Source organism: Sturnira hondurensis, unplaced genomic scaffold, assembly GCF_014824575.4.
Source record: "Sturnira hondurensis isolate 20B ecotype Veracruz unplaced genomic scaffold, ASM1482457v3 Scaffold0014584, whole genome shotgun sequence".
NCBI lineage: Eukaryota > Metazoa > Chordata > Mammalia > Chiroptera > Phyllostomidae > Sturnira > Sturnira hondurensis.
Window position 1 is genome coordinate 893,583 of NW_028087215.1, and position 72,089 is coordinate 965,671.

The window sequence follows — 72,089 nt, forward strand, 5'->3', positions numbered from 1 at the left end:
ATGAAAATGAAGAGGGAACTGACCCTATTGGATAAGATATTTGTCAATGATATATTGGACAAAGGTTTAATCTCCAAAATACATAAAGAACTCATGTGACTCAACACCAGGAAGACAAATAATCCAATTAAAAAATGGGCAATGGACCTGAATAGACACATCTCTAAGAAGAACATACATTGGGCCCATAGACATATGAAAAGATGCTCAGCATCACTAGCCATTAGAAAGATGCAAATTAAAGTCACAATGAGATCTGACCTGACACCTGTCAGAATGGCCATCATTAATAAATCAATAAACAAGTGCTAGTGAGGATGTGGGGAAAAGGGAACCCTAGTGCACTGCTGGTGGTAATGCAGACTGGTGCAGTCACTGTGGAAAACAGTATGAAATTTCCTAAAAAAAATTAAAAGTGGAACTGCTTTATGACCCAGCGATTCTATCTTAAAAATTCTGAAACACCAGTTTGAAAGAACCTATGCACCCCTATGTTCATAGCAGTGCTATTTACAATAGCTTAGTGTCGGAAACAGCTCAAGTGCCCGTCAGTAGATAAGTGGATCAAAAAATTGTGGTACATTTATACAATGGAATAATATACAGCAGAAAGAAAGAAGGAACTCCTACCTTTTGAAACAGCATGGATGGAACTGGAAAGTATTATGCTAAGTGAAATACTCCAGGCGGTGACAGACAGATACAACATGATCTCACCTATAAGAGGAATCTAACGAACAAAATAAACTAAGGAGCAAAATAGAACCAGCGGCACAGCAACATGGAACAGACTGACAGTGACCAGAGGGGAAAGGGAAAGGAGATAATAGTGGATAGAAGGGACTAGACAAAGAACATGTATGAATGACCCATGGGCCTGGACAGTGGTGTGGGGATTGACTGTGGAAGCTGGGGACGGGCTGTGCAGAAGAGGGCAAAGGGGGGAAATTGTACAACTGTAATAGAATAACAGTAAAAAAGGCCTTTTTGTAGGGATCTGTTCATGGTAATTATGCTTAGTTTTATAGTCTGAAAATGTCTGTATTTTGTCCTCACTGTTCAACAATAGTTTGATTGGGCCTATACCAGTACATTGACATTTATTTTCTTTCAGCACTTTGCATTATATCATTTTTTCTGGGTTCTAGTATTTTTATTAGGAAGTCCTCTATGAACTATCTTTGCTTTCTAGATTATCCTTTTACTTTAAAGCACTATTTTGTCTTTATTGTATTCCAGTTTCACTATGTGCCCAGGTAGAATTCATTTTTGTTTATCCTGCTCAGTACCAGGGAAATGGATTGCCTGAGGTCTTAAAGAAGTTCTGTACTGCCTTTCCCAAATTTCCATCAATCATCAATGACCTTCACAATATTTTCTCTGTCTGCTTACCACCTGTACCATCATTTGCTTAATATTTTTTCTTTAAACTTACTTAGTTTTTAAGTATAGTATAAATAAATATAGAAGAAAAAGTCTGTGAAATAAAAAAAATTAGGAACAATGGTAAATTTTTTAAATAAAAATTTATTTATTAAGAATCTTTTCCCAATTCTGATTCCATATCCAATTAAACCAGGAGTGAGGTTATAAAACAATAGATCAGAACTGTTCATATAGAGGATGACAATGAGGTCATTGTCATCCTCTATATGACATTAGCTCATTTTTACATTCTACTTAAGAGTGAAGTACAAATTCAATTCATTCATTTCACAAAAGGTAGACATAATTGATACTTGTTTAAGTTTATAAAGCTTGTCTTCATATTTCAGTTAAAAATTCAGCTAATATAAAATGACATTGGCTAAAAGAGCATCCAAGCAATACTTTAGATTTCCTTTATTTTTTGCAAAATTTAAGAAAAATATGATTGATTTGAAGTTTCCTCACTGCTCAGGAAACACCATCTGAGATCCCTTGGCGTTTCCTCTCTTCTCATTTCCAGTGATTAAAATGCGCTGGGAACATGAATTTAGGGAACACCTGAAATGCCACTCAGATCCCAGAGCCTAAGAAGAGTTTCTGACAGGTTTTGAAGTTCTTAGAATCTTCAAATTAATATACAGGACAGAGACATTAAAAAATGGCTTCCTGAAATGTATACACTGAAAGAAAACTCTTTAGTATTGAACACTTTGGGGCAAGAATTGATCTCTCTTTCAATGGTTCAAGTAGTTAGTCTTTCTGAACAACTTCTTGATAAGCAACAAACCTTCTCAAGTTCATCTTCACATTGTTGAGAACGCATGGCTGATCTGGGCTGTATTTATCGCCCCCTTCTTTTCGTTATCTTCGTCTTGAAGACTGGGTAGAATTCTTTCAGAGCAGATAACCAATGAATTTGCACAGAGGCCCTTTCAGCTTCTTTACCATCTGTGAACACATTGAACAGGGCACTCAGAGCCTCTCCTGTGACTACCAGCAAAGGGTCTTTAGTGGCAACCTCCAGCAGAAAGCACCCAATGTGCAGCGTCCTAGCCCAAGAAGTCATTACACCAGAAACTCTCGATGGCAAATCTTTAATGCAAGCTCCCATGTTACATAAGAGTTTTAAAAATTAAATGAAATGGATTTGCATATATAATTTGGGAATAATGAAACAAATTTCATAAGCTAAGAGTTTGAATTCAGGCAGATGTCTTTACTTACACCTGTCAGATTAGAAACAGGAAACTAATATTGGATAGAAGCAAATGCTGGAATAACTCCTGATGAGTAGGAGAGAAAGAATAAGAGAAGACTTAAAGATACACACACACACACACCACTTACAAAATAATAAAATAATGAAAAGGGAAAAAGCTTACTCTAGCATTTGGTCTAAGACAGACACATACATTTAGCTTTTTAAAAAAATTTACTTATTTTAACTGTTGTTCAAGTAGTTTTCTGTCTTTTACCACCATCCCAACTCACCCCCCCACCGCCCACAGTGCTCTCCACCTCCCTTCCATTTCCACCCCCCTTAGTTGTTGTCCATGTGTCTTTTATACTTGTTCCTATAAATCCTTCCCCTTTTCCCCTGAAATTCCCTCCTCTCTCCCCTCTGGTCCCTGTCAGCCTGTTCTCTATTTCAATGTCTTTGTTTTTATTTTGCTTGCTTGTTTGTTTTATTGTTTAGCTTCTGTTAAAGGTGAGATCATATGGTATTTGTTTTTCAACACCTGGCTTATTTCACTCAGCATAATGCTTTCCAGTTCCATCCATGCTGTTGCAAAGGGTAGGAGCTCCTTCTTTCTTTCTGCTGCGTAGAATTTCATTGTGTTTATGTACCATAATTTTTTGATCCATTTATTTACTGACGGGCACCCAGCTTGCTTCCAGTTCTTGGCTATTGTAAATTGTGCTGCTATGAACATTGGGGTGCATAGGTTCTTTTGGATTGGTGTTTTAGGGTTCTTAGGATATAATCCCAGCAGTGGAATTGCTGGGTCAAAAGGCAGGTCCATTTTTAGTTTTCTGAGAAAGTTCCATACTGTTTTCCATAATGGTTGTACCAGTCTGCAATCCCACCAACAGTGCACTAGGGTCCCCTTTTCCCCACAACCTCTCCAGCACTTGTGGTTTGTTTCTTTGTTTATGATGGCCATTCTGACTGGTGTGAAGTGGTATCTCATTATGGTTTTAATTCGCATCTCTCTGATAGCTAGCAATGTTCAGCATCTTTTCATGTGTCTCCGGATTCTCTGTATGTCCTCCTTGGAGAAGGGTCTGTTCAAGTCCTTTGCCCACTTTTTAATTGGGTTGCTTGTCTTCTTAGAGTGGAATCGTGTAAGTTCCTTGTATATTTCAGAGATTAAACCCTTGTCTGAGATATCATTGACAAATGTGTTTTCCCATATGGTTGGTTCTCTTTTAATTTTAATACTGTTTTCTTTAGTCTTGCAGAAGCTTTTTATTTTGATGAGATCCCATTTGTTTATTCTTTCCTTTATGTCCCTTGCTCTAGGGGACATATCAGTAAAAATGTTGCTATATGAAATATTTGAGATTTTCCTGTCTATGTTCTCCTCTAGGACTTGAATGGTATCACAGCTTATATTTAAGTCTTTTATGCACCTTGAATTTATTTTTGTGTATGGTGTAAGTTAGTGCTCGAATTTCATTTTTTTGCACATAGCTGTCCACTTCTCCCAACACCATTTGTTGAAGAGGCTATTTTTACTCCATTTTATGTCGTTGCTCCCTTTGTCAAGTATTAATTCACTATAGAGACTTGGGTTTATTTCTGGGCTCTCTGTTCTGTTCCATTGTTCTATATGCCTGTTTTTATGACAGTACCAGGCTGTTCTGATTACAGTGGCCTTGTAATACAGTTTAGTGTGGTATCAGGTATTGTGATCCCTCCTACTTTGTTCTTCTTTCTCAAAATTGCAGCTGCTATTCGGGGTTGCTTATGGTTGCATATAAATATATGAAAGACCTATAGCCAACATCATAGTCAATGGGCAAAAACTAAAAGCTTTTCCACTAAGATCAGGAAACAGAAGGTTGTCCATTTTTACCACTTCTATTCAATATAGTATTAGAAGTTTTAGCCACAGCAATCAGACAAGAAAAGGAAATAAAAGGCATCCAAGTTGGAAAGGAGGAAACAAATCTGTCATTGTTTGCAGATGATGTGATAGTGTACATGAAAAATCCTATAGACTCTACCCAAAAATTGCTGGACCTAATAAATGAATTTGGCAAAACAGCAGGTTACAAAGTCAATATCCAGAAATCAAAGGCATTTTTATACACTAACAATGAATCAGCAGAAGCAGAAATCAAGAAAAAAATCCCATTAGATATAGTAAAAACAAAAATAAAATATCTGGGAATAAACCTAACCAAGGAGGTAAAAGACCTGTATGCAGAAAACCACACAACACTGAAGAAAGAAATCAAGGAAGACACAAACAAATGGAAACATACACCATGTTCATGGATTGGAACACTTAACATCAACAAAATGTCCATACTACCCAAAGCAATTTACAGATTCAATGCAATACCTATTAAAGTACCAATGGCATATTTCACAGACATAGTACATTTAGCTTTTTGAAGAAAGGGTAGGAGTCCAGACAACTTATGACTTTTCAGAGGAGAAAGATGAAGACTGGTTTTGTTGAGTATGCACCAGCAAATTTGGTATACTGTTGGCATCTGCTCTGATTGTCAGTACTCATGCTATAATGGTCTTTATTTTTCGTATCACCTTGTCATCTGTGGAAAGGGTTCTCTAGACTCAGGTGGTAAGCTAGATTCATTCTGTTGAAGTGCTTTTATTGTTTCTCTCTCTGCAATCACCAGGGACAGGATAGAGTAACCAGAACTATCACCTAAATGGGTAGGAATCTCAAATACAAGAAGAGCAAACAGATGAGAATTGCCGTATATTTAAGGGAAACACTGCCACAAGAGCTGCCACACTCAACAAATGGAAATTCAAGCTCTGAGGAAATGGAAATTATATAGAAGAACAAATAAAATTTGTAAGAGGCATAATTAATATTTTCGTATTTAATGGATAATGCATCCATAAGAAGAAAAAATAGTCACCTAAAGGGAGGAAAAACCAGTTAGAGCTCTTGCAAATAAAAGCAGTCATAACCGATACAAAACATTTCAATTAATAAGTTAAATAGTTGACATGACAGCTGAAAACCAACCAACTCATTGTATTATAATGTAAAATAAAGTGAGTAGTTCACACAGAGAGCAATGCAAAAGCAATAAAGGGTTAGTTAGAAAGCGCATTAGCTCTCTATTGCTGCAGTAACAAATGACCACAAACTTAGTAGCTTAAAACAACCTGTACTTATTATGTTATAGTTCTGGAGGTCAGAATCCTAAAATCAAGGTGTCAGCCAGTCTGTGTTCCTTCTGGGAGCTCTAGAATAGACATGTTTCCTGCTTCTAGAGGACATGTGCATTCCCTAGCTTGCAGCCCTTTCTGTCTTCAAAATCAGCATCAGAGCATCTTGAGATCTTTCTTTCCCTTTGTCACATCTTTGACTCTGACAATACCGCCTCTGTCTTTTAAGAACCCTTGTGACTATGTTAGGTACACCCAGATGATATGGGAGCTCTCAGCCTGCTCTCTATGTAGGAGTCTGTCTTAATTTTGCTTGTTAGTTCATTTTTTTGTTAGATATTCCATACATGAGTGAAATCATATGGTATTTGTCTTCTTTAACAGGCTTATTTCACTTAGCGTAATGCTCTCCAGGTCCATCCATGCTGTTGCAAAGGGGTAAAATTTTCTTCTTGTTCATGGGCGAGTAGTATTCCACTGTGTAAATGTACCACAGCTTTTCAAAATTGTCTCAGGATTCTTAATTTTATAGCACCTATAAAGTCCCTTTTTCCATGTAAGGCCATATGTTTTCATATTTTGGGTACTACTACATGGTCCTTTTTTGGTGGGGAGGTGCTTTGTTCTATCTGCTACAGAAAATAAGAGAAAAACTTTAAAAGGACTAAAATATAAGTTTCAAATCCCCATATGCATGTAAGATGAATGCCCCAGGAAAGTAAGGAGAGGACAGATGGGAGAAAATGTTCAAATAAATTAGAGTAGAACATTTTCTAGACCAGAAGAAAGCATTATGTTTTTAAGTTGAAAGGACTGTGTGGTACTATGCAGAATGTATAAAAAGAGACTTGTAACTAGACACAAGGAAATGTCAGATTGCCAAGGATAGAGAAAAATGTCTAAAAGCTTTCAGGGATGGCAACTTAAATGCAAATGAGTGAAAATCAGATTGTCATCAACTTTTTATTAGGCAACTTTTTATTTGCTGGGTATATTAAACAATAGAATAGGGTCTTTGAAATTTTGAGACAGAATCATTTTAAACAAACAATTCTAATGCCAGTGAAGTAGCATTTATGACTGAGGCTAATGATATTTTTTAACATGCCAAAACATAGAACGTTTTCCAGCTGAAGAGTCCATTCGAAAGAAGCGCTTGAGGCCATAGTCTAGTAAAAACCAAAGGAAGTAAGAGAAACAGGAAAACAAGGAATGCTACGCAAGTAACACTGGAGAGCAAAGTTACCAGTAAAACTGCACAGTTTGAATAATTGGTGCATATGTTAAAAAAAAATCTAAGAATTAGACCACAGATGATTGCAATGTAGGTGCTGGCTGAGCTGGCGTGGGTAGGTTCGAAGTAAAGTGGAATGAAGCCATTTTTGTTGTTGTCCTTTGTTTTTGTCTTGCTGGGCATGAAAAGTATATTTTAACATAGTTTATTTTTACATTTTCTTGATTAAAATTTTAAAAATAAAATTTAAAACATTGGATGAATATTCTGTGTTAGTATATTTTGAGAGAGATTTCTCAATATGATGTTGGAAGGTATATATTTTCTTTAGTTTTTTAGAGGGCAATTTGGTAGTTTCTTTCAAATTTTATAACAAATATACACTTTGGCCTAGCAATTTATCTCTTGGAATCGATCCTCTGGAAGTATTTTTGTATCTGCCAGAAGGTTTTCAAGCATGTATATATGGTGTTATTCAAAACTGTAATAATTCAAAAGTAATCTAAACCTGTACATACAGTTAGATTAATTATGCATAACTATGTCATGGTTTTGAAAATCAAGTAGTTATAAATGCTTGCAGTCATTTTTTTTTTACTTTTTAATTGAATTTATTGGAATGACATTTGCTAATAAAATTATATAGGTTTGAGGCATGCAATTCTATGATACATCATTTGTAAATTGTATTATGTGTTCACCACCCATGTCAAGTCTCCTTCCATCACCATTTATCCCCACCATACCCTTTTCTACAAACCCATACCCGCTTTCCTTCTGGTAATCACCATCCTGTTGTCTGTATCTATGAGATCTTTATTTGTTTCATTTTGCTTAATCTCTTTATCTTTTTCACCCGTCTCCCCTCTGACAGCTGACTATCTGTTCTTTATCTATGAGTCTGCTTCTGTTCTGCTTGTTAGTTTATTTTGTTCATTAGATTCCATGTACCAGTGCAGTCTTTCTATAGTACTTGTCTTTCTCTGACTGGCTTATTTCACTTGGCATAGTGTTCTCCAGGTCCATCCACGCTGTTGTAAAGTGTAAGATTTCCTTCTTTCTTTTATAGCCAAGTAGTATTCCATTGAGTAAATGTACTACAGCTTTGTTATCCACTGATCTGCTGATAGACACTTGGATTGCTTCCAGATTTTGGCAACATGACCATATTTTTGAAGTAAAAAAGGAACAGAATTACAGGTATAATTCTATTTATTTTAAATGATCCTGAAAAAATATATTCACACATATATTGCCACAATGTTAACAATTATTATGTTTAGGGAGGAGGGTGTACTTGAGAGATTGGCTTTTATTTTCTACTTTTATTATTTTACAATTAGAATATTTATATATTATGCATGTTACTCAGATAACCATTTGGAATTCAAAAACATAATAGCAGAAATGATTGAAATCCCAAAGCTAAAAACAATTACTGTGAAGTTTGGTGAGTATCCATCCAGGATGTTTGAATTATTCATGAGTATGTAGATATATTTAATTTTCAACAATTGGAAGAATATATAATGCATTTAAAGTCATTTTAGGTGAAACTTTTTTTATTTTGACATACTTGTAGTCACATGCAGTTGTGAAAAAAACTACAGAGAACTCTCTTGTACACTTTACCTTGTTTACCCCAGTGGTAACATTGTAAATGTGCATGACATTGACACTGACATCAAGACAGAACGTTTCTGTGGCAGCAACACCTCACGTTGCCCTTATGTGGTCACGGTTACTACCTCCTGTCCTCCACTTCCTTCCAAATCCTGGCCACCACCAGCATGTTCACTATTCCTATAATTTTGTCACATTTAAAAATAATATCTTGTTTTTAAAGTACAGTCAAAATAGCATATTATAGTAGTTCAGGTGTATAATATAGTTATTAGATATTTATATAGTTCACAAAGTGATATTCCAATAAGTCTAGTATCCATCTAACACCATACTAGTTATTACATATTACATCCCCAAGACTATTTTTAAAACCATCAATTAACATATCATAATTCACTCTCCACCTCACCTCCTATCTGGGAACCATCAAAATATTCTCTGTATCTATGAGTTTGTTTCTGTTTTGTTTGTTTATTTTGTCTTTTAGATTCTGCGTGTAAGTGAAATCACATGATATTTGCCTTTCTCTGACTGACTTATTTTACTTTGTATAATAACCTTAAGGGCCATTCATGTCGTAACAGATGGCAAGATTTCAACCTCTTTTATGTCTGAGTAATACTCCATTGTATACACGTACCACCTCTTCTCCTGTTCACTCTTGTTGGACACAGGTTGCTTCCACATCTTGACTGTTGTCAAAAATGCTGTAGTGAACAGAGGGGTGAGCATGTATTTCTGAATTAGCATTTTGGGTTTTTTCAGTTAAATACCCGGAGGTGGATGTGCTTGGTTCTTCTTTGTCTCTTGTTACGGCCTTTGTTTTAAAGTCTGTTTTGTTTGATGTCAGTACTTATACTCCAGATTTGTAGTTGCTATTTCCATGAAATACCTTTTTCCATCCCTTTAATTCTAGTCTCTGTCTTTTTCTATTTCTCAGGTACTCTGTTTTCTTCTCACATCGCAGAGATGTGCACGTGATGAAAATTGGCATGTCTAAGTTGTTCTGGTCCGAGTGTGGGGTGTATGTGCGTGGCCTTGGCCTGGAAGGGCGTCTTGTCCAAGTTGGGGCCCACCTTGTGCTCTGAGCTGCCAGGACGGGCCCTGGCTGTCTGTGACCCTGAACTGGGATAAATGACTTGAAAAATAATTATCATACTTGTTTTTATTAATAGTTATTAAATGTATGTATAGCTCACATTTATTTCAATGTTTAATGTTAGAAGTACTCTGAGTTTTTACTTTGAAATCCGGTGACATTTTTGTGACCAGAAATATGCCATAGGAACTTTTTATATTAATTAGCCTGTAGTAAAAATTGTTTTGTTACTATGCCATTTTCCTGATCAAATAGAAATAACTCAAGAGGAGCAGGAAAGTTTATTGTATTTACCCACATTTTTGCTTGCTGTGCTCTTCCTTCTTGTCTGGTGTTCCAAGCTTTCTTTTTTCTTTTCCTGCCTGTGTAGAGGCCTGTGTAGAGAACTTCCCTCAGCCTTTTTTGGGGGATGGGTCTGGTGGTAACACATTTTGTTTTCCTTTATCTGAGCATGTGTTGATTTCACTGGTTATAAGGTTCTGGACGATCACTTCCTTTCTTCCAGCAATTCATAACCATTGCACCACAGTTTCTGATGAAAATCTGCTCTCATTCTGGTTTCCACAGTTTCTGATGAGAAACCATCTATCGTTCTATGTTTTTTTCCCTTTTAGATAAGGGGTCATTTCTCTTTCACTGCTTTCAAGATATGTATATTTGGTTTAGTTTCCATAAATTTGACTATGGGGGATCTTGGTGTGAATTTTCTTTGGTTTTGACTACTTGAGATTCATTCAGCTTCTTAAACTTATAGGTTTATATTTTTGGCTAAATTTGGGGATTTTCAGCCATTATTTCTTTAGGTACCTCTTTAGCCTTGCTTCTCCCCACCCCTCTTTGTTCTGGAACTCTGTCAGTAATTGTAAATTCTTTGTGAATTCAATGTTGGCATGAACTGATTTTTCTAAAATTCAGTTTCAGATTGTTCTGGTTCATGGTGTGATGAATAATTTTTTATTGAAACCTGGTCATTTTTATGTTATGTGGTATTACGTTGTATGTGTTTTATCTTATTCAAATCATCTTTTTTAACTGATTTTTTTTGGATATTGCTCCAGCAGGGAAAGGATGGTTTCACACCTCGTCATGCCCTTGTGCCAGGGGAAAGAGGGACTCAGATACCCCTCGTGGCCCCTGTTACTACACAATAATAGTGGTGTTCTTTCTTACTGCTGAGCAGGGTGGGACTTCTGGCTCCCCTGTGGTCTCTACTGACTCCTTGGTCACTCCTTGTTCCTAATGAGTGACTGAAAATTCTGAGTCTCTACTAGCTTCCTCTGATACCATTTTAGGGAGAGGGTGAGGGTGCTTTGTTACTGCTGGGTGGAGTTGGAGGCAGGCTCCCCACATGGTAGCTTTTATCATCACAGTGAATGGGCCTCTTTACTGGCTAGCAAGGATGGAAGGACCAGCTCTTTCCTTGGTCTTCTCTCATACTTGGTAGGTTATTGTAGTGCTTCATTATAGTCTGATGAGGCTAGAGGTCTAGAATTCCCATTCAAGTTTTTTCTGGAATGAGTACGAGTGAAATCAGAGGTTTTTTATGTGATGTTTGGTTAGAGGAGAACAGTTATTGTCTAAAAGTTTTGCTCTTGATTAGCTGTCCCTTTCCTGGTTCTTTGGCTAGAAAGAGTAGGTGTTTATTGGAGCCATTAATATTGTTGGATTGCTAACTTCTGCTCCAAATCTGAGATGAGGCAAAAAGAAAATCCAGAGAGCTCACCACTGTGTTGTTTCTCGGGTCCTGTTGTGCTAACCTGGTCTGCCTTCTTTTTCCACCTTTCACAGTCTTTGTATGTTAGTTTTATTTATAACGCACAGGGCTTTTAGTTATACTTAGTATGAGGAATAAGAAAAAATGTCTACTCCACCATTCTGGGAGCTAAAATGCTATAATAATTCCTGATAAATAAAAGGGAATTATTATCTTTCTGGCAAGATTGTTTTGTGTGTGAAGAATGTGGGGCAGGGGGGTATATCACTCAGTTTCCAGGTGAAGATTTTTCTGTATTTTACTTTATCTGTCCTGGCGTGGATGGGAGACAGCCGCCAGCATGGATTTTCCTTTTGCCACCTACTTTTACACTCAATAATATGTTGTGAAGATCTGTTTATTACAATGAATACTGATAGATATCATCATTTCAGTGGATAAATGTTATTCCATTGTTTGATTATTACCATAGTTTCCTGTTAACTAATCTGTTATTAGTATATATTTAGTGACATAAACAATGCTATGATGAGCATATATCTTAATATAGAGGCCACATTCTTTTGTCTATACTTTTAAAATCTAAAAAGTTATGCAAACCAAAAATATTTTGTTATGTTTGGTGCAAAAATTTTTTTCTTTTTGCAAAATCTGGTTAGAATTCACATAAAGCTATTTATAGACTTCATTTATCTAGTTTGATTTCAACACTTCATGTTGCTACAGAAACACTGAAATGCTTGATCACAGTTTGCTGCCCAGACTTTGCTGGGGGTTGTTACGAAACATGTGGCCCACGTACCTAATTACTCCCTAAGATCCAAATGTTTCAAATTCTAACACAACTGTTTCAAATCTTCTTAAGATAATGTCCCAAGGGAATGCTTATTAAATTTTGATTCAAATTGTTCAAACCGCAGTCCTAAAAATATTGTACTACGTGTTCCTAACAGAGCGTGAGACTACTTATCACTTCCTGACAGCACTGGGTATTGTCAGACAATAGTGTCCTTAACTTACATTTATTTTCGGTTGGATTATAAATGGAATCTATAAATGTACATTTCAGAAAAGTCTAGAACATAAAAAAAGTACAAAGAAGAACATTGAGAACACTTACAGTATCTCTTTTCAGAGGTAATAATCAATATTTTGACTTATTTTCATCATATCTATTTTTAAAATACAATACAAAATTGAAATCATGCTATATGTGATACACTTTTTCATTCCCTTTTTTCATTAGTCATGTATTAGTGAAAATTTTCTCTTTCTCTAAACATTCCTACAGGGCGTGATTTAAATGATTGTATAGTTTTTCTTTGAATGAATATACCATAATTTATGTAACTAATTCCTTATTGTTGGGCAAACATGACTGTTTCCAGACTTTCCCATTGTAATTACCTTGTAATAAAAGCAGTTATACATTTTCCAGAGTAAAAGAGTTCAAAAGAAGGCGGTTTGTCAAAGCCTGGTTTATATTTCTTCATACTAAAATTCCATCTTTTCCAAAGGTTTTCTAGTTTACTCTGATTATGATACTGTATTTTCATAAGAATGTGATTCAGAGTACAAACTGAAAGACATTAGTTTTGGTTCCTTTCTTCCTCACTTCCTTTTCTTCTTTCCCCTTTCTCTCCCTTTGTTCTTCCCCCCAGAAATGTTTAAATAAAAATAATTGATTCCTGTTTTTAAGAAGTTCAGACGAAGAAAGGGAGAGGAGGTAAGGCCTTCTGTTCTCATGACAACTCATCTTGGAATCAGGAAAAGCCACTCGGTCTTCTTGAGTCTTTACTCTCTCCAGCTATAAAGTGAAAAAGTTGAGTTAGTAGCTAAAGTTATTCAAAGCTCCTAAAATCTTATGTTTTCTTTTCTTTGGGCCATCCTGATGTCACTGAGGTGATGTCATCTCCATTTTTCTACTTTTTTCCCTGTTAATTTACACATTTTTTTGGCAGGTATTTTGTATCTTTGTTTTATTATTGTTTTAAATGTTTCTGGCAAGATTGTTTTGTGTGTGAAGAATGTGGGGCAGGGGGGTATATCACTCAGTTTCCAGGCGAAGATTTTTCTGTATTTTACTTTATCTGTCCTGGCGTGGATGGGAGACAGCCCCCAGCATGGATTTTCCTATGCTCTCTGTAAATACCTTACAGAATACAGATTGTGTGCCAGTTCTTTCTTGGTATAGCCATTTAGTCTCTCTGGGCCTCAGTTTTCTTCTCTGTAAAACAGAGAGAAAATTACCTCCCTCACAGGTTTTCCTTAACAGGTATATGAGATAATGAGCGGGAAAGTTCTTCCTGAAATACACAGAAGTCCTGCAAAGAGCTGAAACTGAGTAACAGGCTTAAGGGACCTCTCACCTCTAGAGGGCAGAGTGGAGGCATTGAGTTTGCCCATTCTATATTAAATCAGGTTGACTTGAGCTATTCCAAACTCTAACACCAGCATCTATTCCTTTCCCACCTTTGTTAATCCACCCTTCTGTTGCTACTTCCTTAAGCTCCAAGACCTCTTCTTTTAAGCTGTCAAAAGAAGCATTTTTGGCCACATGTTTGCAAATGTCTACCACCACTCCCCAAGCCAAACATCTGGCCAAACTGGAGGGCTTGGCTGTCATTGCTGACAAGTTAAGAGCCAGTACCATAAAACACTCTAGCATATGCCCGTGGGGCTCTTGGCATGTTTTGGAGGTCTGACATCAGGGACAGCCCGAAGGGACTGGGTGTCAGGGGAAACACTCTACTCCCAGCACCTGGGAAGTCAGTGCACATTCCACCTGATCTCACTGGAGTGTGAGTAGCTTAGTACCTGACAACAGAGTCCAAAAACCTCTGTAGTTTGTGTGTGATCAAGACAATTGCAGATACCGTTTTTCACTATTTGTTTTTTTTTAGATAAAGTTCTCCTTGGAAATCAAGACAATCAAACCATGAATGGAGGAATACAGTTACTGTCTTATTTACTATGATCAGGAGATGTGTAGTTACGCGATGGTATCTCCTGGTCTGGAACAGGACTGAGCACTGACAAAATTCTATAAACCAAGGGTGGTTCTCCCACAGAAGCAGAGGAGACCATCCCCCAAAGATGTGTTCTACAAAATAAGTGTAAAAATTTCCTTTCTAAAAATGTCTCCCTCATAGTCCAGTTGGGATGCTCAAATTTCCACTATTTGGGTTTAAGGCATTGTTTCTTTTTGTGTACTGAAATTTAGCTAAGTAATAGCTAAGGTCAAGCTGAGGTTCATTACACATTGTTACAGACTGTGTGTTGGTGGGGTCAGAGATCAGATATTTCAGAAGAAGAAGAGAGACCAGAGGAGCGGCTGGTGTCCAACAGTGTTGAGTGTCTACAAGGAGGCAGAGTAGTGCAGGCTTAGAGGTTTACCAACGGGTTCAGTGACATAATGTTTATGAAGTCTTTAGCTCAGAGACTGACACAAGTTATGTCCTCAGTGAGTTATTACTGCATACAATGTGCCTTTCAGACTGATTCTGGGGTGGCAACAGAGAACAATATGAACTTAATTCTTGCTCCCAAGGAGTTAAAGTTGGGTAGATGGGCAACCAACCAAAATTTACGTGAAGGTGTGTGGTAAACACTGTACTTTTGGGATGTCAGAGCAGGGTGTTTGAAGAGCATGGAGCCAGGCACATAATTCAGTGTTCCGACGATCAGGTGACCCCAGAGAAGGTGATTGTCTATTCTGTGACCTGAATGAGCAGTGGGGATTGTGGAGGACAGTTTTGAACACACAGGTGGACATTCGGAACTGTGACCACGCAGGGCCTGTGCTGAGAGCTGAGCGGAGGTTAGTTGTTGGAGGAGAGAGTACCCATGGGTTGCGGTGCTGAAATGAGGCCAAGGAGGTCGGCCGCAGAAGGGAGGGTGGAAAGTGGTAGGCATAGAAGACCTACCTACAGCCATTTGAAGCTGGAACGGGCTTCTCCAAAGTGAGAAAAGCTTAGTCACCAGCACAAATCTGCCAATTGTTTTTGGAACACTGATGCTGTAATCAACTTTTATTGAATTTTGGAGAAAACTGAACATTCTAGTCACACTTTCATGCTGTGTGTCATACGCTGCAGTTGGAATGTAGTTGCTTCTCTGCTTGCAGCTCTTTCTCTTCTTCCCTCAGAAGAGTCAGAGTGATGCAAATGTCACTTCACTGGCGTCTCTCAATATCTGCCATGTGTGGTGCCACCAAGAAGAACAAGCAAGGACTGCTGAGCAAAGAAGGGGATACAGCTAAATAATCAGGGAGTCCAAAATTGTTGAAGTTTAAAAAATAATAAGTGTATAGTAATACACTTATTGCAATATAAGTGTAATAAGTGTAATAATATATTATATTGCAATATAATAATAATGCAATATCCCTCTGCTGAGGTAACTAATGTGAAGGGATTGGGGTGCATCCTTTATACCTTTCTCAAGACCAAATACCTAGAAGGCTATACATATACAGAGAACTCTTTTCTTGTATTTAAAAAGGGGCTATACTTCATACATTACTTGGAAACTTTTATTCTCATTTAGTGATACATCATGGACAATATTTCAGGGTAGAACAAAGATTTATTCTAATCTTTTTAATCCTGCATATTATGCTGTAGGATAATGTGATATAATTTGATCAGCCAGTCCACTCTAATGGACCTTCAGATTGTTCTTATATCACACCATAAAAATGCTTTAATAAGTGTGCCTATTTATAAATTCTTATGGGATCTTTATACGGGTTAAGTCAATGTGTGTGCATAGGAACTCCACATTTTCTCTTTTGAGGATGCCAAGTTCTTTTCCCCCCTGAATCCTTAGAGGAAGCCAGCACACAAGTTTGAGGTGCAGCAGGCGATGGCTCTCAGCTTTAACCCTCTCCAGTTTCTCATGAGCCAGGAGCACACAGACGTGCTGGTCTCAGGACCCTAATACTCTCAGAAATTACCCAGAACACCCCAAAGCCTTTTTGTTAATGGGAATAATATCTGTCAGTATGTATATGATAGAAATCTGTCATTACGAGACAGATACAGAATCAGTTGTCTGGGGGGGGGCCCGAAAATCGAGTTGGTAACAAGTTGCAGGTGAAGACGATGCTTCCTGTGGGCAGCTGCCTTTCAATCTCTAGAACTGCACCATCTGATGCAGGAGCCACTAAGCGATATGTGGCTACTTTAATTTAAATTTAAAGTAACTAAATAAAAATTATAGTTGGTCAGTCATAGTATTCACATTTTNGAATCCTTAGAGGAAGCCAGCACACAAGTTTGAGGTGCAGCAGGCGATGGCTCTCAGCTTTAACCCTCTCCAGTTTCTCATGAGCCAGGAGCACACAGACGTGCTGGTCTCAGGACCCTAATACTCTCAGAAATTACCCAGAACACCCCAAAGCCTTTTTGTTAATGGGAATAATATCTGTCAGTATGTATATGATAGAAATTAAAACTGGGAAATGTTTTAAAGTATTTATAATTTTAACTAAAAGTAACAGTAATAAATGTATTACATATCAACTACTATATTTTTATGAAAAGGAGTCATGATTACCAAAACAAAAATATTAGTGAAGAGAATGGCATTGCTTTTCCTTTTGGGACACTTCTTGAATGTCTAGCTTAGTAGATGACAGCTAAATTTGAATGTCTGATTCTGCATTCTGGTAAGTTGTTTTATTGAACAATAGCAGGAATGTTTGGGCTTAAACAACTATGCCATTGGAAAAGAGGAGTATTTTAATAGAATTTTCAGATAATTGTGGGTATTTTCCATTGATACTGTATCAAAAGTTGACAAACAGTAGTTTCATAAAGGTGATGTGGAATGTGGAATCTGAAACCGTGTTACTAAATGTGTACTCTGTTACGTTAAAAGTGGTTGTTCTGTCTTGCTTTTGAATGAATCTTTTACTTGTACTTTGGTCATTCAAAAAATATTCGTCCTCTGAATTATGTAGGGCTTTCAAATGCACTTGTTAATGTCACTACTGTCTCCTTAGAAAAGTTAGTAGAAAGAGGTCAAGGCCCTAGTGGTACATACTAGTTTTCTAAAATCCTAATTTTCACTTTAAAATCTTAAAGGTTATCATTGAAAATATGTACTGTTAGTTGTTTTTCCTTGAAGTGACATACTTACCTTTTGTGTAAAATATTTGCCAAATACTCAGTTACGAAGAACCATAGTTTGTCATTGGTAAGTAGTCCTCATGAACAAGAGGCTAGTTTGGCTCATAACTCAAACAATCTCACTTTTCCCTGAGTCAGTCTCTACCCTTCCATTTGCAGCAGCAACGCTTTTTACATACTTCTTATTTATTTCTTCCTGCAGAATATTAAAAAGATGGGAATTCAATGGTAAGATTTAACAAAATCAGTAGGTTTTCCTGTGTCATCAAGAACATTATTAAACATAACTAGCCTTTTTATTTCCTCCAAGTTTGAGACAGTTCCTTGACTCGTGGTAAAGCCCCTAAAATTTTACCCACCATTGCTTTGTACTCTCAGGGCAAAGGCCAATACACTGAAAAAGGCCATTGGAAGAATCTGAAAAGAGATTCTGCTCTTATCTTGAAAGTATCTTGATCTTATTAACCTCTTGACAGGTACCCTGGAGGGTGCAGTAAATGTTGAGAACCATTCTCCTATATCAGTGCACCTCAAATATTAATACATAACATGAACTGACTGGGGATGTCATTACGAGACAGATACAGAATCAGTTGTCTGGGGGGGGACCCGAAAATCGAGTTGGTAACAAGTTGCAGGTGAAGACGATGCTTCCTGTGGGCAGCTGCCTTTCAGTCTCTAGAACTGCACCACATGATACAGGAGCCACTAAGCGATATGTGGCTACTTTAATTTAAATTTAAAGTAACTAAATAAAAATTATAGTTGGTCAGTCATATTATTCACATTTTGAGCGTTTGAAGCCACCTGAAGCTAGTGGCTACCATAGTAGAGGCAGCAAACAGAAAACATTTTCATTATCACAGGAAGTCATGGTACAGTACCTGTGGATTGCTTACAGGGGTAACAAGGACAGGCTTATGTGACTGAGTTCATTGAACTATCAATCACAACCTGTCCTTCAAAACAAACATGGGGATAATTTATGAATAATGTCATTTTTCTGATATATGCAACAAAGGCAATAATTTAGGATTTTAAAAAACTGTTTAAAACTCAATAGCTTCCAGTTGCCTGACTAATTTCTTATAAATTCCCTAGGGGCATGTCTTTATGAGCTTTGTAAACTGATATTGCCAAGACTGATGAGTGGTATGCCATTTTTTATGGAAGAAAAGATTCTATGTAAAAGATAAAATGATTAGATAACTGATACAGAGATAGAAAAATCCTTACTCATTGTAAATGTTTTTCATAATCAAAACACGGTCCTCTAGACAACTCACAAGGAACAATTTCAGTGAAAAAAAAACCTCCTCTAGGGACAATAAAAGGTTACACCTCAGAGGTTAGCACGCGGGGTAGTATTTCACCTGGGCACACGCCAGTGTAGGCAGCATGCTGAGAGGCATTCCTTGGAGTTCACTCGGGAAGTTCTTGCTCTGATGAGAGCTGGCCAAACTCTGCATACCCCCACCTGACTCAAGGAAACGTTCCAAGGTAGACTCTCCAAAAGCATTCCTCGTCTGCGCAGTTCGCAAGCTGAGACGAGCCTGGTTGGAATGAAGAGCAAATGAGAGCTAACAAAAATAAGTGGGGGAGGTCATCCTCGACTGTATTATGGGTTCTTATTTAGGTTATTATTTTCTGTCACCTCTATACCTGAACTTGCAGTTTACTATATACTTCTAGAGAGTAAGTTATGAATGTGGCACACCTAAAGCAGAGCATTCCAGTTTTTAAAAGTGGATAAGGTGCTGGATATATGGGGAGAAATGAAAAATCCCTATCCCATTATTGTCTGTCTTTATGTAAGTAATGTACCTTTATAAAATTGTTCAGTGAGAGGTAAGAGGAGACAAGGAGCGTGTTCCCAAATGCAGAAGCATGGAATTTGTGACTTGTAATTTCATTCTCCAGAGTAGGTACAGATGTTGCTCTAGTCAGTTCAGTTCTCATTTGGGTGGATGTGTCTTGGCCTTGAAACATTTCAGACATCAACAAAACACCCCCACAAGGAGCGGAGTGATGAATGCTATTGGAATCTCCATCTAAGAAACAGGTTTTGCTGTTGCCATGTTAGCTGTCGCTGTGGTCTTTGTGTCTGGTGCTACCCCCCTCCCTCTGTTCCCCAGCTTGTACATTCGCAACCGAAGACTCACGTCTTCACGCTGTGTTCTGTTTTAGACCCCAGAGTGAAATCCCCATGGTCACCACTATTGTGAGAGGCCAGGCCAGAGACAGTGTTTTTGTTATTTAGTCGAGATGATAATAGGGTCATTTCAGGTAAAAAGCAGGATTTCCTCTCGCTCTTCTGTGTGAAGGCAGGGTGTGACGGGAGGCAGATGGGTTGTGCTGGGCTGGTGGTTTTGCAGACGACCTTCTGTGGGAGCTCAGTCTGCAATGCCTGCTCCTCGTGGGCAGACATGGCCTCTTCAGTTCACATGGTTCCCTACCTCTGTCACTTCACAAAGTTACTCTACCTACATTTGCTTGCCCGACTCCTGCTTCAGAGTGCTGATCTCTCATCATAATCTGAAATACCTGTGGGCATCAGAGAGAGAACTGTGTTAGCAGAGCCATGGTAAGAAATGCTAGCTTGTAAAGACAAGATGCTAAAGGGCCAAAATCCCCTCTGCAGCTTCTCATTGAGCAGTTGCCATTTACTAAGTAAGAAGCTACTATGCGCCAGGCCATGGGTTTAGGTGCCACCAGACAGTGGGCCTTTCCAAACTTATTTGTCAAAAGAAAGGGGGAAAAAAGGGAGGGCTTATGGACTTTCACAACAACCAAATCTACTAAGTGTATTAGGATTTAAGAGGTTTTATATTCAATATAATGGAGTAAATCCTGGAGGCAAGCGGGACATTTTTTAGAATGCTTCATTGATTTTCTTTTTAAAAAGAGGTTTCTTGTCCTTTACAGTAGTTTTTAAAAGAGGTTTTATTTATTTATTTTAGACTGAGGGGAAATGAGGGAGAAAGAGAGGGAAACATCAATGTGTGGTTCCTCTCGCGCGCCTCCTACTGGAGACCTGACCTGGCCTGCAACCCTGGCATGTGTCCTGACAGTGAATCAAACCAGTGACTTTGAATATTCACATGTTTGCATAGAGTTTTCTTTTTATTTCTTCTTGGTTCCAGATCATTATCTTAAACTTTAGTGTGCTTAATAGTATTGTATAGAATTGTGTATAAACCTATGAATTCTTAGACTTTTTAGTTTACTTAGGGGATTATCCCAAGGTAATTTTTTCCTTAATCAAGATTTGCCTTAGAGACTATGTTTCATATCTATCCTTGTATAAAATGCTGTTGCACTGTATTTATGAAGGAATCTAGGAATCAACATGCCTTCAAATCTGTATCATGGAAAGACTAACATCTTGTAATAGGTGAAATTTTAATCCTGAGTAGTTTGACATGCTACTGTTCTCCCTTTTTCTTTCCAAAGTTTACATCACTTCTTAGGTTTATTAGATAAACCAGGTATGTGCTTTCCAACTAAAATCTCTTGTACAAGGACACAAGGATTTTTCTCTGTGCTTGCAATTGGGTTTAATTTTTTCAACAAGGAACAAAAGTCATAACTATTCTCAGAAAGAGCAACTCATCATCAGCTATAGAAAAACAAAGATGACTGACATTTATAAATGTGTTAAGTGAGTATTCTGATAAATTCCTCCCATAAGAGCAGCTGATTCAACCACTTAAGGGTACATTTTGCTATTTCTGTGTTAAAGATGTTATTTTGTCTACCATAAAGACAAAATATAATCACAATTTTAAAAAATATATTTTATTGATTATGCCATTACAATTGTCCTATTTCCCCCTTCATTCCCCTCCACCCTGCACACCCCTCCCCCACCATTCCCCCCTTTAGTTTATGTCCACATGTCTCAAGTTCTTTAGATTCTATATTTCCCATACTATTCTTGCCCTCCCTCTATCTATTTTCTACCTACCGTCTATGCTACTTATTCTCTGTACCTTCTCCCCCCTTCTCCTCCTCCCACTCCCCTGTTGCTAACCCTCCATGTGTTCTTCATTTCTATGGTTCCACTCCTGATCTAGCTGTCCTCTTGGTTTGCTTTTGTTTTAGGTGTGGTTGTTAATAACTGTGAGTTTGCTGTCCTTTCACTGTTCATATTTTTCATCTTCTTTTTCTTATATAAGTCCCTTTAGCATTTCATATAATAAGGGCTTGGTGATGATGAACTCCTTGAACTTGACCTTATCTGAGAAGCACTTTATCTGTCCTTCCATTCTAAATGAAAGTTTTGCTGGATAAAGCAATCTTGGCTGTAGGTCTTTGGATTTCATGACTTGGAATACTTCTTTCCAGCCCCTTCTTGCCTGTAAGGTCTCTTTTGAGAAATCCGCTGACAGTCTGATGGGAACTCCTTTGTAGGTGACTGTCCCCTTATCTCTTGCTGCTTCTAGGATTCTCTCCTTCATTTTAATCTTGGCTAATGTAATTATGATGTGCCTTGGTGTGTTCCTTCTTGGGTCCAACTTCTTTGGGACTCTCTGAGCTTCTTGGATTTCCTGGAAGTCTATTTCCTTTGCCAGATGGGGGAAGTTCTCCTTTATTATTTGTTCAAATAAGTTTCCCACTCGTGGCTGTTTCTTTCCCCTTCTGGTACCCCTATAATTCGGATGTTGGAACATTTAAAGATGTGCTGGAGGTTCCTAAGCCTCTCCTCATGTTTTTGAATTCTTGTGTCTTCATTCTTTTCTTTTTGGTCATTTTTTTCTTCCTTCTGGTCCACTTCCTTGATTTGAGTCCCAGTTCCCTTTCCATCAATATTGCTTTCCTGTGCATTTCCCTTCATTTCAATTAGTTTAGCCTTCATTTGTTCCTCTAATTTGTGACTAAAATAAACCAGTTCTGTGAGCATCCTGATCACCAGTATTTTGAACTTTGCATCTAATAGGTTGGCTGTTTCTTGGTCACTTAGAGTTATTGGCTCTGGGGCTTTGAGTTCTTCTTAAGCCATAATGTTTAGGTCTGTTTGCACCTGTCACTATGAGGGGCAGAGCCTCAGGTGTTCAATAGGGCGGGGCAACTCAGTTGCTGGGTTGAGATGCTGTATGTGGGGGTGGGGTCAGAGGGGGTTAATAACGGCCCCCCTCTGCTGCTTCCCACTGCTGGGTCCTGCACAGTTAGTCTCACTGCTCGCTCCTTCCCCTGGTTTATCTGCGAGCGAATGTGTGACCGTGGTCAGCCAGCTGCCCTGCGCCCTCACTGGGTCTGCCCGTTGCAACCCCATACCTGGGATCCGCCAACTGCCGCCCGAGCCTGGGTCTGTCTGCTGAGTTTTCGTGCGGGACCCTAGTCCGCCAGCAGCTGGCTCCGCCCCTTTCACCGGTCTGGTTGAAGGTTCATTCTTGTTGGACTTCCTTATAGTTCAATTTTCTGTGTCTTGGATGCATTTTTGTTGCTAAAACTTTGTTGTCTTTAAACTTGGTTGTGTGAGGAGGCACAGTGTTTCCAGCTATGCCTCCATCTTAGCCAGAAATCTAACCACAATTTTTAAGTCATGTTTTGATATTTCTTTATTGTTAAATATGAGGCACCTTATAAAATAGAAGTGCCTTCTAAAATGTTCTGCTGACAATCTTTAGATTTATAAGGTAGTTGTTTTTAGTTAACAAGTTAGAGTTTTAGTGTATGAGGTACAATTAGTGATTCAGCCACAAATAGTTGCAATCTAATTCTTGTCAGAAGCTCTCATAGAGGCAGCGTAATTAACATGATAATTCTCTCCAGCCTTGTTCTCTACCTTTGTCCCTGAATCACCTGAGTAACAGTGCAGTGTTAACCCCTGTGGTACTAGCCAGGCTGTTTCTCAGCTCCTGCAGAGTTGCTGTCATTGTGTTAAGACTTCTTAGCTCTCAGCTTTTGTAGAATATTAGAGACTCGTCAGTTCATTTTAGGTACCATTTATTCTAGGTCCTTCATTTTGGAAGTAAAGAAATTGAGGCCCAGAGAAGGGAAATGCTCAAAAATCATAAAGCTAGTAAGTGGCAGAATTAGAACCAGAAATCTTCCTTTATGTGGCAACCATTGCAAATTGTCGTCTCACTGGCCTCCTCCACTCTGTATCCATTTTCCTCCAGGTACCTTGTCCATAGCTTCTGGGGAACATTCACTCTGCTGAATGTTGGGGAAATTCTTTAAGATGACCCATATGTTCATGTTTGTTCATTGCCCACAGAACTACTTCCAAAATGAGCACACACTCCTTACATTGGGGGAAGACTTCTGATGGGAGAGTCCATACTGGGTCAAATATTATGCAATATGTACCTTTGCATTGACTCTAAGTTAGTTAAAATTAAACTGAGCATTATTTTTAATATCACTACTGCCTGTATAATGGAATCATTCCGATGTAAGCACTAGGAGCAGGCTATGTGGTTTCAAATCTGTTCCACCACATCAGTCTTGGAGCCTTGAGTGAGTGACTTAAGGTAGTTTAGTAACTTAAGTCACCTCTCTGTGACTCAGTTTCCTCATTTCTGAAATGGGGATAATAATAGTTCTTATCAGATTGAATTGATTTAAGGAGTAAATAAAATATTACATGCAAAGCTTTTGGAATGGTGTCTGGCACCTAGCCACTATAGGTACCTTTACAGTCTGTTGCAGGCTTTCTTACTGAAAGGCGTGCATGATGAGACTTTGGGAGTGTGCATCTCAAATAGATATTTCCTTATGTCATACTTATATCACTGTATTATTATGTATCTTATATGAACTGTAAAAATAGAAATTAAAACTGATGAGCAAAGAAATTAAACATTTTGGGGTGCCAAGAAGCCGTCTTGGATGTGTTTTCCCATGGGAAAATCTGCACACCACCGGTCTACTCTCCTGCCCATATTTTATGCTATTACTTCCTCCCACTTTACCTCATGGTCTACCATGAAATGAGCTACGGACAAGCTTCTCCCCTCTCCCAAAGCAATCATTCCTATAACATTGCTAACTTTAATCAAACTTGTGTTTTAAAGTGCTGATAACCTTACAACATGTATCTACAGCAATTAAGGATTTTTCCCCCCATCTGGTACCAATGGACTGCTCTGTGGTGATTAGTCAAACACTGTAACAAATTACATTGTATGTCCAGTGGTTAGGATTTTTTTGTTGTTTAAATCGGAAGGGTATGATAGCTTTTTCAGTGTCTGTTTTTTTTACAGTGTTTTGTTTATAAATGCAAATGCATCAAAAAGTTCTCTTTTTCTCATATTTTTTAGTTTGTCAGTGGGGAATTTTGCATGTGGTCCTAGTTACCGTACGTAACCAGAGACATCCCACTGAGATCTTAGATGCTCCATATGTCAGAGTCCCAGATGGGCAGCACATAATGTTGACCATGAACGTTGTCCTTGGTACTTTACCTTAGACATATCAAACCCAATTTGTAAGGTGATTAATGTTACCGGGCTTACTTTTCTCAGTTTTTATGTGGTTATAGAAGTTGTTGGGGCATCTCCAAGAGGATAAGCAATTATAAAAAGTCAAATACATTTGTTAAGGGTTTAATCCGAGTATGGCTTTTCATTTTGGAAGAAGAAACATTGCTCATTCAATTATAATACATATGAATGTACTATTGCAGTGGTTAGAAAGTTTATTTTCTAACTTGTCTCAGTTACAATTTTAAACAGCAATTATTACATATTATTAACTTGTATAAGATTATCCTAGATGTTACCTGTGTTTATTTTTTTAATTTTATTTTTCAATTATAGTTTACATTCAATATTTTTATGACATTATTTTTTATTTTCTAATTTCTAAACTTTAAAATGTAGATATTATTTTCCCTATTAGAAATCTTTTGTAAAAAGTGTTATGCACCTTTTTGTTACATTTAATATTATTTTGTATTAGTTTCAGGTATACAGCAAAGTTAGACAGCCATATACTTTTACAAAGTGTTTCCCCAGTATTTCCAGTACCCAAAGGCACCATGCACAGTATTATTGACTATATACCCTAAGCTGTATTTTACATTTCTATGATATTTCATAACTGCCAATTTGCAATTTTTAATCCCTCTTCACCTTTTTCATCCAGTCTCCCCTCCCCTCCGGCAGCCATGAGTCTGTTCTCTACATTATGAGTCTATTTCAATTTTTGTTTGTTCATTTATTTTGTTTTTCCCCATTTTTACAAAGGCAAATTTATTTTTTTAATTAAATGTATTGTGGTAATATTGGTTAATAAAATTATACAGGTTTTGAGTGGACAATTCTGTAGTACTACACTGTGTTTAGATTTCACATATAAGTGAAATTGTGTGGTGTTTGCCTTTCTTTGACTGACTTATTTCACTTAGCCTAATACCCTTTGGGTCCATCTATGCCATTGCAAATGGTAAGACTTCATTCCTTTTTATGGCCAAGTAATACTCCACTGGATAGATGTACCACAGTTTTCTTATCTACTTATCTTTTGATGCACACTTGGGTCACTTCCATATCTTACCTATTATAAGTAATGCCAGGATGAATATAGGATGCATGTATTCTTTTGAATTAGTGTCTTGGGTTTCTTTGGATATATTCCCAGAAGTGGAATTGCTGGGTCATAAGGCAGTTCCATTTTTAATTTTTTGAGAAACCTCTACACTGTTTTCCATAGTGGCTGAGCCGATCTGCAGTCACAGCAATAGTGCACGAGGGTTCCCTTTTCTTCACAGCCTTGCCGACACTTGCCGTTTATTGATTTACTGATGACAGCCATTCTGAGAAGTGTCAAGTGAAATCTCATTGCAATTTTAATTTGCATTTCTCTGATGACTAGTGATATTGAACACCTTTTCATATGGCTACTGGCCATCTGTATGTCCTCTTTGGAGAAGTGTCTATTCAGGCTTTCTGCTTATTTTTTAATTGAGTATTTTGGGGTTTGGGTGTCCAGTTGTATGAATTCTTTATACATTTTGGATATTAACCACTTATCAAATCTATTATTGGCAAATATCTTCATCCATTCAATAGGGTGGCTTTTCATTTTCATGATAGTTTCCTTTGCTCTGCAAAAACTTTTTAGTTTGATGTAATTCCATTTTTTTTCTTTTGTTTTTCTTGCCTGGTGTGATATATGAGAAAAAATATTGCTAAAAAAGGTGTCAGAGATTTTACTGCCTGTGTTTACTTCTAGGATTTTTGTGGTTTCAAGTATTACATGTATGTCTTTAATCCATTTTGAGTTTATTTTTGTACATGGTGTAAGGAGGTGGTCTGGTTTCTTTTTTTTTATCTGTATCTGTCCAATTTTCAAACACTATTTATTGAACAGACTCTTTTTATCCCTTTGTATGTTCTTGCCTCCTTTGTCATTTATTAATTAACCATAAAGTTGTGGGTGTATTTCTGGACTCTCTATTCTGTTCTGTTGATCTCTGTGTCTGTTTCTATGCCAGTATCATGCTGTTTTGATTACTATAGCCATGTAATATATTTTGATGTCAAGTAGCATGATATCTTCAAATTTGTTCTTCTTTCTTAAGATTGCTGGGGGTATTCAGGGTCTTTTGTGGTTCCATATAAATTTTTGGATTATTTTTCTAGTTTGGTGAAAAACGCTGTTGGTATTTTGTAGGACTTGCATTGAGTCCGTAGATTGCTTTGAGGACTATGGACATTTTAGGGATGTTGATTTTTTTTCTATCCATGAGCACAATAGATGCTTTCATTTATTTGTATGATTTTTTATTTCTTTCTTTAATGTCATATAATTTTTTGAGTACAGGTCTTTTATCTTCTTAGTTCAATTTATTACTTGGTATTTTTTTGGTGCAATTATAAATGGGATTTTTTCTTAGTTTCCCTTTTTGAAAGTTCATTACTTATTATTGCTATATGAAGATACAACCAGTTTCTGAATACTTATTTTATATTTTGTTACTTTACTGAATTCATTTATCAATGTTAGGTTTCTTTGGGAGTGGAATCTTTAGGGTCTCTCTATACGATATCAAGTCATCTTCAGATAATGACAGTTTTGCTTCTTCCTTCCTTTCTAGTCTGGATACCTTTTATTTATTCTTCTTGTCTGATTGCTGTGGCTAGGACTTCCAGTACTATGTTCAATGAGAGTGGTGAAAGTGAACATCCCTGTCTTGTTCCTGATCTTAAGAAAAATGCTTTTAGTTTTCCACCTTGAGAATGGTGTTAACTGTAAGTTTGTCATATATGACTTTTATCATGTTGAGGCATGTTCTTGTATTCTTACTTTTCTAAGGGTTTTTATTGAGTGCTGGGTTTTGTGAAATGCTTTTTCTGTATCTATTGATATGATCATATGATTTTATTCTTTATTTTTTTTATGTGGTATATCATTTTAATTCATGGATATTGTATCAGCTTTGCATCCCAGGAATAAATCCCATTTGATCATCATGTATGATCTTTTTAATGTATTGCTGGATTTAATTTGCTAATATTTTATTGAGGACATTTGCATCTATTTCCATCAGGGATATTGGCCTATAATTTTCTTTCTTTGTAGAGTCTTTATCAGGTTTTGGAATAGTATTTACCAATGTTATTTCATAAATAAAATTTTACCACCTGTTACTTTAAAAATTAAAAATCTTTCACCTTTAGTTAGCAAGGTTTAATTCAATTATTATAGTATAATATTTGGGGGAATTTACAAAGAATGCAGAATCATATTCAATGAAAAAATACTTGGACAACTAAACAGAATTTTAAAGCATATACATAATTACCATAATAATGGGTAATTACTATGGGTAATTATCTGAGTGCAGAAAGCATAAAGGTAGTTGGTTCAACAACAGTGTATTGAGAATGGTTACTGAAACATCTGAATCCAGCTATGATTAAACTAGAATGGCTTTATGATTAGGGAGGATTTTTGATAAGTGTGCTTAAGGCTTAGACTATGAGAGGAAACAAATTTCCTCACCCTTAGAGAATTCATATCACCTTCAAGGGACAGCAATTGGTAAATGTCACACATCTGCCTGGTCCAAGTCTGAAATTTGAGGAGGCCTCATATGTTGGCTATTATTCAGTGCCAACTTACAAAAATAGGCAGGAGTAGGCCTCATCACAAATGAAGACATTAGCCTGGAACTATATTCCCCAGTTGGTTATGTAGGCGCCATATTGCAAGCAGTTATGGGGTTGTTGCTGAGCATTCATAATTAATCGCAGCTCGTGNGAGGAAACAAATTTCCTCACCCTTAGAGAATTCATATCACCTTCAAGGGACAGCAATTGGTAAATGTCACACATCTGCCTGGTCCAAGTCTGAAATTTGAGGAGGCCTCATATGTTGGCTATTATTCAGTGCCAACTTACAAAAATAGGCAGGAGTAGGCCTCATCACAAATGAAGATATTAGCCTGGAACTATATTCCCCAGTTGGTTATGTAGGTGCCATATTGCAAGTAGTTATGGGGTTGTTGCTGAGCATTCATAATTAATCTCAGCTCGTGAGCCAACTTTGTTGGAGAAGATTGACATCAAGATTACAATCACACAGTCATCTTTACAAGTACATATTTCTTAGTTGTAATTTGATATTTATTTGTAGAATGCTCCAGAAAATTTATTTCTAGTAATTTAAAACTATTTTATATTGTCTCTGCTTTTGTTCCCTTAAAATTTCAGTCACATAAAGTAGAAGCATTTGTACTCACATTTAACTTTACATGGAACTACAGTTATATTTTTTCTTCTTTCCTCCCTCCATCTCTCCATCCCTCTCTCCCTCCCTTTTTCCCTTCCTTCCTTCTTTCTTACCTTGTTCCTTTTGTGGAACAAAACTTAAACTGTCCCCCTAACTTAAACTGTCCTCCTTTGTCCCCCTACTTCCCCCTTCCTTTCCTCTTTCCTTTTGTCCTTCCTTCCTTCTGCATTTTTTCTTTCCTTTTTTCATCAGTTATATAATAGTAATTTGAGTTCTGTTTATAATTTTAAATATATGAACACTTCATTTGCCATTAATAGAAAAAAACATGTTTTAATTACACACACAATTCTCTGATTTTTAACTCTTATTTAATAAATATTTTAGCGGAAAAGTGTGGAAATATAGATGCTCAAGTTTCATTTTTTTCTACTAATAATATGCAAGTTCTTTGAATCGTTACTTTATTATCAAATTGATTATGTTGAACCATATGAAATTGCTGATATCCAATCATTTATGATCTACAGAATCACTTTTATTATTTTAAAATCTCATTTATAATCTACCAAGATGGCAATTTTATCATTGAGCCAATTCAAACTTGAAGAAACTCGGTGACAGCAAAAAAAAAAAAAAAAAAACCCACAAAAAAACTACCTACAAAGGAGGGTGGGAAACGCTAAGAGCAAGAGATAGGAGATAAGCTCAAATCCAAATGCTGCTCAGATCTCACTGAGCCAAAGGAAAAGTGTGTTGTCCTCAGTGGTTCAATGGTACGAGAGGTCGTCACTCTTGCCAGGTGATCAGGAAGATGCTTTGTGTATACCGTAAAGAGGACAGGTCAGTAAAAATAGAGACTTTGGATAAATATTCATGCTATGATGATGGGTTCTATTTTTTAAGGACAATCTTTTGAGTGATAAGGATTACAAAAATATATATAATTCCAATTACATCTGGGATATATGACTTATATATGGAAATTTAGGAAAATAAGAAGATGGGGAACTAAAGAACGAGAGGGTCTTTTATAAGATATAAGTGGGTCAAGACTCGGTCATGATTTCGAGATGCACCAGAAATTTAGAATCAGGATCACAAGAAGGAATGAGCAGTCTCTCTGATGAAAGAAGTGATAGAGACAAATCAATGTAATGTAATCATAATGTAATTTGATACCATTAATACAATGTAAGGATTGTAAAAAGCAATAGCAAATAATGCCTTTGGACATTATAAATGTATGGTTTATTGTTGAAAAAACATTTTAAAAGGTTTTGTTATTTCAACTTTTTGCTTTGGGATAATTTCTACTAATTATTGTCTTCCTAACTTAAACTGTTATTAACTCACACACAAAAATGTTCTAAAAAAGATAAATGGGGTAAGACTGAACTAGGAAAAAGATGATTGAAGCATAATGTTTTATTACTTACAATGTAATACAACGTAAATTTCCTTTGGGGTCAAATAGGGTTGCTGTTCTTATGTGGGTGAGCTAGACTATTTGTGTTAAAACAATGCCCTGAATTTTGCTGTACTGAAACTTGTCATGTATCATGTGGTTCACTGAGGGTCATTCCCTCAAGTACATGATGTGCTGTGTGAAGTTTGAAACTAGTAATCTTAACGGTACATAAAATAGTAGGATTAAAATGTGGTTTGGACAAGATGCCACAAGACGAAATACCAGAAGAAAAGACATTACCACAGTGCTTGCTCTTTGCCTTGTAATCATTCCTATATATATTTACTGTCGTTTAAAAAAAAAAACTCAATTATATCCTAAATATTTCAGTTATTCCAGTGGATTCTTAGAGTCATCTGCTTATTTGATTTTTGCAACATAAATAATTGTAGTGTGTTTTTAAAATGCTTAAATTAGCCAAGGAGGTACAGATTAAAAAAAATTGGGGAAGCTGTACTAAACACCTTTAAATTCTGGATGCTCTTGTGGAAGGTGGAGAAAGCTTCTCCCGGGATGGTTTAAGCTAAACATTTATCAACCAACAGTCTTCAAGTTTTGATGGAGCCATAGAGATTTTTTAAAATGTCTCACATGCAAATCTGTTTTTCAAGTTTCTGTTGAGAACTGGGAACACTTTGGCAGCAGCAGGATTGACTTCTCCCAGGGCAACAATCTCTGGTTGTGGACCACTAGCTACTCCTTTCAGACTGCGTGGGGGCTCTCTCATTCGCCACAATCCCCACCCTGCTCGACCAGCTTCACATGACTGTCATCTGCCTGGTTTCTGTAGGCATTTGAGTTTGTCATCAGCAAAAGGGGCATATTTTAGTTCAGCATGACAGTTTTATTTTTTATTGAGGTATAACTGATACAACATTATATTAGTTTCAGGTGTACAACATGATTTGGTGTGAGTACATATCGTGAAATGATCACCACAGTAAGTCTAGATAACATCCATCCTCACGCAGAGTTACAAATTGGTTTTTTGTGTGTGAGGAGAAGATCTACTTTCTTAGATCTACTTTTTTAAGATCTACTTTCTTAGCAACTTTCAGATGTGCAGTAGGATATTAACTCTGGTGACCACAGCATGACAGTGTTAGCAAGACAGACTGCCTTCTGCAGTGGTGGGTGCCCCTGCTCTGATGTATAAAAGGGAGTCTGGATGTAGAGGTAATTAAGAAATAGATAGGAGATTTGGCTAGATGGATTTGTAAAATCATTTTAGCCTCTACATTGCTTTGGTTCACTTCATGAGCATAGCATCATTTTTCTGAGAAGTATAAGTCTTAAAACTTTTCATTTATTTTAGTACCATTTTCAGAAGAAAAGTGCCAATTTTATGTATTAAGAAAGCAAGACATACAATTGGTGTAGATTTTAGGTAATGAATGGAAGGTACCTATCCCTGAACCCTGGACCTTACTGTCCAATGTATCTATTTGTTCACTTGGCATTCATAATTGAGCACCCTCAGGGTTCTGGAAAGTGTAGGACTACAGTCAGCAGACAAAGTATGTGCTTTTTATGGGAGTTTATATTTGGGTGTGCAAAATAGAAAATCAGTAAGTATATAATTTCAAAGCATAGCAAGTGCTATGGAAAAAATGAAACAGAGTGAGGCAGTCTGTGTGCAGTCCTTTAGAAAAAAGTGGTTGGAGATGCCCCTGAACAGAGTAACATTTGAGCAGCAAAAGTAGTTAGAAAGGGTTAGCAATCCAATGATATGGCAATAAGGGACAAGAATGAATTTGACTTCTTCACAGTACAAGCGATGGTAGATGGAGCCTAGAGAGCAAGAGAAGGAGGGCAACAAAGCAAGCCAGATTGTAGGGAATGCTCTTAGCGCAGTGGGGAGACTCGAGAAGATTTTAGTCTGACGTATGATGTGATCAGTTTTGGGTTTGAAAGTTTATGTCCTTCAGCTGATCTGTAAAGAATAAGCTTCAGGGGGCAGAAGAGAATGCAGGGAGACCAACTGAGAAACTGTTCCTGTCACCCCCGATGGGCGGCAAGGGTGGAGTGATGGGAAATGATGATACAGGATTTATTCTGGAAAGAGAACTGATGGGACTCGATGATGGACTGAATTGGGAGAAGGGAGAGAAAGAGAAGAATCAAGGATGATGGATACGCTTTTGCATTAAGCATTTGGATGAATAATCACTAATAACTGAAAGAGTAAAGAGTGGGAGAAGCAAGTTCTACCAACAAAATCCCAAGTACCACATTAAATATTTTCTGGAAAAGGCAGGGCATAAATACCCAAGAGAAATATATTGGGTGCTAAGAGCAGATACAAAATGAATACGACACAGTCCCTAGTCCTGGAGGGCTCCTAGTCTAGGGGGGGTAGCACATGTCAAAAAAGCCAGGAAAAATTTGTATCTTTTATGAATGAGATGTAGAATAAAGTAGAAGAGGAAGGAGCTTTCAGTGAGTTCCATTGGGTGCCCAGGAATGGCTAGCAACATGGCTTGTGAACTTCCCAAAACATCATTAATCATCATTCACCTATTCTTTTATGGAGGAAAACTGGATTTTATGATCTTTTCTAGTAGGTCTTTTCTTTTCTTTTTTTTTTTTTAAAGATTTTATTTATTTATTTATTTTTAGAGGGGAAGGAGAGAGGGAGAGAAACATCAATGTATGGTTGCCTTTTGTGCATCCCCTGCTGGTAGTTAGCCTGCAAGGAACCGGTTTGCAACCCAGGCATGTGCCCTGACTGGGAATCGAACCGCGATCGTCTGGTTCGCAGGCCCGCACTCAATCCACTGAGCTACGCCAGCCAGGGCTCTCTAGTAGGTCTTTTCTAAAATTTTGATTATTCTGGTGATTCTCTGATTAGCCTTTTACCCACATCATGGAAAGAACATGGGCCATGAAAGAAATCTATTTCAGTCCATTTCTCTTTCCTCTACACATTCTAATCGTGGTTCCATTTCCCTATCTCTGTTCTGTCTCAACAGAATCCAGAATTTACCAAGTGTTTCTTAAGAGTCCAATATGAGCCAAGTGCTTGTTTCTTTCCACATTCTCTGTACTTTCTGGCACTTTTACCTTTGAGTATGCTAAAATTTAAGGCTCTTATTTTAAAAGCATTCTTGGACTTCCTCTCATCCTACCTGGAAGTTTTATTTTCTGCACCACCTCCCATCTACTTCATCTTGTTCTTTCTTTCTTTCTTTTTGCTTAACTCACCAATAACCTGATAGTCTTTGCCATGTTTTTGCTTCTTATGACTTAGTTCACTTTCCCTTTCCCCTCCTACACATGCTATCTTTCCCATTTCTTAGTCTTCCATTGAGCTTCCATATATACTCCATAACTACTATTTCTTTTTCATTTTCTAGGTTGTTTCCTGTGCATATCACTTAATTCTGTTCCGTCTAATATGCTCTGCTGACTACCATTTCTTCAGTAAATCCATATTAAAATAAATTTAATGTAGAAGTATTTTATGCAGCTTAAAATAGTTTGATAGATTGGTTAGCTTAAATATGTGCCAAATATCACCATGGATGATTAATCCTGCAAACATCGGTGCCTGCATTTCTTTCCTTCTTGCTCACTGGAGTTTTCATTGATGCGTTTTCTTAAAACACACGCATACACACACACACACACAGCTTACAAACAACTGATCTACTTGTCTACTTTTGTCTATTGGCTGGTTTTAACTGGCAGGGACTGAGTAAAGACATTAAGTATAATCCAATAGTCCCCCCAAAAAATCCAAACAAAAGGTTAACAAAATTAAATTTGGAGAAGGTAAGACAATATGCATGAAGATAAACATGAAGGAAAAAGCCAAGGAGTGAAACACATTTTCAAGGTCTTTGCTTTTAAGTATTTATTTAAGAGCCCCTTATTGGAAATTTGTTATTGTAGATTCAGGAAGAATTGTACTTTTCCATTGAAACTGAACAGGTTTCCTCCTTTGTTATGGGCTGCTAAAAAGACTGAAGTCAAATTAGAAACTCAAACTAGCTTTTCCTTTCCCTCCCTCCCTCCCTCCCTCCTGCCTTCCTCCCTTCCTTCCTTCCTTCCTCCTTTCCTCTCTCTCTCTTTCATTTTTTCTTACCTCCTTGAAGACATTTAAGACCCCAAATCATTTTGTTTTCTCATATACTACCTACTTTTAATTTGTTATCTTGTATAATATGTATCTATGTAGGCCACCCCAAACATTTCTGATGAGAGATGGGATGTAAACATTTTTTTTCTTAATAAACATCTTTTTCTAACCATTTGGTGTCACTATTCACTCTGTTTCTACCTTAGTCTTAAATGACGGGAATATGAGCCATTTGGTTAGAAAAGCTGTCACATTTGGAAAGGGCAGCCAGTCAGAGAGAAATTAAATTGTTTTTCTTTGTCTGCTTGCTGTTCCAAGTTTCTGCTGGCATTGCCAGTCATTTGGAGGGAGAAGTGTAGGGCTTGTTCAGCTGTCAGTGAGTGTGAAGGAGGTTGGGTGGATGCCCGCCAGCCTCTCCTTCTTGCCATGGAGTCAATAACTGAAGTCTGGGGAGGCACCGGGGGAGGCACCGCCAGGTCTTCCTCAGAAGAAGCAGCTGATGCTTTCTGAGGAAAGATGGTTTGTGACTGTTGTGAAACTGGTGGTGTTGATCTACTAGGCAAAGCTCATATTTTCCACTTTCATATCTCTGGCATCAAGAGTCTGTGGACAAAACAGCTTTAAGGAAGACTATTCACTAAAACTGAATTTGCTGTAAGGTTAGTTCAGCCATCTAACAGGGGTGAGATGCTGACATAGTAAGAATTTCTCCATGTGAGTCAGTCCCTTGAGACAGCCCTGGCGTGTTAGAAGGTCAGATTTCCTTGTATTTGCCTAAGGGGAGTGATGTGGGGGACACTAGAGAGGCAGCTCTCAAGTATCATGGGGATGAAAAAGCATGGATGGAGTGAATGCATACTTGATTGAGAAAAGGTATTGAGGAGAAACTAACCCAGTGGAGAGTGGGGAAAGATTTGTGGACCACGGAGCTCACTCTAAAATACAGAAAGCTAGTATATGATATTTAAATCCAGAGGCCAGTTGGTCATCTGTTCAGTGTTAATCATATTTTTTTCCAGACCTAGAGCAGAAATCAGTGACTAGACTCCTGGAAATTAGTCCTGGGAGTTAGTTTTTAGGACTGTGACCCTTCCTACAGAAGACATATATGTTAGAAACTCTTATAGAAAGGAGTTTCTCTCCCCCACCTTGACTTTTTTAAGTGATTACTTGTATTACTCTGCTAAGGGCTTAATTCCCTTAACATGTATAACAACTCTACCAGGGCAGCTCTGTTATCACCTCCATTCTCTGAATGAAGAAATTGGGGTTGAGCTAATTGTTGAGCAAGTTGTCCAGGGTTCCACTGCCTGAAACTGGCAGACCCAGGTTCAAATCCAGACCCTGCTCAGGTGGCTAACCATTATGCTGTCCACATTTCATTTATGATATAGGTGCAAAAAGAAAGAGACAGTTATCTTAGAGTATGTTAGTCATGTACTGATCAACTTTTGGAAAGGACCATTGAGCCCTGAATACATTTCTAAGGAACTGATGAGACACAGGGAAAAATGCCCTCGGCATAGAACATTGCAAAGTAGTGTCAAACATGACGTTAGTATAGGATAGTTTTCATGCAAATGTTGGAGCTTAGAAAAGTACTGTGGGCAGCAGTAGGTACATTCCAAGACCCCCAGTGGGTGACGGAAACCACAGGTAGTATTGAAACCAATATATATTTACTCTGTTTTTACCCATGCATACATACATACGTGTAATAAATTTAACTCACACATTAGACACAAAATTAACAACAGTAACTAATAATAAAATAGAACAATTTTAACAATATACTGCAATAAAAGTTATATGAATATGGTCTTTCAGCCCCCTTCCCTCGAAATATCTTATTGAACTGCACTTACCTTTTCATTTAAAAGAAGTGTTTTACGGCTTCCCTTCTGCATATCCAAATTGTCAGCATCACGATTCTTGCACTTTGGGGCCATTATTAAGTAAAGTGAGGCCGGTTGAATACAAGCACTGTGGCACTGGGACAGTCCCACTGGTAACCGAGATGGTTACTAAGTGACTAGCAGGTGGGCAGGATGTGCTGGACAAAGGGATGATTCAAATCCTGGGTGGGACGGAGCAGACGCCGGAGATTTCATCACACTAATCAGAACAGTGTGCAATTTATTATGGGTTGTTTATTTCTGGAATTTTCCATTTTATATTTTCGGGCCACAGTTGATCATGGGTAACTGAAACCTACTCATCTATTAATACTGTGCCCGTCTTTGTTATGTCTCATCATCTTGGGGGGAAAAAGTGTTAACCCTTACTAGTTGCGTGACTTTGTTTAAGTTATTTTTCCTCTCTGTATTTTATTTTTATCATTTTAAAAATGAAATGATAATTACTGTACCTACCTCCTAAGGTGGTTGGGATGATTGAATGAGTTCGTTTCGTAGATGTAAAAGAGGGCCTGGCACATCCTGAGTTATCCAGTCTCACCACCATCATCGTTAACATCTCCAATCACCCAAGTTTAATTACTTCGAATTCTTACAACATTGCTTACTATGCAGCAGGCAGAGTTCTAAGTGCTTTATATTTATAAACTCAGTTCGTGCCTATAACCTATGCGGTGGGTATTGTTATATGTGCATTTTATGTGTGAGAATACTGAGACAGTGCTTAAACTTGAGACACTGAGACCGCTTGAACACAAGAACCACACTACTGCAAAATAGTGTTGGGCTTCGAAGTTAGCTTTCTTAACCACCCCTCTGTCTCAGATACCATAAGCAGTCAGTCCAACCTCAGACACCCAGAAAGGGTCAGAGCTGGAGTCAGATTAGCATTTTCACTGAAAGTTTGGACCCCACATTGTGGGAGTATAATTTGGGAACTGATGAGAGCTGAAGAATTGAAAGCAAGATTCTCGAGGTACTAACATTTCAAACCAACACATCAGTACCTTTTAGCTTACCCAAATCAGATTTTCTAGAAAAGAGAAATTAAATATACAGAAAAAATTAGCAAATAAAATACTCAAAACAAGAGAGGCGATCAATTATATTAGTGAAAGAACATAAAATAACAGAATGGATAGAAGGAAATCCTAACAGATCCAGATTCCCAAATCTATACCCTAAAAATTCATTTTAACATGGCAGAACAACCTATAAGTAAAATAACTGAATTATGTTTATTTGCTATAATATTTTGTTTCTGATGATGTTCAGTAAGAATAATTACCAAATTATAGCAATCTTAAAGACACAAAGTATTTTTACATTTTGAATTCTTTAATTATTGTATCAGATCAGATTTTGTATCAGTTCACATTCATTAAAAACACCTTCCACATACTTCTGTGAAGATTTGAACTGGAACTGTTTTAATATTCCCTTCAGATCAATTGCCATTTACTGAGCATTCCAAACAGTATCAAAATTTCATGCCCTAAATATAGTGCCTACAAAAAACATTATATGAACAAGATGAATGATCTTTTACTTTGGATTACTGCCTGCCTATCTTTACCTCCTACTCTGCAAAACCAGGAAAGACTATTATTAGACCTTTTTTCTTTGCATTTTTCTAGATGCCGGGGATCCAGCAGTAAAAGAGACAAGGACAAACCAAAGTCCCTGGTTTAAGGAGAAAATAAAGGAGAAAAATAAAGTATCAGGGAAAAAGAGGTCTGAGTACAACAAAAAATGCTTGCAGTGTGATCTTGTTAGTGCTACAAGTATTACTACAAATAAGAATAATAATGTTGATGATAATAATATATCATAGGCAACATTTATTGAGGACTTACTCCTGCAAGGTACTGCTAAGTATTTTATATACATTGTATCTTTGAATATGCATAACGTGGTCATTCTGTGAGTATTTATTGAAAGCCTATTTTGTGCCAGGCACTCTTGCATGAGTTGGTCTTCATTCGTATTGCTTTGTTGCAGTTCATATTCTGGGATTAATAAGTATATAGTGCAAAAAGTTTTTAAAAGGATCTTATGTTAAGAGTCACACACAAAAAATAATAGAAGGGGTGGGAAACATCTTTGGGAGGTGAGGGATGTGTTAGTGGGATTGACGGTGGTGAGTGTTTCACAGGTACATACTTACCTCCAAACTCATCAGGTTCTGTATGTCAAATATGCACGGATTTTTACCTGTCAATCACACCTCAATAAAGTGGTTTAAAAAAAGATACCAAGCTTTGTGACTTAGCAGGCTGTGCTGGTGGTAAAGTCAAGGATAGAAGAGGGGTACCGGGGAGGGGGAACTGAGCTGGAGAAAAGGCAGGGAGGTCAGGTACTACTAGGGTGAATGTCGAATTTGAGATTATAGCAGTTGAAGCAATGGCGTTTATAACCTAACTCACTGAAAGAATATGAGAGGAAATTATAAAGGGCAAAGGACAGGTCCTTAAGAAACAAGAAGGGGCAGAATGATGAGCAGGAGTTACCTGAGAAGAGAGAGCAGTCGGAGGAAAAGACCAAGAGAATTCTAAAGGCAGCAGGCAGCTGAAAGGTAGCAAAGACAGGAGATTTTGTCCCCCCCAGAAAATAACTGCTGATAATATCACAGCACTGTATGTGAAGTGGAAGCAATGGTGGTGCTGAAACCAGATGCAAGGGATGAAATGGGATTGGCAGGCAGGATGTGGAGACAGCAGGCAGTGTAAGGAAGTGAGTAGGTGACAGCTCGAATAGGCAGTGGGGCTGTTCCGAGAACAAGGCTCACCACCCTGTTCTCATGTAGCCTCTGGGTACAGAAGACGGTTGTAGCAGAAGTTGGTGTCAGCTCAGTGAAGACAATTCTTTGCAAAACATTGAAACATAATTCATTTTTCTGCACAGTAGTCCATTTTGAGAATACAACCAAATGCCCAGAAGAGCTGTTGGTATCAGTTCTTGTGTGTGAAGTAGAAAATCTGTGCCTTTCAATCCGAGAGCTTTATTTTCCCATCTCCCTGCACATGGAGATTTATTTTTGCTGCCAGTCAGAAGGGGAAAATGTCCTCTGGGAGGTAGCAGGGTTTGAGGCAAGGGAGAGAATGAAATATACTCTGTCACAAGGTTGTGTTTGTGTTGGGAAAATATCATTTTGGCCGGAGAGACACTGTAATTCATCAAGCAGATTAATCTTGGGAATGGAAGGTTCCAATCAAATGGTGAAGACTTTGATATATCTCTTGTACAGATAGGCTGGCTGCAGCCCTGTAACTGCTATGGGAGTGAAAAGAGACTTCGATTATCCTTAGGAATTTAACAGATGGAAAACATGATAAATTTGGAGAATCCATCTAATTAGATTTGCTCAGTATTGGCTAGTTCGCACTTTCAGCCAACAGCAGAATGAGTGGAAATGCTCATTCAGAGCATAGTAGCCAAAATATAATGGGCTAATGTTCCTTTAATCTATCTATAGGTTGTCATGGCTAGGGAAGCAGAGAGAGAAGTAATCAGAGTAATTTTTCTTTCTCTTTCACTTTAATTATATTTTATTATACCTTCAAGACAAGCAAAAAGGAATTGACAGGGAAAAAAATTTAAAACATCACACAAGAGCTAGAATTTTCCCTTGAACCTCTACATGCTATTTCAGTGGAAACTATATTTAATGGCAAGCTCATTCTAATTACATTCTGAAATCTTCATGTCATTAGGGGTCCTTCGAGAAATACTCATGTGCTGATAGGTGCACCAAAGCTATGCTTTACACACAGACACTTCTAGTACCTAATTACCAGGAGTGGTGATAGGAGGATGCGATACTAGAACCCTGAGCTACTTGGCATGGGTAGAGCTTCATACCATCGCTGCAGGGCTAGTGCTGACTTCTGGGCACCCCTGTGGTGGTTAGCAGAGCACTTTAGGGGTAATAAATAGGCACAAAGCTGAGTGTAGGACATGAACACAAAGAATGCTGTTGTATTTTCAACTGTACTGAAATCCCATTCTTGTGATCCAGTTTTCAAATCCCATCAAGACATCAAATGGACAGAATTTAAGAGCTCCATACATATTGCTGATTACAGAATCACCATTGCCCAATTCTTAGTTATTGATAATTTGGGAGTCTTAAATTATAATTTGCAATACAGACAGATCACATCTGCTCTTTCCAGCTCGCCATAATCAGGAAATTGACCTTATCTGAGTCACAGAGCCTCTGGGGAGTAGGGGCGGTGTGCAGAGCCCAGTACAGAGTGCTGGGTGCTGTCTGAAATGCACACGGACCGCCACTACTTTATCAAATTTTCATGTCTTTTCTTTCAAAATCTTAGGCAGCCTGTGCACACCATATGCTCTCTGTCTGTATTTCTTCTCTGCTTTTTTTTAAATCTAAAAGAATGGTTCTTGACATTCTTACAGGACTCTTTAAAATGTTTGCCACATATTTTGAGAAGCATCTGGTTGGACAAAGTCCTGCTTTCTGTATTTTTTCCCAGTTGTCTGGTGTGTGCCATGTTTCTAGTGAATCTAGACTTGTTAACTTTTGGGGTAAATGCTTTTGCATTTGCTTCGGTGTATATGGGGCAGGGGGTGCTCACAGCCCAAAGCAGGTTGCTGAGGGCTGTATAGATGTGAGACTCAGCATCAGGACCACTTGATTAATTCACCTGCCATCTCATTTGCACAGGGTTACCTGAAAATTGGTGTTTGTTTCTTTTCCTTGATGATTTCAAGATGGACCTTATCCCTTTAAGGAATCCCGGATACCTTGAATACTTTCTCAAACATCTCCAGTTTCATCAGGGAGACTTTGGGGTAGCTGTAATTCACATAGCTTGCCTTCAGAAAACAAGGCACCTACCTGTCAGTAAGACAAATTTTCCACAGAGCTAAAAAATAAAGAATGTTATAAAAGAGTTTTGAATCTTAATAGCGACAGAACTTTCAGTTAAGGTAGCTGTGGAAAAGTTGTCTGTTGCTGCCTACTCTTTATTATTTTCATATTTTTGTACTAAATTATTAAATTTACACACACATTAAAAGTTTAGTAATTTTAAAAGACAAAGAGGAAAACTAAAATTATACATTAATGCCTAGAAATAATCATCAATAGTTAACACTTGTGTGGTGTTACTATGTAATAATCACTGTTAGAAATGTTTTATTTGTATTCTTTTAACTCACAGAATTTTGAAAATGAGATAGATGCTATCGCTGTCCTCATTATAGAGATGAGGAAATGAGGCGCAGGTAAAGTTACTTGCCCAAGGAGGTGGCATGGCCAGGGTTCAAATGCAAGCAATCTGATCCCAGGGTCTCTTAGCTGTCATTCTGTGTCCTCAGTACTTATTTGTCACTGTTCACATGCACTGATTTACTTCCAGATGCTTTCAATGAAGTTCCAGATAAGGTTACAATCAGTAATAAAGATGGCACTCTTCCCTTCTGTGAAGGCATGAATGGAACTTGAGACTATTGTGCTAAATGAAATAAGCCAGTCAGTGAAAGACAAATACCATATGATCCCACTCATATATGGAATCTTATGAACAAAAGAAATTCATGAACAAAATGGAAACAGGAGCATATGTACATGGAACAGACTGACAGGTGTCAGGGTTGGGGGACTGGATGAAACAGGGTGACCAGATTAGCCACAGAACAAACATGCAGGAGACCTGAGCATGGACAACAATGAGGGTTTTGCCTGAGGGGGTGCTGGTTGGAGGTGGGAAAATGGGGACAAGTTTAATAGCATAAACATGAAAATACAATCTTAAAAAAAGACAAATTTGCAATAAAAAATCATGTGTAATTATTAGCCTTAATTTTGTTTCCTTAATCTTCTAACAACTTTTCTCTTACATTATCTACTTTGGTAAACATTTTTGTGATAAAGATGTTTTAATTCAGTAAACATCTGCTGTGACCCTTTTCTTCGAGTGTCAGCTATTTGCAAAGCTTTGCTTTGATGACCAAGAAGTAACAGAGTGTGCAAGCAAAAGTGCAGGGTGCCAACCAAATTGGTGCAGAGTAGGTTTGAGTGAGTGACCTTTGGTCAGTCCCTCAGCCTCTTTAAGTCTCAGCTTTCTAGGCTATAAAATAGGGTAATGATATGGATAACCTGGGAGTTACAGGGTTGTGCTGATAACTAAAGGTATACCTGTGAAGTGTGCATAGGAAAGTGTGTGTCATTTACAATGGTTACAAGTGTCAATGATTACCTTCAAAACCAGCAATAATACTCTATCCAACCATGGCTGGCAGTTGCTAGAGCAACATTTTTCTTAGGCAAAGGAGGAGATAAGAAAGGTCAATCAAAGATATGAATATAAACATTGTCAGGAACTGTGGAAGATACTTCAGTAATGGTGGTGGAAGCACTGAAAAAAAGGATGACCAGCATAAATAAGATTTCCATGTATTTTCTTCCAGAATTTTTTCTGTCAATTTTTTTATGTTTGTCATTGGCTTATTTATAGTCAACAAATTGCTAAATCAAATTGCTTTCATCTTCCTCCCTTTTTAATTGGCTACTTGCCTTTTCATTTCTCCCATTTTCACTTTGTTACTTGCTTACTTAGTTTCTCCATTTTCTCTTCCTCCCTTTCTTTCCATTCCCAAAGTCATTGACATGCGAAGCACTCTTGTTAGTAGACAAACCAGGTCTTGGGTTAGGGACTGCAGTTTGCAGGGGGCCTTTGAGAAGTGCCTGTCCATTCATCTTCTCTGCCTTCACACAGGACCACAGCCAAGCACTTATAGGCACAAAAGCCTGGGCACTTATCAAGGCCTGCAGGGAAAGACATTCTGACTGTGCCCACAGTTCTGCAGCCACCTGCAGCCTAGAACCCCAAGATCCAACCTGATTAAATGACCGCTTCTAAGTAACCTAGCTTAACCACGTAAGGAGATAATATTCAAAATGCTAATAAAATGATAAAGGGGTTGGATTATTCTTAAACTTCCAGTTCCTTCTTAAATTGGTTGAGTATGTTTACAAAAACCTGCACTGATGAGATTTTATAGGAAACACTCTAATTCTCCAGCTTTTGCCACCTTTGGGTATTGTCAGTAGTAGCTCAGCACATACTGACATGTTTTTGTATTTTCTTTTAATTTGGGACTTGGTACTTGTGTTAGAAATCCTACCAAGACTGAACGGCAGATCCAACGAAGGTGAAATACCTGTGCTGTACACTTGTTATGGAAATAGCCTTGAGAACGTGGGGAGAGAACGTGCATTCTGAGCAGATAACGCCAGTCTCTGTCCGCTGCCGTGTCACTTGCCCAGAGAATGTGCCATAGAAAATTCTGCAATGGGCAAGTCTAGACAAAATATTTTTGGATGCTTTGAGCATATCCTTCCAGATTAAACACTGTTGCCAAGGGGTTAATTGGACTCAAACATCTCTCTCCATGAGGTTTCAGAGTCTGTGATATAAATTCCATCTGTTTCTTGAAGCGGTTTATGGGTTTGGCAATATGATGTGTTGGCCTGACAATTGTTTAAAAAATCCTTTTTACTCTGATACAGGTATAATTTTTTATAGTATCCAGATTTATTTTTTTTCAGCATCTAATTTTAAATTAGAAACCACTCCAGGTCTGTGTCTGGGATACAAACTTTGTTCTGAATGTGAATACTATGTAGCCATCTCTTGACCAAAGAGGTGTAACTTTCATACAGTAGTGTAGGAGGAGAACATTCTTCCTACAATTTCAGTGCTATGAGAAGTGGAATGTTATAAAAAGTGAAAGTCAGTCCTGAAATGTTTCTTGACTATACTTTCTTTGCTCCAGAGGGTTGTCTACGAATAGTCTTCCGTGGACTACAGGGTCTGAGCTTATCTCTAGGCCTGTGTGTCCTCATTTTCCAAATGACTTTCATATTGGTAAATCTAAGTTTAAAAAACAACCCCTTCCCCCCCCCACCCATATAACCTTAAAGGGGAAAATTTGGGAAAAGTCAGCCTGAGACACGGTGAAAGCTGGAAGACAAAAGAGGCACCTTGTGGCCATGGTCATAGAAGGGAAGGATCTGCTTCCTTCTGGCCCCTTCATCACCCATGACTTTGGCTTTGAATTTTCACAGAGAGCTACCTTGATTATTTATTCTTGGGTAGGGAGTTCCTTCAGGTGTATCTGCTCATGTACTATTAAACATTTGGCTTTTTATCAGGCCTCTTCTCGTCTTATATAGACCTATTTGGTCAAGTGAGTGGATTATAAACCTTGCTTCTGACCTGGTTTCCCCTTAAATTCTGCTTCCAATTTAACAATTTTCTCTGGCTCCACACACCACAACTGCTGGCAGAGGGCCCTGTTCCTTTAATCTGCACCAACCACTCAGGAAACTCGCTATCTGGACTGATATCAATCCTTCGGTTTTACTGTGTGAAGAAGGAGATCGGACAACATTCACTAATTGTTGTTCGGCTCTCAGAGAAGACAGAGCTTCTGGTCTGTGAGGACGCTGCACCACTTCTCTACCTCCCCATGTTACTAACAGGAGGAAGCCGCCTTGGGTCAACCTCTGCACCAAAGGAGGTGTCGTGTTCCATTACTGAGAATTAAAGGTGCAGGCTTCTGTCTCCAGCACAAGATAATGATGACCTCAGGTGCCTCAGCTACTTTGGGGGACCAAGCCACTAAACCTGGAACATGAATTTCAGGAAAAATTACTTGACTCTGACCCCTGACAGGAGCATGGGGATGCCCTGTTAAGGACTGGTGCCCACCGCACTCATGGCTCTTCCTGATCTCTTGGACCCACTTCTTCTGTAGAGTGTAATTTAACATTCAAAATATTTCCTCATCATCTGTTCCAATTGCAGGATTCCAGATTAATATGTTTGGACAAAAAGAAAAAAACAGTGTGTCCTCATCTCCAAAGACTATTAGAACCATGACACGGTTAGCATCTGGACTCACTGCCTGCTTTTGTAGAGGTCTAGTCTCTGGGGCTAATGTCTATTCCACCAGCTGCCCTTTTGAACATGCCTGGCTTTCCAAGAGCCAGATAAGAAGCTCCATGTCCATCTGCTTTTCCACTCAGAACTTTCTCCTGGCTCCGTCCCTCACCATCTCCTCCAAATCTCTTTCTTAGTAGCCATCACAGTCTCCATGTTCTTTAAATGTCACTGGACTCCCCCTCTCTACTAGTTCCCCTCTGGAATGGCAGCGTGATTCCGGACTGCCGTGCTGGCTCTCATCTCACATCCCTTTGAGGTGGTGTTTTGGTAGATGCCTCCATCCAAAGGCCTCAGAGCCGTGGCACTGAAACTGTGGCTTTTGCTTCCCTGTGAGTTTAGGTGTCATTTGAATACTGCATTTTTTCACTCATTAGCTAAGGGGTATATGCTGCAAGTTCCTGCCCTTAGATCTAAGTGGCAGTCCACTCTGGAGTACTGATTCTGTGAGGTCAGCTCTATGTGATGTCAGCCAACATGAAGCTACTGTGTGGCAGGGACTTTCATGTGCCCCCCCCCCCCCCACCAGTGTCCTGTCTGGCAAATATAATGTCAACTGAACAGCTTCTGAATAAGTAAACACATGCAGGGATGGTTTAAAGATCTATTTGAAGGAACTTTAGACTGAGCTCTGTATTCTGTCAAAAACTTAATTATGAATTTTTAAAGTGAAACTGACATATATCAGACATCAATATAACTGTGAAGCAGACCTCTATATGTAGCATTATACTTTTATTAAAATTATTCCTGGGATTTAATTTATAGAAGTGTAACTGAGGGCCAAGACAGAATGGTCCATACCACTGGAAGACAATTTATTACTTACATTTCTTAAGAAAAGGGAACACAGTTTGCTGCGCAGGGCTGCAAGAGAGGCAGCAGGCTTTTGTCAGGAGGAAGAAGCATGAGCAAGGAGAAAGTCTAGATCAGAATCTTCATTGGGGTTTCTGAAGGCAAGGCAGGGTAAGTAGCTCAGGAATTGCTAGTCTCTGTAATGTCAGTGGGCTCTGGGCTGTAGGGGTGGCCTTTAGTTGTCCGATACCTGGGTCTGGAGACTGAGGGCCCTGGCCCTCAAAGGAGAAATAATGACTTGATGTGAGAGAGCTTGATGAGAAGATGGTTGAGGTTTAGGCTCTGGATTGGTTAACTTGCTTATGAAAGATGTTCTTTCAAATAAGCTGTTCACCCTCTTTAGGAGTTAGTTAGCCCTGGAATATGTAGTCTCTCCCATGTCTGTAAGGCACCCCAAGATGTCAAAATGTCATGCTCTGCCAAAAATAAAAAACACAGTTGCTCACCAGTTCTATGACCTTGGGACCCTTCAGCCAAATTAAAGATCTGAAACCAGGTCAGGATGATACGTGTTTAGAGAGGAAACTGTTACTGTAAAATGATACCTCCCTTGCCCTAATACACGTAAAATTATGAGTGGATCGAGGAGTTCTGCTTTCTTTCCCAGAAGCACAGAATGGGTTGCTGCTAATAACATCCTTCTGAGGGCTTTCTTTTGTTTGCGGAAGATTGACGCCTGACTCATGTCCGAGAAAACTAAAGCACCCTGTGACCAGTTCGTCAGTCCAGAGACACATGTAGATTTTGCTGTGGAGCAGAAGAGGGTCAGACAGGATGGAGAGTGAAGGTGGGATTAATATCATCACAGGTCCCCTCCAATGGGCCTACAGGAAGGAGAAATCTCTCACAGCGAGACCTTCCAGGTGAGCCCTGAGTTGCTGAGGGCTGCAGAACGATTTGCAAGGGGCCGCCTGCAACACAGACACATCCTCCCAGTCAAGAGAACTGCAGGAGAGGGGCCTCGAGTGATGGAAATTGTCAAAGGACCTTCAAACATGCCCACTGCAAGAGGAGCGTCAACTCTCTGCCAGTCTCAGGGACCCTGAAGGTAACTTATGAGAACATCTGGTCAAATAAGTTCTTTGTCTCTTAAGACTTCTTTCTTTCTCTCTTTTACTTAAAAGTGATTTAAATTGTTAGTAATCCAGGAAGGGTGGGGATTTCATGTAGAAAAGTAGAGAGGAAGTCATCCATTTCACCCCATTTCTATTGTAATTTTCTAGTCTGATCATATTAGAAACCCAGTTATGATTAATTTCTTGGCAGGACACTTCTAATTTCTAAATTAAGACTATGATTTATATTTAAAGAGACTGCATCACTGTCCAGTATAGGGAAAAGAAAGGACGTAGAGGGCATGAGGAAATATTCTGCCACACCGAAGAGTTACAGAGCTGACAAAGGGCAAACCTTTGGTAAAGATCTTCCATGGCAAAGAGAAGAAACCTGTAGAAGTTTCAGCTTTGTGTCTCCAGTAAAATACCAAGGACACATAATCCCTTGAAAGCAAACGATTCATTGAAAAATGATACATTGGGATTCAGGTTGAGAGAATAAGAAATGAATGAAGGAGTCAACTGAACAATCATAGAATTTAAATACCAGTAGAGCACGGAAGGAATCAAAATCACGTGCAGACGACGGAATCAGAACTAGAGCACTAACCCGAGGCCCTCTTTCCAGAATGGCAAGAAAGGGAGCAGGGGAGGCTTTTGTTCACGGAGGACTCTCTGGACACCAAACGCCTGTTACAGGGGAGGAAACTGAGACCTGGGAAGGTCACCTGATGTGCCCAGGAAAGCAGCCAGTCGGTGACAGAGCAGAACTAAAACTCAAACTGTCAGATTCCTGTGCACGTCTGTTAACCATATACTGTGCTAATGAGAGACATTTAGATCCAGGGGAGACGAATGAAGAGCCAGCTTATATGTGACGGGTATTGTAAAGTGAAAAAAAGAACAACAAATTGCACATAAAAGGTAGCACAGAACTTTCTTGAACTAAAAACGCAAATAAATGAAAGGTCTTGTCTAGTTAGCAAATTGAACAATTGATAAAAAAAAGTAAGATCTGGTTCTTTATGCAGAATGAGGGTAGGGAATATGGACATAAAATAGTCAAACCATTGGCAAAAGTGATAGCATTCACTACTGTTAAGAGCATAGTGAAACAGGTATTCATATTTATGGAAGTATCAAGTAAAAAATATTGCTCATAAGAAACTAGTGTGAAATAAAAAAATCTAAAAGGCAATTTTATAATCTGAAAAATATTTAAAATAGATTAAAAGGTTTTCAAATGTAAATAGGACTAAAATAATATTTTAATGCTTAATATAGATTAATAAAATATATTTTAAAATTTGCTGCTTATAAACAGAGCCTGGTATCTGAGGCTTCCATCAATGGAAAAAATATGGTATCCCCACAAAAATTCTAAGAGGAAACTATGGGCACATTTGACACAATAAGCTAATAAACAGAATAGGAGAGTGTTGAGTTTGGCAATAATCTTTGAATTCTTTGAAGTAACCCTAGAGAAGCAGGACAGGGCAGGATCATGGCTGGTCTATGAGACAGAAGATGTGAGTTCTATTCTTGTCTACCTACCATCCATAGTGTTAACCTGTGTGAGTCAGTTTCTCACTCTAAACTCTAATATCCAGCTGAGAAGACCCTCAACAAGTATTTCTTGCCCAAGTCACTTGTCCAAGGTCACATGGGTATTAAGTGTTAGAACAAGAGAAGCTTGGTGGAGCCAAGCTGGTTGGAAGATAATGATAAGGTTTAAGAAGGGAGAAGTTTGTGATTAGGAAAAATAGTATGAGAAAAAGTATGGTGTTTGGGTCACATGAGAAACTGGTTGCCCTTGGCCAGTACACACACGTACAGTATCTCAACACATTAAAAAGTCTCATAATAGTATTACACTTATTATAATACAATATATATCAGTCTTCTATTATGATTTAGAGTTTTATAATATTTTCTTCTTTAGTCCTCAGGATGAATTTTCATGTTTGTAGAAATGTTATCATCATCCTTCATCTCATCCTTGAATTACAAATAAAAAAAAAAAAGAAACCTAAGAGACTAGGAATTTAAGAAACTTTCTCCTAAGTAGCAAACCAGGACATTCATTTAGGCAACTCCCAGCAGTTTGATGGAAGATGTTGAAACCAGTGGAAACCAGCTTCAGAGTCATTATTTGAAAGTGATGCAGACTCACTGCCTTGTCCCAGAGAAGTGACGGACAGATGAGGCTGTGCAGGTTTGTGTAAAACATATTTATATACAGAGGCTCGAGGTCAGAATCTGGGAATATGGATAGTGATAAAAGAAAAAGATAACCCTTGAAGATCATTGTAGAAATTGGGTGGTAAATTTATGCCCTACAATTCAGGAAATATGAATGAAATAAGTAGTAGCATTCAAAGAGGAGATTGACTCGGTCTGAACCTCAAGACTGATGGTTGTGGGGATTTCCATTCTACCTTAAGGCAAGACCGCACCTCAACCATCTCAAACAGATGAAAGTCTTCCCTAAGAAGAGATAAAGAAGAGGTTTCTCAACCTTATACACTTCAAACAAGTCTTTGTTGGGCTAAAATGAGTAAAAACAATCTGAGGTCTGTCTGCCTGTTGTGCCTGAGGTGCAGCCAAGTAGAATCCCAGAAACTGGCCCCCGCATGGATGACTTTGGATAGCAGAGCTCTGTCACGTCAAGAGGGCCCTGGTGGATGCTCTGGGGTCCAGCAGGCCGGGCCTCATCTCCGGTTCTCCAAGGTACCACCGATTCTTCTGTATATTTGTAAAGGCAGCATCCTCAGGTAACTGAGATCCTTCATTTCTTCCAGTACCCTTTGGAAGGTATCTTAGATATTTGAAGTAAAATTGCAGTTGCTTAATTTCACAACTGACCAGAGACTGCCAGCCAGTATATAAACATATTTTGAAAGCATGTATTATACTTCTGTAAATCCATATATATTTGCACATGTAGAAAAAGTCAATAGAGATCAAATAAGTTTAAAAAATGAGTTTTCATAATTTATATACACCTACTGATGTATACAAAATGTTCTCACACAGATGTACTGGAAAATTTTACTTGTTGGCTAATTGGTCATGTGCTCAGTAATCTATGGAGTTATCTCCCCTTTTTTTGTATTAATTTGGGGCCCAGAAAAGGGTAGATCCAGTGACATTATGCCACCCATGAAATGATACCTAATGGTCGCCAGGCTCTTTTTCTAACCAGCAGAAACTCACCAAGCAGTTGCTGTGGCAACCGAGTTTCTCTTCTCCTGGGAGTCCCTCATATACTTTACTCAACCGTCTCTTGAAGCATCTGTGTCATCACTTGAAACAATAGTCTCCTCATCTGCTGGCTCCTGGGTGAAAAAATACCCTTGTAGAGCAGAAGTACATTAGTTATACTTTTGTTCAACACCAAAGCAAAACCATAATCTTGTTTGATGATTAGAATTAAATAGCTAAACAACAGTTCCCCCTTAGTGATACATTCTTTTGAGGTTTTTCAATTAATTGCATATTGCTTCATATTTTCAGAAAAACACCAATATATCTTTCAAAGCACCAATATTACTTGAAAAGCACCAATATATCTAATACTTACTTGATCATAGTCAAAAATTGAGAATTTTCTTGAAATTTGTGTAACTACACGAAAGTTTTAATGTTAATTCCTCGTGGCGATATATCAGTGCTCGGAAAGTTTTCTGGTAGAGGTTCTGTTGTCTGTGATGATTATGCATTTTACCCTCTAGGAGACAACAGATGGGAGTAAAGGTGGGTACAAACAACTGTTTGTTGTTTGTTTGTTTGTTTGTTTGCAGACAGTTTTACTAGAGCTGAAAGCAACAGAGAGCGTATAAACTTAGAATCCTCTAAATGTTTGAAGATAGCTTTTATGGTTTTCACAAGAGTTTTCTCAAACTTTTCCCCAGATGAAGTCCAAAGTGCAGACGAGTTAGGCTTCTCCTGTAAGAAAAGAGTCAGCTGTTCATGTTTTCCTTCACACGAGAGGCTCTTTTATTCTTCATTTAGATTCTCGCAGAGGACTTACACATGTCTGTGCCATGGCTGGCTACAGGTCTAACGCTCCGCATGGCAGCGTAGATAAGGAGGTAGAGAGAGAAGACGTATACAGGTTGCTCTGATGTGGTAAGAATGGCGGAGGCAGCAGCAGTAAGTGAACTTGTTGTTTATTAGGCGAGGAAATACTGAGTGGTATTTCTTTCCCACTCACTTTCCCAAAGGTAGGTTAGTTATGGATCAGTGCAAGTCAGTGTCTTACTAGGCACAGCCTGCGCTCCTTGTCTAACTAAGGCCACCTGTTGTGGTGGCTCTGTAACTGCCCTTAAATGTTGATTTGTTTGAACAGTGGAGGTTGGTGCCCAGTTGCCTGGAACATGATTTTCCTTTTGCAGTGATGACTGCTCAGGTTGGTCATTATATTTTTATTTCAGCCAATTTCTCAGGTTTGTCCTCTTCCTTTTTGAAGTCCTATGTTGCCTTTGTCTCTGATTTCTTGGCAATAATAGAACATAGTAAAAAGAACATTGGATCAGAGAGTAGGAAACTTGAGTTTTCCTTCAGGTTCTACCATTACTAACTAGAAGAGCTTTAGAGAGGATCACCTAAATCTTCTTGTGTCTCAGTTTTCTCATCTGTAAAATGATGGTGTTGCACTAGATGGTGTTTTCAGAAATCAAAGGGATTTTGAGTGGGCATGATCTCACACCAACCCTTATTTCCAAATTTTATGTTCTGGTGAAAATTTTATATTATTATTTAAAAATGAAATAATAAAAAGTAATACATATTTTGTGCAAAATCTGGAATAACACAGAAAAACAAAAGAAGATAATTTAAATACCCAAATTATTCCTATTTTAACCCGAGGTACCTACTGTTAACATGTGTTCTATTGGTTGCCAGTGTTTTTCTTTTGCATATGCAGGTGGTTGAATTCCATTTTGTAAATATAGAATAAACATGTATAACTATCAATGTATTTTGTAGGCAAATAAAATATATTATAAAACATGCAATCATACTGTATATATAATTTTGTATGCCATGTCCACTCTACTAATAAGCTCATCAAAGTGATTCTTCATTTCTATTGCAGTGTTTTGATCTCTAGCATTTTTTTTTTTTTTGGTTCCTTCCTAGGATTTCCATTTCTCTGTTTACACTACTTATCTGTTCTCACATACTGTCCACTTTATCCATTAGAGCTCTGAGTATATTAATCATAGTTGTTTTAAATTTCCAGTCTGATAATTCCAACATCCCTGCCATGTCTAGTTTGGAAGCTTGCTTTGTCTCTTCAAATTGGGTTGTTTTTTTTTTGCCTTCTGGCATGCCTTATAATTTTTTCTTGACAGCTGGACATGGGGTCCAGGTAAAAGGAATTGCTTTCTGGTGGCCTGTAGTCCTGCGGTGGTAAGGTGAAGGATGGAGAAGTGTTCTGTAGTTTATGAACAGGTCTCAGTGTTTTAGTGAGCTTGTGCTTCTGTGCTGTTAACCCCGTGTGTGTTTTAAAGTTTTTTCTCCCCTGCTCTGCGGGGGCCGGATGATGAGAGCAGGCTGTAGTTGTATGTTTCCCTTCCCTAGGTCAGTTCGACTCTGATAATTCCCCAGCAGGATAGGATCTGGTTAGCTAGTTTCCCGAGGACAGGCCTTGTTTATAAGAAGAGTGCTCTGATGCATTCCAAAGTTGTTTCTGCCCTCCAACCCACTTGCAGGATGCTAAGGTGATGTTTCTCCAGTGTTTTCTATTTGTTCCCACTGTCATATTGGGATCTGTAACTTTCCGAGTAGCCTGAACTGAGCCTCCGGCAGTTGTCACTTAAGGTTCAGGTTTTCCTTCCCCTTCACTGGTTTCCATGGTGGTTTCTCTGCTCAGGTCAGCAGCCACCACTCCCTGTAGTTGCCCATCTGACTCTCCAATCTTGGGAGCACCAGTTTGCCCTCTGTCCTCCTCTTTCTTATAGATCCAAGAAGAGTTGTTGATTTTTTTAATCTGTTAAGCTTTTCACTTGTTAGGATGTAGTGGCTACTTCCAAGCTCCATATGTGTTGAATAGAAAATAGAAAGTTCCTTCAACTAACTTTTAATGATATGGTACTGAGTCCATACACCACTGGAGATACTCATCTCTGTTTATATTTCTGTTGCCAACATATCTCTGAAGTGTGGTACCCAGACCTGCACCCAGTACTCCAGAGGTGGCTTAATCAGAACAAAGTGAAAAGCCATTACTATTGAGCGGATTTTGCACACTATTATCTTACTAGTGCAGTCTAAGATGGCATTCATTTTTTACCCATCCGATAACAATGAACTTGTAAACGATCTTTATGTTGGAAGGAAATATATGTATTTTATACTTAGTTAGCTTATTTATCTACAAACCTTTAAAAAAATTTTTTGCTATAGTTGTTTTTCATTCTGGACTTGTATAGTTGGTTTCTTGAGCCAAAGTATAGGCTTCACTATTTTTCTTGTATCAAATTGTATTTGATTTTATTTGTCCCATTTTTTCAGCTTGACATGCACATTTTTATTGTGTTTTTTCTCCCATTATCATTTAGACCCCTTATCCCCCCACCCCCAGCAATCACCATGGACTCTTGTCCATGAGTCCTTTTTTCTTTATGCTCAATTTCTCCATCCCTTAACCTCCCCGTAACCTTAGCTGTCATCCTGCTCTCTATGAGTCTGTCCCAATATCCTTTCTTAGTTCAGTTTGTTCATTAGATCCCACCTGTGAGTGAAATTGTATGGTATTTATCTTTCTCTGACTTGCTTATTTCATTTAGAATAATTTTCTCCAGGCCCATATGGCAAAGGGTAAAATTGTCTTCTTTTTAACAGCTAAGTAATATTCCTTTGTGTAAGTGTCTCATAGTTGTTTTATCCACTCATCTACTGATGGACACTTGAGCTCATTCCAAATCTTGGCCATTGTAAGTAATGCTTCTTCAGATATTACATTTTTTATTTGTTTCTGATTGGTCTTTTTAAATAGTCTATGCCTTTGTTCATGCCGTTGAGTATTTTTATAATCATTACTCTAAAATATCTGATAAATTGCTTGTCTCCATTTCATCTAGTTCTTTTGGAGGATTCTCTTGTTCTTTCATTTGGGGTCTGTTTCTTTGTCATCCCATTTTGGATGCTTCTTTGTATTCATTCCTATGTATTAGGTAAATCTGCAAAGACTGTTGTAGGCCTTTGTCAGACACTGCTTGTGACTGGCCCTGGGCAACCTGTTTGGAGCTATCAGCAATCCACAGCATGTGGCTCTCTCTGCTGGGCACATGTGTGTGTTAGAACAAATCAGCCTGCACACCACCACTGGGTTTTACCAGCACCACGCCATGAGAGGGTCAGCTAAAGTCTCAGAGATCCACCTTAGTTATTAAAGTCATCACGGATATAGCCTCAAGCTGTACTCAGCAGACAGGCATAAGCTCGCAGGTGGGGCGAAGGCTTCCTTTCAGGCTGATGCCTCTTGGAGGAGAGTGCTCTGCCTAAGAAGACGGCCTCTGCGTTATGGGGAATGTCTCAGCACAGGGATCCTCCTGGCTGTTCCTTCGGTTCCCTTCCCAGAGCGGCCAGCCCAGACTCTCCTCAGGTGTTTCTAGTCCACTCTGCCCTCTCTCTGCCACAGCTCAGGGTAAATGGCTGTAGACAAAATTTTGTGCATTGGCCCTTGAAGAGGCTCTCTGTGCTCTAGCTGACTCTTACTAGTGGACAGAAACCCTGCTGCTTTTCACAGCTGGATGTTATCTGGGTTCCTTTCCCAGTTCTGGTGCTGTAAGCTTTGGAGCCCAGCTTGGGGTTTAGACCCCACGCTGCTCAGGGGGAACCTCCCTCCCCCACACAGGAAATATCCGCCCCCCAGGAATTTCAGCTGCCACCTGTGGAAGCCCAGTCTAGCCCTCTCACTTCTGCACACTCCCTGCCAGTCTTGCTGTGGTGAAGTGGTGTCTTCTATCTGTTCTCGTTTGTAAGGTTCTCTCCAGCTAGAGTTCACTTGGTTATTCAGGGTGATTTCTCTACAGTTTAGTTGTAATTCCATGTTGGTCCAGGGGGGAGGTCAGCGTAGCTTCCACGTACTCCTCTGCCATCTTCAGCTTGACGTATATTTTTGAGTCTTTATTTTGTTTTTCTGATTATCGACTGCTCGCTCCATTTGCTATCTTCAAGTTTGAGTTATATGTTATCAACAACTTCAAAGAAGCCACTGGTAAAAGAAAATAAGAACAAGGGTTAGAGAAGAATCCTGTGGATATTATCAAATACACTTTCCTTCTCATAGCATAGCTGACCACATTTTACTGAGGTCTGTAATCATCTATCGCTGTCTACAGAGTTTACGTGATTCAATCGACTATGCTATAGTCCAGTTCATAATCTCTCAGTATTAGGACATTTTCACAGTTCATTTCTTAAGTTGAGATGTGTTATATTTTTCAGTTTCCTGATATGCAAATACAAGGACCAATTTTTAAATATTTTAGTATTGCCTGTTTGAACTGAGCCCATATTGGTTTTTGATGATCAATGCTTTCTTACATGTCACGAATTTAATAAATTCTGAAAAATTTTAGAACACATTATAATTCAACAAGTAATTTTTATGATACACGTCACTGAGTATAGTTTTCAAGAGAGAAGATTTCTAATGAGAAAGACTTATTAGAAATTTTTAATGAGTGTAAATTTTGTGTAAATACTATGTAAATACCATGGAGGCCAGAGAAAGGCAACTTTAGTTATAAGCCATTGCCTACTGCTCAGTCACATAAACCTCAGACCATTTTAGTTTTTCCCTAGTGATATTTTTGACTCTTCAACAAGAATGCCAACTATTGTACTATATTAATTTACAAAACAAACCACTGAGGCTCAATATTCTACCAAACAAGGTGTTTTTTTTCACTTGTTGAAGAAAGAAAATTTAAACTCTATTTATTTTTTATTTAAAAAATTACATTTTATTATTTATGCTATTACAGTTGTCCCCAAATTTCCCCATGTTTCCCCTGCAACCAGCACCCCCTCCTCCTTCAGACAATTACCACACTGTCATCCATGTCCATGGGTCATGTGTATATGTTCTTATTTCCTATTCCCTATTCTATAGTTTACATCCCCATGGCTATTCAGAAACTACCAATTTGTACTTTTTAATCCCTTTACATTTTCCACCCATTCCCTGACCTCCATCCTATCTGGCCACCATCAAAATGTTTTGTGTATCTATGATACTGTTTCTATTCTTCTTTTTGCTTAGTTTGTTTTTAAATTCAATTGTTGATAGATATATATTTATTACCATTTTATTGTTCATATTTTTTACTCTCTTCTTGAAGAAGACCCTTTAACATTTCATATACTGGTTTGGTGATAATGAACTAAACTACGTTAGCTTTTCTTGTCCGGAAAGCTCTTTATCCATCTTTCAATTCTAAATGATAATTTGCTGGAGAGAGTAATCTTGGTTGTAGATCCTTGCTTTTCATCACTTTGAACATTTATTGGTATCAAAGTTTCGTTTGGTAAATCAGCTGACAATGTTATTAGAACTCCCCTGTAGGTAACTAAATGCTTTTCTCTTGCTGCTTTTAAGATTCTCTCTTTGTATTTAACCTTTGGAGTTTTAATTATGATGTGTCTTAGTGTTGACCTCTTTGGTTCCATCTTGTTTTGGAGTCTTTGTGCTTCCTGGACTTACAAGTCTATTTTCTTAATCAAGTTAGGGAAGTTTTCTTTCCTTTATTTTTCAAATAGGCTTCCAATTTCTTGCTCTTTCTTTTCTTCGGGCACTAATATGATGCAAATGTTAATATACTTGAAGTTGTCCAAGAGGCTTCTTATATTCTCATTTTTTTGGTAATCTTTTTCCTGCTTGTTATTCTGATTATTTGTTTTTTGCTTTCTTATATTCCAAATAATTGATTTGATTCTCAGTTTCATGTACTCTAATGTTGATTCCTTGTAAATTGTTCTTTATTTCAATTAGTGTATTCTTTGCTTCTGAGTAGATCTTTTTTTATGCTGTTGAGGTCCTCACTAAGTTCCTTGAGCATCCTAATAACCAGAGTTTGAACTCTGCATCTGGTAGATTCCTTTTCTCTATTTTGTGTAGTTCTTTTCTGTAGTTTTGTTCTGGTCTTTCACTTGGGCCATGGTTCTTTGTCTCCTCATTTTGGCAGCCTCCCTGTTTTTTTTAAAAAATGTATTAGATAGAGATATATCTCCCAGGTTTGATAGAGTGGCCTAATGTAGTATGACTTTTGTAGGGTCCAGTGATACAGCCTCCCCTAGTACCCAAGCTGGGTACTCAAGGTATTCCCACTGTATGGGTTGTATACACCCTGCTATGGTAGTTGAGCCTTGATTGCTGTTGGCATATCCAAGAACTCAGTCACTGCCTGTGTTCTTTCCAGAGTCACACAGTATTAGCTACAAAGCAATCTGCAGATGGATGCTGCTAGTGCCGGCCAGGAGCGACTTAGCAAGAGGTACAGTGATTGCTGAAGCATGGGCCAAGAAAAGCCACTGGAAACAGCTTGGGTGGGCCAGAAAGTTGGGTGGGGCATGGCCTCAGGGAATCATCAGGGTGAGGATAACAGTATGAGCCAGGTTGATGGAGTCTCAATCTATGATGCCCACCGCTCTGCCACCTCTCTTGGGGGAGAGCTCAGTAAAGGACCCCTGGCCTCTGCCAGCACTTCTGTCTGGGAGAAAGCTGCCCCTCAGCTTGTGCCCTGATGCTGGACAATTCAGTTCCTTTCTAGGTGTCTCTGATGCCTTTTGATCTGCTTCTCCGCTGCTGGAACTCAGAGGGAGTAAGTCCAAATATGTCTGTGTGTGGGCCCTTTAAGAGGAGCTGCCTGGGGTTCCAAAAATTAACTGTGTTCCATAGCCTCAATGCCCGCTAAATTTCACAGCCAGATGTCATGAAGACTCATCTTCCTGGCTCTGGAACCCTGGGATGGAAAGACTAGTATGAGGGTGGGAACCCTCACTTCTGAGATATCCCTCCTGATTTTAATCCACCACATGTGGGTGTGGGACTAGCCTGTTCTTTATCCCCACCCCTCCTGCCAGTCTTGTTTTGTTTTGTTTTGTTGTTTTAATTTCATAGTTGTAGGACTTCCATTCAACTCAGTATCTGATGGTTCTGAATGATGATTTTTCTATAGCTTAGTTGTTACTTTGATGTGGTTGTGCAAGGAGGTGAGTTGTGTTTACATATGTGACCATATTGACCAGAAGTCTAGACTTTCTTAAGTTACATTGGATTTTGCACATAGTAGGAGCTTAAACATAATTTAACCATAAATATTTGTCAAAAGAATATATATTAAGATTCACTCACAAAGTGAGAACTTTTTGCTGTTCCAACTGAACTCACTATAGAAGCTTTTGTTAATTGAGGGAAATGCTCTAGAGTAATCAGAATATTTCCTTCTTTATCTGAACAGTTATGTTGTAAATATAAAGTATATACACTCGAGGTATTGAGTGAGGTTACAGGAGAAAAAATGACTTTTGTTAAACACATATTAGAATGTCCTATTTACTACTAAATGTAGGTGAATTGTTTTTGTTAACTGTTTGTTGAATTATATGACAGTATTTTCCCACTTCTCATGGAATAAACATTAGCACTTTTCGACCTGGGTTTGATAGAAGAGCAATTTACTGTATCTCTCTTTCCCAGAAAGAGAGATATAACCCATTTCTTTCCCAGAAATGGTTCTTTATAGGCCTCATTAAATCACACATACAAATTAGAAATGCTTGTTTTATCAGCCTGAAGTAAAGCCTTTTGTACGTTAAGAGGAAATGAACAGATGATTTATCTGTCTTGCTTCATATTTTTTTATAGGATTTAGTAAAGGAAAAAATAGATTTTACTTAAACTTATGTTTCTAAAACTATTTGCTTCTTGTGGATAACATTAAAGAAAGTTACACAAAGGTTTTTAAAGAAATGCTAAGGGGAAAAATGATGATAGAAACCTTATTTTTGTTATTGTTTTTTAAATAAAAGGCTAATATGAATGAATCAGATTAATAGTGAAGCTACTTAACTTTATTTTCAATGACTTAAGTTATATTTATTCCTTCATACAATTACCTCACTTTCCTCCCAGAAAAACTTATGACTTTTTTCAGTTCAAGCTTTCTCATTTTTAAATATTTTCTGCTTTGGCTAGGATATAAGGCAGTGGCAGTCAAAGAGGGGGACATACTGGAGTAGGTCCCTCCAGTGTGCTCGTGTCCCTCCCCAAAATATGTTGTGCTAACTTCCAGTACCTCAGGATGTGAACGTGTTTGGAGGTAGGGTCTTCACAGAGCTAAATAAGTTAAAATGAGGTGTTTAGGGTGGATCCTAATCCAGTGTGACTAGTGTTCTGACAAAAAAGAAGAAATTTGGAGGCAGAAATAAACACACATAGAGGGAAGACCATGTGAAAGGACACAGGGAAAAGATGGTCACCTACAAGCCAAGGAGAGGGGCCTAGAACTGATCATCCCCTCGTAGCTCTCAGATAGAACCAACACTGCTGATGCCTTCGATTTGATTACAGTCCTTTAAGCTCTGGAACTGTGAGGCAATAAGTTCCTGTTGTTTAAGCTATCTAGTTTTCAGTACTTTGTTACAGCAGACCTAGCAAAAGCATGTGGGTTGTATAGAATCATTCACAAGTATGAAAATACTTATTATAAGTAAGATTTACTTACTTCTATGTGCCAGGTTAAGAAGATTTAGGCAATCTAAATATATTAACTCATTTAATCTTTACTGCAATTCTTATGAGGTAGGGTCTGTTATTATACCCTTTCTGTAGAGGAGGAAACCCAGTCTCAGAAAGATTAACAAAGTCGTCCTAAGTTACCCAGCTGTAGGTGGAGTTGGAACTTAACTTCAGGTAGGTGGACTTGAGAGTCTGTTTTCTTAACTCTACATTAGTAACTACACATTGCCCAGATAGAATCTGCGAAATTATAAACAACTTTTTAGAATTCAGAAGCATTGCATTTTAAATTGGTGAGATTTTATGGTGTCAGTGCTTGTATCAATTTTCTGCTGTTGCCACAACAAATTACCACAAACTGGGTCACTTAAAACAACAGTTTCGGAGACCAGAAGTGTGAACTCAGGGGCCACAATCCCTCTAGAGGCCCTAGAGGAATTGTTGTTTTTTGCCTTTTCCAGCTTCTGGTCGCTCTTAGCATTCCTTGGTGTTTCTCAGCTGCATTACTGTTATTCCAGCCTCTGCCTCTGTGGTCCCCTTGCCTTCTGCACTTCTGTCTGTCTGTCTGTCTGTCTCTCCCCTGAGTCTTGCACAAGGACACTTTTCCGTGCGTTTAACCCCAGATAACCCAGGATGACCTCCTAATCTCAAAATCCTTAATTACGTCTGGAAAGGCTCTTTTTCCAAATGAGGTCACATGTACACGTTCCAAGGATTTGATTAGACATGGACGCATGGTTTTTTGTTTTTGTTTTTGTTTTTGTCATGGATGAATGTAGTGATGCCATTCAATCTACTACAATGGTGTCTTGTATTTTTACGTCAATGTGCCTTTTTTGTGATCATAGGGAACCAAAATCATTTAGATAAAGTAGTCAAGAAATACAATGACAAGAAGGAAGTTATTGAGAGAGGCAGGGAAGGATGAGAGAAGAGAAAAATGTTACCCCTGGGGAGTGACCATAAACCAATAAATGTTTCGATGTTTGCTACCAAAGTTTAGTCCTTGTTATTTGAGAGTATTTAAAACAAGCGAGAACATATGAAATGGTTTGGGGGGAAATATGTTTCAGTGTTTGAATAATAATATGAAGAAAAGAGATTTTTAAGGCAGGTGAGATTATCTATTGTAAAATCATAAGCCCTTCAAAGATCATAATCATAAAGAAACATGAATTTAATTCATCATCCTAATCTTCAACAGCTCTGTCTCCTTGCCTTTGTTTCTGTGGCAAACAAGTGATAACATTTCAGCATAATTCTGTACTATTACTACAGTAGTAAGAAACTTCTGTCATGAGACTAAGAAATAGTTTGTCATTGGCAAAGCTTGTGAATGCAAGACATCAGTGAGTCTTCTGTATGTGAATGTTCATAATAACTTGCCAAAACCAAGTATAAAATCCAGAATTGTAAGGAAGTCCAAGTTATTCATAATAAGAAAGTTGGAATTTTCTTAAAAACCTTTTACACCATGATAATAATACAACAATAAACATAAACAGATAATTCACAAAAGAGCCTTTCCAGACTTAATTCTTCACAGGAGAAACCCTAATTCACAAAAACTAAATTTAAGCTCAAACTCAGTGATAATCAAAGAAATGCAAGTAACATAGTTTTATCCAGCAGAGCAGCAGTGATTAAAAAGAATAATGACATCCAGTACAGCAAAATATGTGAATGAAAGGGCATTTTTGTATTTACCGTGGAAATATAAAGTAGGACCAATTTTCCCAAGGGCAAGTCTTCAAAGTGCACAAATACTTTGACCCAACAATTTCAGCTGTAGGCAGTGTGCCCAAAGGAAATAAAAATACATGTCAAAAGTGTATTCACAGTGGGCTTATTTGAATATGTTTGTATTAGTTATAATCAAAATATGGGACAAAATATGTTTTCAACATCAAGGTATTGGTTGAATTATAATGTATATACATATGGTACAATCTGTCTAGCTTCTGGGAGTGATGAGAGAAATCTGTATCTATTGATATGAAAATGAATTATGTTAATGACACCTTGCCACATGAAAATAGGTTACAGAAGGATGTCATTCCATTTTTGTAAAAAGCATATTTTATTCAAATTTATACATTTTTCACATTTATTATAAAGAGAGAAGTATCTGGTAGCAAGAAAAAGATTTAGAATATTATCTAGGATAGTAACATGTGAAACTTCGAAACAATTATCATTGTTTTTAGTTTTTTAATAATGAATTTGAACCACGTGTAAAATAAACTAGAAGTTTTAAAGTACACTCTTTAATGAGTTCTCCATCAAAAAAGGAACCAATATGTTAGGCAATGTTTCACAAGGACATTTTTAAGATTTGCCTCATTAAATTTTGTGTAGTGGACATACACAGTTAATAGAAAACACACAAGGAGTTTTTTGTTGTTTTTAGGGTGAAAAAATTTGCCATTTGTTGCCAAGAGAAAAATTATTTTTCAAAACTGAAAACAAAATCCTATATGTTTCTGCTTGCCTCTGAAGGATAATAATTTAAAGTTTATACTAGATGCTTAATTGTCAACTTAAGAATGTTTAGAGCCCAAGGAAATTAGATTGAATGAAAGGGAAATAGGCAGGTACTGAGATAAGGTAGAGATTTTTCTCCGATTCTTGATACTGCTTGCCTTAATTCTAGAACGAAATATTGAAAAGACATTTCTTCATGATGATTTCAATTCAGTAAATATTTATTGAGCTCATAAAAGTCACCATATTCAAGAATGAAGAAATTAATAAGCTATACTCACTGTCCTCCAGGAGATCAAGTCTGGACCTTCTCATGTTCAAATAATTTCCTGATTCATACAAAAGGGAAACTTCCCTGGTAGTGCTCAGAAATACTATTAATAGGCAGTGTGTTTCAGTGAAATTCTAACATTTCAATTGCTAGTTTTCTTTCACTCATTCTCTAATAAGTGCAGAAGATTGAGGTTGAAAACCAACACTTCCTCCAAGTAAACATTATGAACTCTCTGGATTTCTTCCTTTTTCCACAGCGGATTGCTCTGTCTTAGTCCTTTTGGGCTGCTATACAAAAATAACACAGACTAAGTAGCTTATAAACAACAAAAATTAATTTTTTTACAGGTCAGGAGGCTGGGAAGTCCAAGATCAAGGTGTTGGCATGGTCATGTTCTGATGAAGGCCCTCTTCCTGGTTCATAAGTGGCACATTCTCCCCGTGGTCTTACATGATGGAAGGGGGATCTCTGGAGCCCCTTTTACAAGGCACTCATCCTATCCATGAGGGCTTCGCCCCCGGGGCACGAGCACCTCTCATGCCCCACCTTCTCATACCATCGTCTTTGACAGTTAGGATTTCCACATAAATTTGGGGGAACACACACATTCAGGTAGCAGCAGAGTCCTAGAAAAGCCATACATATAACAGGTGACAGTAAAGAAGGGACTCTCTCCAGCACCGAATACCGTGGCCTTCATTTACTTGGAACTTGATCACCAAGCTGAAGGTGGCTATAACTGCAACACGTCTCTGACATCTCACGCTTTGGATATGTTTTAAATATATTTAAAATGTTTGCTAAAATATACACACATGTTAAAAAGTAAAATAGAACCCAAAAGACTTAAACTGAGGGGGGTGGAATATTTCCCACCCCTACTGCAGTTTCTGTAGAGGCACCTATTTTAAACTATTTTCTTGCAGTTCCCCACATGTTGCTACATAATATGCCTATACAGACTGTATTCTCTGCTTTCTGTTTGGACACTAAGGATTTACTCTCTTACACCACCTTTCAGCTTTACACTGATCCTTGCAAAATAATTGTACATCTTAATTTTAAGTAAATCAATGAACAATACTTGCATTCCTAAGAAAGATACATGAGTCCCATACTGTCAGGTATTGACCTTGGACTGCATTTCTTTTCTGGTAAAATTTTGTTCCCCAAAGTTGTTAATTGTTTTGCTTTTTGTTAGAGGACTTTATTATAATAAAAATGATTATATTTCCCAAGCACTTCATCAAAACCACTTAACTACATATTTTTTTTATTCCAAAAAATGAAGCCCAGTGTTCTTTTGTAGTCCTCTGGGCCAGTGACTATCAGACTACAGCCACAGTCTTGGGACTGCCTTCGTCTGTCATTGCCATTTATTTCTTCTTGTTGCACTCTTTGGTATAAGGAAGACCACATCCTAATTACTTTCTAGAAAGAATGTGCAGAAGATAAGTGTGTGTACCCATTCATGTCTGAAAATGTCTTCTTTCAGTGCATGCTTATGACTTATTTTTTAAGAATATAGAATTAGGCAAAAAGCTATAGAACATAATATAAAAATAAGAGCCAAACTTGGGGTATCTAACATTTGACTAATAGGTATTTTAGGAAAGAGATGAAGAGAATTTGGAGCGGGATGTTATTTTTAATTTTTTAAATTTTTAAAAAGATTTTATTTATTTATCTTTAGAGGGAGAGAAATATCAATGTATGGTTGCCTCTTGTGCATTCCCTGCTGGGAACTGGCCCGTAACCCAGGCATGTGCTCTGACTGGGAATCGAACTGCGATTCTTTGGTTCACAGGCCCGCACTCAATCCACTGAGCTACACCAACCAGGGCAGGATGTTATTTTTTCGAAGTTGAAGAACCATGAACTTCTAGATTGAAAGAGCAAGCTGCAGTTTTTCAGTGCCACTTAGAAGAAAATTTTCATTGCCATTTAGCATCAAGTGTTGTAGGTGAGAAGTCTGAAGCTATTCAGGTTTTTATTTACGTGTAGTTTGTTTTACTTTCTGTAAGCTTCAAGGGTCTTCTTTTTACATCCAGAATTCTAAAATTTTATGATGTGTTTCTGTCAGTATTTTAAAAATCATTTTTCTGGATATTTAGTTTTCCCTTTCAATGGGGGGCATTATGGCTCTTCAGCTCCAGCAAATTTTTGTTTGGTGTGGTTTTTTCCTCTTCCTTTTCTGAAACATCTCTTAGTCAGATGTTAGACTTCCTAGGTAATTTTTATGTCTCTTGATATTTTTTATTCTACTTACTCATTTATTGCATATATTGGGATGGCATTGGTTAATAAAATTACATCGGGTTTCAAGTATACAGGTCTATGACACACCATCTGCATATTGCATTGTGTGGGTCACCCACGGCCGAGTCTTCTTTTGTCATCATGTATTTGACCCCCTTTACCCGTTACTACCTCCCTACCCCTTACCTCTGGTAACCACCCTACTGTTTTCTCTGTGAGGTTTTATTTGCTTGTTCACTTGTTTCTTTCAGTATTATATCCTACATATGAGTAAAAAAATCATATGGTTCTTGACTTTTTCTGTCTTACTTTGCTTAGCATGATGTTCATAAGAACCATTCATGTTGTTACGAATAGCAGCATTTCATCTTATTGCTGAATAGTATTCTATTGTGTATATGTACCACACCTTCTTTATCCAATCATCTATCAAAAGACACTTTGGTTGTAGTGCTGGTGAAAATGTAAACTGGTGCAGTCATTCTGGAAAACAGAATGGAGGTTCCTCAAAAAATTAGGAGTAGATTTACCGTATGACTCAACAACCCCTCTTCTGAATATCTACTGAAAAATTTTGAAAACATTTATTTGCAAAGATATATGCTTCCCTATATTCATTTCAGTGTTATTCACAGTGGCTGAGGCATAGAAACAACTGAAGTTTTGCTTTATCTAAAAAATACTTTTCAGATCTTTTTTGCTTTATTTTTCTACTTTTCTAAGGAATCTTCTTAACTTTCTAAAGTTTCTGCTTGCTGACTTTGTTATTTAGGTACTCAAATCTCCAAGAACCCTTTATCTTCTTTAATTGTTTATTTTTTTATGGTGGCATGGTTAAAGAAAATGAATCTGCTTTGTATACAAATGAGAGGTTGTTGTTGCTATTTATTATTATTATTATTATTATTATTATTATTATTATTATTCCATAGTCTTCTTTTTCTTCTGCGTCTTTTTCTTCTGCGTTTTTACTCCTGTGTATCTTGTTTGGCTTTCACATTGTGGTTTAAGAAAACCCCCCAAAAGCACGATTTTCAATTGCCCATTAAAAAGCTGGCTGTGTCCTCTGTGTTGGATTTCATTTTCAATTGGCAGCCATGCCTGCTGGTGATCAGAGAGCCAGACGGCTCACCAAATGTCAGAACATCAGATACCTTTTCCCCCTGGTTCTTTATTTTCCCCAGAGAAAAAGCTGTTCTCCTTTCTGAGCATTAGATTTCTGACTACTGCTTGGCAGGCTATTCCATGTGGTAGCGTGGACATGGTGTCGGGACGACTATATGCAAACTTCCAATTAGTCCCAAGTTTTCAGCCCATCTCATCACCCCTCCCTCATCAGCTTTCTGTGTGGAGTGCTGTGGAGTATGTTGCTCCCTTTATTTTGAACCCTCTTTATAAGCACTCGGAGCTAAGGTCTCCTCTAAGATGCTCCCTCAGTTATCTACCTGCTTCCCATTTTCCAAAATTTTATGAAATCTATCATTTATTGATAGCCACTGTCTTGTTTTTTGGCCATCTTTGGTTTAACTGCATGTCTTTTAATTCACCAAGTACTGGCTGTGTGCTTGTGTACTGGGAGAGGTATAGAACAAGATAACTGTAAGAGGGAAAGACTCTGCACTGAAGGAAGATAATTTTTATTTTTAAAATTTAAAAAATTAAAAAATTTTTAATTACAGTTGGTGTACAATATTATATTAGTTTCAGGTGTACAACATGGGGATGAGACATTTGTACACCTTACAAAATGATCACCCCGATAAGACTAGTACCCATATGATATCATATATAGTTATTACAATATTATTGACTATGTTCCCTATGGTGTGCTTTTCATTCCCATGACTGTTTTTATAACTGGAAATTTGTACATCTTAATACTTTCTCCTTTCTTATCCATCCCACTAACCACCCTCTCACCTGGCAACCATCAAAATGTTTTTTGTATCTCTGCGTTTGTAAGAAACTTATAAGTTAATGGCAGCTAACATACCAACACAAATGATAATGAGCAATGTGTACTAATGTGGTGTAGAATGTGTTCCCAGCCTGACAGTGTTGTGGGAGTCAGGGCACTTGGAGTGAGCTCTGAATGATGGGAACATTAAAGTTGTAGAAGGAAGAATTTACTGAAAGTACCTATCATTGGACTTTCTGGGTCTTTACTCAGGAATGTGGCAATTTTACAGACTATTAAGGAGGTTAACTGGCAGGGACAAAGGTTAAATGTTGGAGAAGTAGCAACAGAGAGTCAAGGTCTTGAAGTTTATTTCATGTGAGAGTAAGGATGATAATGAAAATGTACAAGAATTTGTACATTATGGCAGCTGATCTCTTATAACTCTGATGTACAAATAGGGAAATAAAGGTGCTGATAGTTTAATTTGGCCTTGAGCAACAAAGGAAAGGTTCCAGGAATCCAGCATGGAGGTAAAGAAGTAGGATCCTTGGTTCATGGTCTAAGTTTTTTTTTTTACTGCACATGCTCTGAACCTAATTTCTTATGATAACTTACATTTTTCCTTTCATGTAAGAAAATTCTGCATATGCCCAGATATTAGTAGCTGAACATTATAATGCATAATTGAGACACAGAAGGCGTGCTTTATATAAAATTGTTTTGAATAATTCCTCTTGCAGTCTTCATTCACTGATTCATTAATGTGCTCACTAGTTCATTCCGTATTTTATCCACTCATTAGATGCAGGTGCTGAATGCTGGGAATATAGGTATGAGTGGGCCACTTCTTGTAAGGGGCTCATTTTCTGGCTTTGAAGGGACACATTTATGTTGTTTGGTTTTGTGCAATTCAAATAATGAATTCAATTGCTTGGATTATTAAGGTTATTTTTAGCCCCCGCTAGTATTTCTGTTGTGTTCTTTTGTGGCTGGCCATCATATGTGATGTGAAGAACAGAGTTCACTTTTCCCTCTTTCTGATAACTCTCAGCCATAAGAACCCAATGGCCATGCATCGCATTTAATAAACACACCCCAGAAGTATTTTTTAAGTATATTTAAAAATGTTTTGGTTTTAGTAGACCAAACATAACCTATTCAAGACGTTTTCCCGCTTGATTTCTAAACCCTGACTTATTTACACACACCTCAGCTCACCGTTATTTTGGGAGAGTACTTCGGTGTTCCAGAATTTTTACGAGGTTCTAGTATTCACTCTTTTTTTAGTCCTAACCACCAAGTGCCCTACCATCAAAATCGGGAAATCCTATTATATCTACATGTGCCTAAATAGCTGAGTTACGCTTAAAACCAAAAGTTCAGAAAGTTTGAGCTCAGAACTATGTATGTTCATGGCCCTGTGTCATATCTGTCTTTCTTGTTACATAAAGAATGTTTCAGACAAACAAGAGGTAGAGAAGGAACAGAGGGGCGATTTCATTCTACCAGGGCCTTGGCACATACGTGTTCTGGAACTTCCCTACATGCAAGTGTGATCATACAGATGGATCAGGACATTCTTTTTCCTTGAAAAACATACTGGCATGGGTATAAGGAGAGACCCCAATAAAATAAAATGTACTTATTAAAAATTGTGTATTTATTCTCACATGTTTAAACTTCAGTCACTTTCAAAGTACTCTCCATTTGATGTAATACACGTATTTAGAGGTTTTTTTCCTACTATTCAATACAGTTTTGAACTCACCGATTTGGACGCCTTTTAGTGCTTCTGCCATTTTTTGTTTCACTTCTTCCACATTGGCAAAACATTGCCCTTGGAGGACATTTTTTCATCCAGAGGAAACCTAAAAATATCACTCGGGGTCAGATCAGGTAAATAGGGAGGGTGGGGCATGGAGGTCAGGTAGTTTTCAGTCAAAAACTGAGGAACAGTCAGTGTGACATGGGCAGGTATGCTTGTAAATCACTCATCATGAAATGGGCAAATACATAGAAAGAATCTTCAAAAAATTCACCAAAGCTGAATGCAGCCTCTCACAACAACACCAGCTGGTACACAGATACACATGGATTCCTAGAACACACACCTAGCAGACGGCAGCCTATACTACAAGGGGCCACCCTCCAGAAAATAATTACATTTTTTGGAAGTCACCCCTCATATTTTCGCTGGAACTTGGGCTTTCATAAAAACTGTGCTAAATGAGAAGAAGAAAGCAGTGATACAAAGTTTCAGCATCTTTCTCCTTTCCCCTCCTTTTCATCTGCATGAAATAAAAAATCCCACAGAGAATACGTAGTGCATTCCGAGAGCATTGATCATTATTGTGTTTTAGCAACCCTCAAAATTTATAAAGAAATACCCAAATTAACCTGGTGGAGCCTGTAGTTTCCTATCTTTTGCCTTCCAGTTGTTCCTATTATTATTATTGCCATCACCATTATTATTATTTCAGGCATCTCACTATGTTTTCAAACAAAAGCCTGGCTCCCGTTCCTGAAAATGTCATAAGAACTAAGCTCCCTGTAAAATGTTAAGGAAACGTTTTAAAACGAAAACTGCGTGGTTTCAATCTGAACTTCATTAATTGCCTTCTCGAAGCCAAACACAGTCTTGCGAGGCCTGTTAGTGTGATCTGGAGACGCTGAAGACCCAAATAGTTTCTGAGAGTCCAGAAATGCCTCACTCAAGCTGGCATCATTCCCTGTGCTGCATGAGGCCTCTGCTGGGTCCAGGTAGAATCCACAGCTTGTTTCTGTCTCTCGATTCTGTCAGCTAAGAAGAAATATAAGATAGTGCTAGCCTGCCTGGAGAAGTAGCAGCTGGAAGAAGGGCTTCTTAATCGGCAGGACTAGGACAGCTTTTCTCCTTGTGGGGTCCATTTGGCAGAAGATCCTGAGGTTTCTCTGTGGCACGTGTATTTCTGGCTCCTTAATTAAAAATGCACAGTTCCTCATTCTATGGCCAGATGAATCAGAGGATCCAGGGGAAATAAAATTTTTCACAGGGCCTGGAATACTTTGACATCTTCCTGGAAGGAAAATTTATGAAGGAACTATTGATCCTTGGCCTTGAGGATCAGAACCAGTCATGAAAAGGCTCACCTTTGAACAGCCTATTTTCAAGACTAATAATAATACCTTTCATTTACTCATTCAGTGCTTGTAGGTGACTTCCTATGCACCAGGCACCATCCTAGGTGCTGGGAAAACAATCGTGAACAAGACAGATGAAATAGACCCCTCAAGGAACTTACAAAAGAGTAATGGAAGCAGATAAACAAATACATATATTTTCTTTTAAAAATAATGCTGGAGATAACCCCTGTAAAGCAAATTAAAAGCAAGATTACACGATGGAAGATAGTGGGGTGTGTCAGTGTGTGGCAAATCTGGCACCTATTTTAGACATGGCAATTGGGAAGGACTGCCTAAGGAGTTGTCACTTAAGAGGTATCTAGATGGAATGAGAGAGTACAGTGCAAAATATCTGGAAGAAACCCATTCCGGGGAGAGAGAACAATAAGGGACACCGCCCTGATGGTTGGGGTGTACCTTGTATACTTGAGAAGCAACAAAAGTCCCAGTCTGGATAGAGGAGGTTGAAACAGGAGAAAGTATTAGAAGATGAGGTTAAAGCAAATGGTGTGTCAAGTGACCGGCCTCCGTTCTTCACCTCTTGCTATCTCATTACGGTTAAAGTGTATCTCTCGCACCTTAACCTTGGCATCATCCGCATGGTTTTCTTTGACCAGTGGCAAGTGGGCAGAGGTGATAAGATCCTAGTTCTGACTAGAGGATCTAAGAGGCCCGGCACATTTCTGTTTTCACTAAGGCTAGTCCACTGGTCCCAGGAGGAGGAGAGAGGCATGTCAACGGCTGTAGTCTGAGGCCATTTCCCCCCCAGGCATGGCTGGCCAAGGCAGACCAGTCAGCTAACTCACAGACCTCTTGGAACAGGTGATTGAAGTCCTCAGTTCTGTGGTTGTTTTTAATGGGGCACAACTGTGGCAACGGCCAATCAACACAGGACTCTGATCGCTTAAGACCTCGAGATCCTGGTTAAAAAGCCAGATATTCTTCTACATGCAGTGAAGAGCCATTGGATGGTTTTGAGTTAGGGAATGATATAAATTTAGTTTTTAAAATACTAAGTTTTAAAATATCTTTATTCTCTGAAGAATAGATAATACAAAAAAAAAAGTGCCATCAGGCAGTTTAGGAGCAATGATTTAAGAGAAAGATGTTAGTGGCCAAGACACTCCCTTATTTATTTAAAAGAAAAAAAAAACAGTAAAAAGAGTCAATTCTGATTTCAGCCTTAAAAACTTGGTAATTATATCATAGTCATTGAAATAAAAAGCTTTAATTTATTTTGCGTTAGTTAGGGATCTCTATTTTGCTCTACAACTGGAATGAATCCTGATGTAGCGTAACCATTTAAATCTAGAGCTTTTTTCCGCAGGAGGGTCAGGGAACACAGAACTTCGAATTAGGAAGAATCTCTTCTGATGACAGTTTTTAAGTATAAGAGGGAGAAGTTATGTCATGGAGAAGAGAAAAAATACTTTTTTTCTTGATATTTAAAAGCCTTGAGAAATATATAGATATAATGTGGTAAGCAGGAAAGAGGGGGAGGGAGAGAGAGACAGAGAGAGAGGCAGTGACAGAAAAAAGACACAGAACAGCCACATGGACAGTGAGTCATTAGAGAAAACTAATATTCTGCTGTTGTCTCTC

The 72,089-nt window shown here is 38.1% G+C and overlaps 1 long non-coding RNA gene across 1 annotated transcript; it reads right to left on the reverse strand.

Moving 5' to 3' along the window:
• Positions 1-15,449: 15,449 nt before the first annotated feature.
• Positions 15,450-36,828, reverse strand: LOC118999121 (uncharacterized). The gene is made up of 5 exons (XR_005069040.1): positions 36,716-36,828; positions 19,438-20,157; positions 18,987-19,166; positions 17,624-17,809; positions 15,450-15,714 (listed from the first exon to the last, which is right to left on the reverse strand). It is a non-coding gene; the product is annotated as an uncharacterized LOC118999121 (long non-coding RNA).
• Positions 36,829-72,089: the final 35,261 nt, after the last annotated feature.